General features: G+C 38.4%; 1 protein-coding gene across 1 annotated transcript; it reads left to right on the top strand.

Annotated features, from left to right (window-relative positions):
• Positions 1-51,835: 51,835 nt before the first annotated feature.
• Positions 51,836-63,623, top strand: CSTA (cystatin A). Its single transcript, XM_004745469.3, has 3 exons — positions 51,836-52,089; positions 59,632-59,733; positions 63,379-63,623. Exons 1-3 carry the CDS (start codon positions 52,024-52,026, stop codon positions 63,505-63,507), a joined length of 297 nt encoding a protein of 98 aa, XP_004745526.1. The 5' UTR covers positions 51,836-52,023; the 3' UTR covers positions 63,508-63,623.
• Positions 63,624-72,089: the final 8,466 nt, after the last annotated feature.

Below are 72,089 nucleotides of genomic sequence, written 5' to 3'. Positions count from 1 at the left end.
TAAATAGGGGCAGGAGACTGGGCAGAACAAGCAGAAAGTGTATTTAGGGACTAGCGTATTTAGGCATCAAGTGGGCAAGGGGGACCACCTCCTGTGCTGAAATGACCACCATATCCGTCCCCTCCCCTGAATCATGCACTAGAGTGGGGAGAGTTTGGAATAGAGGTAAGGATACCTGTTTATAACAAGAGCTGAATTAGAGGAAATGGATAGGGGAGCAATAGAAATTATTACCAGCAATCTCCCTCTGAAACTGGGGCATTAGCTACCTGGATCACTACCTAGAGTAGGAGGCTAGAACTAATAAAACAATTAACTCTAGGACTAATTTCCCAGCAGATGGAGTGCAAATATTTGTGAGTATAATGGATCAAAGCCCAAGAATTAACCCTCAGGGTTGGAACAGGATTTGATCCCTCATAGAATTATCAGGAAATGTTTCTGGAAGAATGTGATTCTTGACATCAACCCAAAGATGTGGTTATTGCTCAAAATCTCCCAATTTTCTTTAAGTGTTTTGTTTCTATCTGACCTATAAAAATATTCAGATGTTTTTAGACATTGCTGCTTGTGGCGGACCGATCATTTCCACCTCTTTAGAATTATCTGTAGTTCCCAAGTTTTGTATATTAAGCACAAAATTGTATCAGAAAAATTAAGAAAAGAATTTAAAATTGCCATGAGTGAAGTTTAAAGCAGATAAGCAAACTATATTAAATAAGAATTATCCAATTAGGTCAATTGCCACTATAAAGTTTTGCTCAGGCTATAATTAGCTCAAGGACTCTTCGGGACTATTTTTTATTGTTAGTCATGAATAGGTCTAGTACTGGAGTAGTGAAACACCAGGAGTGGAATTCTAAACAGCGTAACACATAAACTATATATGTCCTTGGGCGAAGTATCCAATTCATTTGTCTCAGTTTCTTATGGAAAGAGGATACAACATTACCTGCCATAATTATTTGGCAAATAAAATAACTGACATAAAAGTATCCCTCCCCCCTTCAGGAGTATAGGAAAAAGATAGAAAACCATTAAAACCACAGATGACTGAAGTTTAGAAGATTTGCTTTTAGAATCTCAAAGAGTTCAATAATGTCTTCTATCAAGTTTCTTAGCTGGACACAATAAAATTCATTCTAGCTAGTCTAAGCAAAAAAAAAAAAAATCTGTTACAAGGATATTAAAATGCTTATAAAATTATGATCATCCAAGCTTGGATGCTACACAATCAGGAACAATGCAATGCGGCCAGGAGAAATACCTAATCCCTCCATGGGGTTCTTTTAGCAAACCCATTTCCCCTGCCTTCTACTTAGTACCCATGGCACAGGGAAATGGACACTGGACTCTTCATTGCAGTTGGAGGAACCAAACTCTTCTGCAACTGTGCTTGGCCCATTCACCTCAACCTTCCAGGCTTCCCACTGGCTCTGGGAGTCTGGAAATGTGGCTTTTGCTGTCCAGCCTCTACAGTATAGAAAGACCTGCTAGGACAAGGTCAAGAGGATGATAGACATGCCAATTTGCAGTACACCATGCTCACAAACAAGGCATTTTTAAGATCAAACAGAAAATGAAAAATACATTCTTCTGAGAAAAAGCAAGAAACATAGGATTCCCTTTCATCTTAATAGCTATGATAGATAAAAAGTTACTACCCTGAAAATAGAGCTGCAGCTGGCATTTTGCCATTAGAGGCTGCCAGCAGATAACAGAGAGAACGTGGGAAGTACTTCAGGTGGGGATACTGGAGGGGATGGAATGATGGGAATTATGTGCTTGATCCTAAGCCCATTAGTACTATTTGACTTTCTAAATGATAGGCATATTTTGTATGTATCTGTCTGTGTGTACCTGTGTCTGTTTAATAGCCTGGAGAAAAATACATAATCATTAAATAGTGATTGTGCTGGGTGTTAAAATTATGAGTGATTCTTCTTTTCCTTTTAATATTTATCTGGGTTTTTCCATTAATTTCTTTCTAAAATCATGGTTTGTAGCAAAACTAGAAAAAAGTGTTCTTAAATTATCAAATGTGATATTATCATGGTCATGTTTTTGTTTGGCTGGGTGTTTTTTTTTTTCATTTGTTTTACTTTTTATTTAGAAATAATTTTTAAACTTAGAGAAAATGTGTAAAAGTAAGTACTACAAAACCACACATATAACCCTTTACCCAAATTCACTTACTGTTAACATTTTACTCTATTGGTTTTGCCATATGTACTATGGTCAGTCAATAAGATGTGATGTAGGGTGAAGTATTTATGGGTGAAATCATATGATGTCTAGGATTTGCTTTAAAATATCACAATGGGGACGCCTGGGTGACTCAGTTGGTTGGACGACTGCATTTGGCTCAGGTCATGATCCCGGAGTCCCGGGAACGAGTCCCACATCGGGCTCCCGGCTCCACAGAGAGTCTGCTTCTCTCTCTGACCTTCTCCTCGCTCATGCTCTCTCTCACTGTCTCTCTCTCAAATAAATAAATAAAATCTTAAAATAAAATATCACAATGTGTTGGGGCACCTGGGTGGTGCAATTCATTAAGCATCCAACCCACTGGTTGCAGCTCAGTTTGGATCTCAAGGTCTTGAGATTAATCCCCTGCATTGGGCATTGGACTCTGCACTCAGCACAGAGTCTGCTTAAGACTCTCTCTCCCTCTGCCCCTCCTCAGCCCCTACACTCATGTGCGCTTTCTCTCCAAAATAAATCTTTAAAAATAAATAAATAAAATAAAATATCATAATGTAAGGAAGAAATAAGTATATAGGAAGAAAAGAAAGAACAACACAAAGCTAATGGTTGGTGAAGCTGGGTAATGAGTACACGGGCCTCTATATTTCTACTCCTTCTACTTTTGTTACGATTTTAAAATTTCCATAATAGAAGAAGTTTTTAAAAATAATCCCAAAAAATGAGAATTCATCAGCCAAAAAGATCACACAATAGAAATTCAGTGATTTGACTGGCCCCAGTTTGTCACAAGAGAAGTCAGTCCATCAAACACTCAAACAAGAACCTGAAAGTCTGCCAAGCAGCTAAAACTGTTGTAGTTGAAAAGCAAAAATACTTAAATAAAATTAAGATATTTATAACAAATTTCAAAAAGTAATTCTTTGAAGCATATCAGAAAGGCCTTCTTGGAGGCTGATGAAGACCAGTCCCTCTGGATCTTCTGATGTCCTCTATTAGGATCTATCCTTAGGTAAATTAACTCCAGGCTGGTTTCATTTTCTGGATTGTCCTTTGGCAAAAGGTTTAAAGTTTCTATAAAGATCCTTCTCAGCCTTCGTGCCAATAGTTTCTCTTTTATGTATACACCCCTAAGAAAATAATCCAACAAGAAACAATTAATTAAGCAGCACCATATTCCAGCAACATGAGAACCCACCTGAGCCACATGCCTGGAGCCTGCACCCAAGGGAGCACTAACACACTGCTGAGGTTCTGGGATACAAAGAAGAAAGAATCCAGATGCCCAACATCCAGGGCATGGATAAGGAAATTACACTATAATCTCGTTGCAAGAGAGGCCACAAACATCAGATAAGACAAGCATGTATACTATATCAAAACACATCATCAAGTTTAGAAGTAAGGTTAGGGGGGAAAGCAGAATAACACAAATGAAGTTTCATTGAAAAGGAAGAAGAGAAAATACAGGGAAGGAAAACAGAGTATTGTCTGCTTGCTTCTTTCTTTTTCAATGTTATATAACATCATTGAAAAGAGAGAGAGAGAAAGAAAAAAGGAAGGAGGGAAAGAGAAAGAAACGAGACTACATGTAGTATTTTATCTACAATTTAAGGATGAATAAAGCCAAGATTACAGTGGACAGCAGACGAGAAGAAACCATTTGTGAGTTCTTGAGCTAAATCCATCAGAATTCTTGATTGGATAAGCTATGGACCATGTTAATCCATTTCCCTACATCCTGGCCCCTATTAAGTGACCTTAAATAAAGTGAAAGGTTGGGATGCCTGAGTGGTGGAGTCTGTTAAGCGCCTGACTCTTGGTTTCAGCTTGGGTCATGATGTCAGGGTCACAGGATCAAGCCCCATGTCAGGTTCCATGTTCACTGCAGAGTCTGCTGGGCATCCTCTCTCCTTCTCCCTATGCCCCTCCTGCTTGTATTTGTGCTCGCTCTCTCTAAAGATAAATAAATAAGATTTTAAAAAAGAAAAGAAAAAACTTCTAAGCTTTTTTTAAAGTTTTAAGTGGAAGATAAAACATTCAAAAAATAATTTTATTTTTTTGAATGGCCTTTTCCATTCAATTTATTTCTGTATCAAAGAATAATTTTAAAAACACACATCTTTGTTACAAAAATGTGGTAAGTAAATGTAACCCAAATATAAAACACACAAAATATTATTAGCATCTCTCAATCTCTTTTCTAGTCTCTTGACTTTCCCTTCTCCCCCAGCACGCTAATTATGGCACCAGACATCTATGTCCTGATCTTTCACAACTCTAACAGTCCTATCAAAAAAGCAAAACTCAGGGGATATAATCCTAAAGTAACTTTATTTTTGTTTTCCTATCCACCTAAATCTGCTCCTTGGGCCTAATTCTCTTTTCCTTAAGTGAAAAACTTAGGTATGACTTTTCTGGTAACTGTTAGGTGATACAAGTTCCTATTCAGTAATTCGAATGTCTAGTTTCTTGTTATAGTCAAACTCTTGGTTTAATTTAGTCCCCCTCCCATTCCCTCAGCTCCAGCTTCCTGCAGAGAGAGAAGCCATTAGTCAGGGAAAGGGCTCTGGTCAACCATTTCCCTATTTATCCCACAAGTGCTATGCCCTCTCCTCCTTACATATATGGCTATCCTCTCAAGGATGGGGCACAGAGAGAAAGAAAAAGTAAACTGGGCAGGAAAGTCCCCATACTGATTCATACCCAGCAGGTCTTTACAGATTACTCTTGCTCATGAGTATTTCCATGTGTTCCTTAGAGATTCCCTCCATTGCTGGGGTCCCCTCTCCTGCAGGTTCCTTAATGTGGGTGATGAACTCTCCTCACTCCCAAATATTCCACAGTATCTCTAGTTTCTCTGCTTGCTCATGCAGGTGGCCCTCTTAGTCAGGATCTAAGAACATGCTGAAGATAAGCTCTAGGTTCCCACTGCCCTGAGGTTCCTTCCTAAGTAGCAATGGCCACTGGGAAGAATAAATAACACAGTGTGGATACACAAAAGCACTAGTTTGCTAAAACTTGGCACAACCACATAGCTGAGGTTCCCAAGATGCTCTTAAGCTCACAGGCTCCTATAATAACTGTTATTTGGAATTCAAGACCATGCCTTCAAAATCACTACTTGGTCTACTGCGCAAGCCCCTCCCAATCTCCTTCCAGACTTTCTCCAAGGTGGAGGTTGCAGATTTTCCCATTATAACATCATTAACTTAGAGTAGGCTTCAAGAGTAGAGATTTTGACTTAAACTGAAGCCTCTAATACACCTGGTTCAACTGTAGATACCTTCTTGGTTCAACAAACTATTGTATACCTAAGATTCTGTAGTTTTTTCCTTCTTATTTTGTCTGACTGCCCCCAAAATCCACCTAAACTTACTAATTTAAAACATTTCACTCTACTAACTAAAACCTTATCATTTTCCTTTCCCTACCGAACCAATAATATCCAACAATTTTCATTTGCCATTTCAGAAAAACCCCACCAAAGTGAGTGGACAGATTGTATTTTATTTAATGAGACACCAATAAGTCTGATTTTTCTTAAGTCTGAGAAAATTAGCTGAGCCAGAAACAATTTGCATTGCATTAAGAGCTATAAAAATTATCAAAATAAGAAGTCAGCACCCAGAGGGGCCTGTAGATGCTAAGTGGCTGTACACTACACCAGAACTTCACATTTTTGTAAAGTATGAAGTCTTGACACTACATGAGTCCGGATGTTCTCATTTGAACAGATAACCCAGAACCAGGTATGTGTGACCCACCTGTGTTTATGGATTCTTTCATCATACCTTCAAGTGAGAGAAAAAGAAAACCAGAATTTAAGAGGTTAAGTTGAGGTGAATTACAAGATTTGAGCCATTTGGATCCTCCAATTATAATCAGAGAAAACACTTAACTTCCTTATCAAAGTAAAAGAAAACTAGCAAATGAAACTATCTGACTTCAGATATATCAGGGTTCAATACAGCATCGCCTTTTACTGAATTCCAATGCAAAACAAACATATAAGGTTGCAGTGGTTCTGTGACCTTGTCAGGTCACAGAATTGTGGCCCCAAATAATGTCTTCATCCTAATTCCTGGAACCTTTGAATATGTTTTGTTACACAGCAAGAAAGAATTGTTATATATGGAACTAAGATTCTTATTAGCCGACCTTGAAAAAGGAAGAATATTTTGGATTATATTCAGGTGGACCCAGTGTAATCACAGTAGTTTTTATAAATGGAAGAGGGAAGCAGGAAATTCAGAGAGATATCTGAAGATGTTACACTACTGGTAACATCCTGAAGATGAAAGAAGGGACCAGAAGCCAAGGGATGCCCTAGAGAAGCTGGAAAAAGTGACGAATAAAGCTTCCCTTAGTCTTCAGAAAGGAACGAAGTCCTGCAAACACCTTGATTTTAGCCAAGACCCATGTTGGACTTCTGACCTCCAGAACTGTAAGGTAACAAATCTGTGCTGTTTGAAGCCACCATATTTGTGGTAACTTGTTACAGGAGCAATAGAAGTCTATTATATTTAGCCTTTTTAACATGTCAGTTGGGATTGGCTCTCCTGCTCTGACATTCTCTGGTTACAAGGCTTCCAGAGTAATAGAAGAGACAGTAAAATAATTTTGTGGCTTCAAACCACTGCAACTTCTGAAAACTTTCACATGATAATAGGAATTGGTTGTCATCAAATTAATTTGACTATATACTCTTAAATTCAAGTGACACTATAAATAAAAGTTAGACAAATCGAAAATATTGGACATTCTATAAGACAACTGTCCTGGTCTCTTCAAAACATTAGTATCATTATTTTTAAAAAAAGATTTTAGGGATGGGGCAAGATGGTGAAGGAGTAGGGGACTCTATTTCAACTGGTCCCTTGAATTGAGCTGGATATCTACTAGACCACTGAACACCCACAAAATTAGCCTGAGATGTAAGAAGGTATATCTGGATCTCTACAAACAGAATATCTCCGGCAGTTGGTTTTGATGTATGAAGCAGGGAGCCGTAATTCTGAAGGCAGATATTGGAAGATAAATGGAAAAGAGAGAGAGCCTCTAGGATCCTGCACTCCTGGAGGGCAAAGTATCCCATGCTGGGGACTGGGTACAGACTCACAGACAGGTAGTAGCAGGGAAAGGACTTTAGGGCAGCTCCCCAGACTGAAACTGGAAGCTGCAGGGGTATGTGTGTGAACTGGGAGCAGCTGGTGGTTTTAGAAGCACAAAAGGCAGAGATGTGCCTGGCCCTAGAAGCAAGGGCTGGGAGTGCTGCCTTGGGGTGCACAACCCAGGACACTGCAGTTTTTAGCAGCACAGACAAAAGCAGAGACAGTGTGGCTTGTTGTGCTTACTGAAGAACAGGCTGTGATCTCTCTGTTCTGAGACAGAGGTTTGGATATGGTCATTTCTGCTCTGACTCTCAGAAGAGACATGGAAAGCCACCAGGAAAAGCTGCCAGAGAACAAAAGTCCCCCCAAACCAGTTTTCACTGAGCTCATCTCCCCCCCACAACAGGGGCAGGGCAACTCTGCCCAAACAAGGTTGCCTAAGCAACAGCACGGCAGACCCTCTCCCCCAAAAGACAGGCTGAAAGAATAAGAGGCCAACAACCCTAAGGTCCTTATAAAACTTATAAAAGTTTTATAAGTCCTTATAAAAGTTGTGGTCAATAATTTGTAATCTGTAATCTGTACATTTCCTCAACCACCCCTCAACAGAATGACTAAAGGGAGGAAACCCCCAACACAGGAAAAATTCCGAGACTGTGACCTCTGCCACAGAACTAACAGATATGGATATAAGCAAGATGTCAGAAATAGACTTCAGGGTAACAGTTATGCAGCAACAATAGCTAAGATGGAGAAAACCATAAACAGCAACATAGATTCTTTAAGGCAGAGAGTTGATCCAGCCGACCTTAAAAATGCTATCAATGAGATCCAATCTAATCTAGTTACTCTAACAGCTAGGATAAACGAGGCAGGGGAATAAATTAGGAATCCAGAAGACAAACTGATAGAAAAGAAGGAACAAGAGGAGGCCTGAAACAAACAGTTTAGAATCCATAAACACAGAGTTAGAGAAATGAATGACACCATGAAATAATCCAATGTCAGAATTGTTGGGATCTCTGAGGTGGGGAAGGGTGTCTAGAAGATATGTTTGAGCAAATCCTAGCTGAGAACTTCCTTAATCTAGGGAATGAAACAAGCAATCGTGACCTAGAGGCAGAGAGAACCCCTCCCAAGATGAAGGAGAATAAACCAATGCCCCGGCATATAGTAGTAAAATTCGTGAATCTTAAAACCAAGGAAACCATCTTAAGGGCAGTTAGGGGGATGATATTCCTTATGTTCAGAGGGAAGAACATTAGAATAATGTCAGATCTGTCCACAGAGACCTGGCAAGCCAGAAAGGGCTGGCAAGACATATTCAGGGCACTAAATGAGAAGAAAATGCAGCCAAGAATACTTTATTGGCAACACTCTCATTTAGAATGGACAGAGATAAAAAGCTTCCAAGACGGGCAAAAACTGAAAGACTATATGATCACTAAAACACCCCTGCAAGAAACATTAAGGGGGGGGGTTCCTATAAAAGGAGAAAAACCCCAAGAGTGATGCTGAACAGAAATTTACAGAGACAATCTATAGAAACAAGGATTTCACAAGCAACATGATGACAATAAAATTGTATTTTTCAATAATCACTTTCAATGTCAATGGCCTAAATGCTCCCATAAAAGGACACATATCTCCAGATTGGATAAAAAGACTGAACCCATCTATATACTGTCTACAAGAGACTCATTCTGAACGTAAAGATCAGAACATACATCCAGACTGAAAGTGAAGGGTTGGAGAACCATCTTTTGTGCCAACAGACCACAAAAGAAAGCTGGGGTAGCAATTCTCATATCAGACAAATTAGATTTTAAGCCAAAGATTGTATTCAGAGATACAGAAGGATACTATATCATTCTTAAAGAGTATACCCAACAAGAAGATCTAACAATTATTAATAATATGCCCCCAACATGGGAGCAGCCAACTACATAAGCCAACAATAGTAATCAAAATAGAGACATATTGATAACAATACATTAATTGTAGGAGACCTCAACACTCCACTCTCAGCAATGGACAGATCACTTATGCAGAAAATCAACAAAAAATAAGAGCTTTGAATGACACACTGGACCAGATGGACCTCATAGACATATATAGAACATTCCACTCTAAAACAATAGAATACTCATTCTTCTCGAGTGCACATGGAACTGTCTCCAGAATAGTCCATGTACTGGGTCACAAATCAGGTCTCAACAGATACCAAAAGATTGAGATTATTCCCTGCATATGCTTTGATATTCCCACAATGCTTTGAAACTAAAACTCAATCACAAGAAAAAGTTTGGAAGAAATTCAAACACTTGGAATCTAAAGACCATTCTCTTCAAGAATGTTTGGGTAAACCAGGAAATCAAAGAAGAACTTAAACAATTCATGGAAACCAATGAGAACCAAACACATTGGTCCAAAACCTCTGGGATACTGCAAAGGTGGTCCTAAGGGGGAAGTATTTCCAAGCCTCACTCAAATAAATAGAACAATCCTGAATACACTAATTAACTTTATATCTTAAAGAACTGGAGAATCAACAACAAATTAAACCTAACCCATGCATGAGAAGGGAAATAATTAAGATTGGAGCAGAGATCAAAGAATTAGAAACCAGAAATACAAAAAAAAAAAAAAAAAGAAAGGAACCAGAAATACAGTAGAACACATCAACAAAACTAGAAGTGGGTTCTTTGAAAGAATTAATAAGATTGCTAAACCACTGGCTAGATTTACCCAATAGAAAAGAGAAAGGACCCAAATTAATAAAATTATGAATGAAAGGTGAGAAATAACTACTAACATTAAGGATACAGAAACAATCATCAGAAATTATTATCAACAATTATATGCCAATAAGTTAAGCAACCTAGAAGAAATGGATGCCTTCTTGGAAACCTATAAACTTCTAAGTCTGAAAGAGGAAGAAATTGACAACCTGAATAGACCAATACCCAGTAATGAGATTGAAGCAATGATTAAGGAAAAACAAAACAAAAATAAAAACAAAAACAAACAAACAAACAAACCTCCCAAAAAACAAAAGTCCAGGGCCTGATGGATTCCCTGGGGAATTCTACCAAACATTCGAAGAAGAAATAATACTTATTTTCCTGAAGCTGTTTCAAAAATGAGAAACAGAAGGAAAACTTCCAGACTCGATGAGGTCTGCATTACCTTTATCCCCAAACCAGGCAAAGACCCCATCAAAAAGGAGAATTTCCTTGGTGAATATGGATGTCAAATTCTCAAAAAGTTCCTAGCTAACAGGATCCAACAGTACTTTAAAAAGATTATCCAACACGACCAGGTGGGATTTATTCCTGGAACGCAAGGGTGATTCAACATTTGCAAATCAATTAATGTGGTAGAACATATTAATAAGAGAAGAGAGAAGAACCACATGGTCCTCTCAATTGATGCAGAAAAAGCATTTGACAAAAACACAGCATCCTTTCCTGATTAAAACTCTTCAGAGTATCGGGATAGAAGGAACATTCTCAATTTCATAAAATCCATCTATGAAAAACCCACAGGAAATACCATTCTCAATGGGGAAAAGCTGAGAGCCTTTCTCTTAAGACTAGGAACACGACAAGGATGCCCACTCTCACTACTATTATTCAACATAGTACTACAGGTCCTAGCAACAGCAATCAGGCAACAAAAAGAAATTAAACATATTCAAACTGGCAAAGAAGAAGTCAAATTTTTCTCTTCACAGGTGACATGATACTTTATGTGGAAAACCCAAAGACTCCAGGCCCAAATTACTAGGCCTCATACAGCAATTCAGTAATGTGGCAGGATACAAACTCAATGCACAGAAATCAGTTGTTTTCTTATACACCAACAATGTAACTGTAGATAGAGAAATTAGAGAATCGATTCCATTTACAATAGCACCAAAAATCATAAGATACCCTAGAATAAACCTAACCAAAGAGGTAAAGGATCCATATACAGAACACTCATAAAAGAAATGGAAGAAGACAAAAAAGATGGAAAAATATTCCATGCTCATGGATCAGAGGAATAAACATTGTTAAAATATCTATGCTGCCCAGAACAATCTACACTTTAAATGTCACCCTGATCAAAATACCACTGGCATTTTTCAAAGTGCTGGAACAAACAATCTTAAAATTTGGATGGAACCAAAAAAGACCCCGAATCGCCAAGGAAATGTTGAAGAAGAAAAACAAAGTTGGGGGCATCACGTTGCCTGATTTTAAGCTCTATTACAAAGCTATGATCACCAAGACTGCATGGTACTGGCACAAAAACAGACACATACATCAGTGGAACAGAATAGACAGCCCAGATATGGACCTTCAACCCTTTGGTCAACTAATCTTCGACAAGGCAGGAAAAAATATCCAATGGAAAAGACAGTCTCTTCAATAAATAGTGCTGGGGAAATTGGACAACTATATGCAGAAGAATGAAACTGGACCGTTCTCTTACACCATACACAAAGATTAACCCAAAATGGATTTAAGACCTCAGTGTGAGACAGGGAATCCATCAAAATCCTAGGGGAGAACATAGGCAGTAACCCCTTCGACACTGGCCACAGCAACTTCTTTCAAGACACGTCTCCAAAAGCAAGGGAAACAAAAGCAAAAATGAACTTTCAGGACTTCATCAACATAAAAACCTTCTGCACAGCAAAGGAAACAATCAACAAAACAAAGAGGCAACACACCGAATGGGAGAAGATATTTGCAAATGACAGTACAAAGGGCTGATATCCAAGATCTACAAAGAATTTCTCAAACTCTATACCCAAAAACAAATATTCAAGTCAAAAAATGGGCAGAAGACATGAACAGACACTTTTCCGAAGAAGACACACAAAAGGCTAATAGACATATGAAAAAATGTTCATCATCAATAGCCATTAGGGAAATTCAAATCAAAACCACATTGAGATGCCACCTTACTTACACCAGTTAGAATGGCAAAAATTGACAAGGCAAGAAACAATAAATGTTAGAGAAGCTGTGGAGAAAAGGAACCCTCTTACACTGCTGGTGGGAATATAAGCTGGTATAGCTTCTTTGGAAAACAGTGTGGAGGTTCCTCAAAAAATTAAAAATGGAGCTAACCTATGACCCAGAAATTGCACTATTGGATATTAACCCCAGAGATACAGATGTAGTGGCAAAAAGGGCCATACGCACCCCAATGTTCACAGCAGCAATGTCCACAATAGCCAAACTGTGGAAAGAGCCAAGATGTCCTTCAACAGATGAATGGATAAAGATATGCTCCATATATACAATGGAATATTTCTCAGCCATTAGAAATGATGAATACCCAGCTTTTAGCATCAACATGGATGGGACTGGAGGAGATTATGCTAAGTGAAATAAGTCAAGCAGGGAAAGCCAATTATCATGTGGTTTCACTTATTTGTATAACATAAGGAATAGCATGGAGGACATTAGGAGAAGGAAGGGGAAAAAGATGGGGAGGAATTCGAAGTGGGAGAGGAACCATGAGAGACTATGGGCTCTGAGAAACAAAATGAGTGTTTTAGAGGGTGAGGGGTGCAGGATGGGTTAGCCTGGTGGGTGGTATTAAGTAGGGCATATATTGCATTGGAGCTCTGGGTGTTATACACAAACAATGAACCATGGAACACTACATCAAAAACTATACTGTATGGTCACTAACATAACAAACAAATAAATAAATAGATAAATAAAACTTTATCTTACACACCCACACAAAAAATTTTTAAATCTTTCTAAATTATAATATTCTAAACAGCGCCTAAAGTAATGTGTTAAATTTGAACTTGAGGGAAATTTAGGAAGTATAAATATGGACTGGTTATAAGATAAAATTAAGGAAGTACTGTTAATTTTCTCAGGGATAATAATACAGTTATGTCAGAGAACGTCCTCTTTTTTAGGGGATACTCTTTAGGGCTAAGTAAATGATCACAGTATCTGTAATTTTAAAATGTTTCACCAAAAAGAGATATATATTTAAATATGTGGCAAAATATTAATTATTTAATCTGAGTGGTGGTATACAGGTATTTATTGCACAATTTTCCTGTATGTTTAACAACTTTGTAATAAAAAGCTGAGAATTTTTTTGAAATTTATTTTTTAGAACTGCTTTTAAATGTTTGTTGAACTACTGCTTAGAAACTTTACATTTTATCTTAACATGCCTTTTGTGTATAGAACTTTCTAAAATTATTTGTAGGAACTTAGAGTTGTGGCTAGGCTATGGCAAGATAAATACTATCATATGTAAAGTAGTTTAAGTGAGTTTCCAGTTAGAAAGCTGATGGGAAAAAAGTGATGTCATTCTATGAATCAGTGGAAAATTACTGCCCTGTAATTGAGGAAAGTAACCTGGTAGAATGGGGATTTTTGGTCTCAGCAGTTCAGAGATTTTCATTTCTTGCTTTTGCCAAGACAAGGGATAAAAATGAAACTCTGAAAATAAGAAATGGAAACTTATGGAAAGTTAAAAAAAAAAAAAAGACAAACACAAAAATTATTCCCTAAACCCAACATCCTAAAACCAGTAGCAGAGGGAAACTACAATGAATTTGTGTTACCAATTTAACTGAAGTCTCAGAACTGTGCCAGCCATTTCCTATTGATATATTATTATAAAACGACATCAGAGAGAATTAAGAAATACCATTCTAGTCAGTGTAGCGATAAGTACAGGATTAGTTAGCAAAACAATGAAAAATACTTCTATGTAGTTTGTCTCTTACACTTTATTTAAAAATACGATTGATAAACATTTCCTATTTGTATTAAAGCAATAAAAGTTTTTATTGAAATTCTCAAATGAGGGGCACCAGAATGGCTCAGTTGGTTGCCATCCACAAGGATGGCTTCAGCTTGGCTTGGGTCATGATCCCGGAGTCCTGGGATCGAGCCCCATATCCAGCTCCCTTCTCTGGGGAGTCTTCTCCGTCTCCCTCTGTTGTTCTCTCACGTGTGCTCTCTCTCTTTCCAAATAAATGAATAAAATCTTTTAAAAAAAATTTAAAAAAAGGTCTTTCCTTAAAAAAAATGCTCATTATGCTGTTAATTTTTTTAAAAAGATTTTATTTATTTATTTGATAGACAGAGATCACAAGTAGGCAGAGAAGCAGGCAGAGAGAGGGGAAGGGAAGCAGGCTCCCTGCGGAGCAGAGAGCCTGACGTGAGGCTCAATCCTAGGACCATGGGATCACAACCTGAGCCAAAGGCAGAGGCGTTTACCCACTGAGCCACCCAGTCGCCTCATGATGTTGTTAATTTTTATTTGAAAAATGTATAGCTAAAATCTACAATGAAATCTGAGCAGAAAATTAAAAATTTGAGCTCTTGGATAGCATAACCAAGATATCTGCTGTCACCTAGTGGAGAAATGACTGAATTACAGGAAAACCCTGCGATAAGTACGTAGGGGAGATTACCAATATCTAGTTTAAAGCATGAAAAATCCTTCTAAAATTTCTATTCCAGAATCTCTGTTTCTTATATTGACGCACGAAAAAATTTAACTTTTCCCATTATGTTTACCAAATAGACCCGGTTTATTGCACATTCTGAACACAATAGGCTACATACTCAAATAGCTTTGCTTTTCTCCCATCCTCACTATCTTTGACCAGGCTTTGCTGAATCTTTTTTTTCCCATCCCTTAACAACATTTTGGGCAGAATCTGTCTTTCCGGTCACTTTTATTTATTAAAAATTCTAGTATTAGTAAAATTTGAATTTCAAATCCAATTTAATGATCACACCTTTTCCTCATCCCATCAGCAGGCCAACCTTGGCTTGAGAGACTCAGAATGAGAAAGACCTATGGTCTGTTCTTTCACTCCTACCCCTCTCCCTCTTCTTGGTCTGAAAAGTGAAAAGTAACAAGTGTCTCTAACTTATCTGGCCACTCGTATCATCCTCTCTTGGCTGCCTTCACTCATCTGGCTAAAGTGATTGTCAATGTCAATAAGTGGATAATATATACCAATAGCATTTAGAGCCATCAGCTGTCCTCAGAGGCAGACCATTGTCTTTGCCCCTGCATAGGTAAAGAGGAGTCAGAAATTTAAGAGAGCTGGTGATTCATTAAAGTTTATACGACCCATAGAGTGAGCATGAGTCCCCAGGTCTCCCAACTTGTTGGTACCAGGGCCCTTTTTATATAGTTTTTGTGGTAAGTACAATCTGACTACAGGGGTACCTAGGTGGCTCAGTTGGTTAAGCATCCAACTCTTGATTTCAACTCAAGTCATGATCTCAGGGTCATGAGAGCAAGCACCCCATAGGGTTCTATACTCTGTTTGGGATTCTCTCTCTCCCTCTGCTCCTTCCACCTGCACACTCTAAATAGATAGATAGATTGATAGATAGATAGATAAAATCTTTTTTAAAATCTGACTACATGAGGAAGGTAATAGGCAAGATATAATAATGTTACTTTAAATAACCATAGATTATTTCTTAGCTCTGATATTTAAAAACAAGCCTAATTAAATACTATAAGCTTAAACAATATAAAAAACATTAATTAAATGATGTATGTCATTAATGTATACCATTAGTAATGAACCAATATATCATTTTAGAAAGATTAAAAATGAAAACATAAAGAAAAGCTTATAGAAAAATGGTTGATTCCAGGTCTGTGGTAGAAAATATACAAGATCAATCTATGACATCTTTTTGTGCCAAAAAAGCAAAGAAACTATTAAAGACTACTGAAATTCCATCAAAAAGATATAAGAGCCTACTCAAAGAGGCTCCCAATAGCCTACAGTGGCATAACACAAGCACCAATGAAAAGACAATGACAGTTACTGACTGAAACATTTCAGATACATAAAAATGCATGAGTTCATAATAATACCCTTCCAACCTCCCCCCCACCAAAAAAAAGGCGTTGGAAAAAAAAAAAACTAATTGTTACCAGTGGAAGTTTCCAGAGCATCAAATCATTATCTGTTAACTGATAAATTAAGGGAAAGAATCAGCATTTAGTTTGACTTTTCCTATGTGAACCAACCGAATTTCAGGGTAATCTAATAGTTAGTGAAAAATAGTTACTGAAAAATTCTTCTTTATAGAACAATTTAGTTATCAATATATAATAATGCATTATATAATCATCAGTGTAAGTATATTAGCACACAAAAACTAATTAAATTGTATACCTCAAAAATGTACATTTTATGATATATTAATTAGACATAAATAAATCTATCAAAAAATAAACATAATCACAACCAAAAATAGCAAAAGAAATGAGAAGAAAATCATCGTTTTCCTACACCCAATACATTAATAGGCTAAGGGTACGACATCGGTGAATGTTAAAACTATTATACTAAAGCTTGATAGGTTTCTAATGGAGGACCAGGCTTACTCACCTAAACCCAGAGAATAATGTCTGTATCACTGAAGTGGAACAAGACATAACATGTTTCATGATCTATTGCAAAGGGAGGTATATAGCATCCCCATGAAGTATTACTGCATAAAACATTGAACAATCTAATCAAGACTGAGGTGTAATTAGCAATTTACAAAAAATATGGAACATAAGAAAGTAGGTTAAATGAAAATATGAGGCAGCCAAATCCTAGATATGTAACAACATATGAGATAAATGACCTGGTTTCTCCAATAAATCAGTAGAGAAAAAGAAGGATACTATTTGAAAAGAGATTTAAAATAATCACAATGTAGGTGCCTTGTTAGTGCAGTAGGTAGCTTGTCAGTTTCATAAAATAATCACAATGTAAAAGAAAACTAGATATTAATGGCAAAACCAAATATAAAAAGGCCATTCCACCTTGAAGTTAAGAAACCTTTTATTAAACAGAGCAGAAAGAGAAATTAACAAACCCATTTACAATTGTACCAAAAATAATAAAATACTTAGGAATAGACTTATCTAAGGAAGGGAAAGACCTGTGCTCAAAAAACCATAAAACAGTGATGAAGGACAATGAAGATGGATATAAACAAATAGAAAGATATACTATGTTCATAGATTAGAAGAACAAATATTGTTAAAATGTCCATAATTCCCAAAGCAATCTACAGAGTCAAAACAACATTTTGCACAGAAATAAAACAAAGAATAATAAAATTTATATGGAACCACAGAAGACTCCAAACAGCCAAAGCAATTTTGAGAAAGAAGAACACAGCTAAATGTATTACACTCCCAGATCTCAAGACATACTACAAAGCTGTAATAACCAAAAAATCATGATACTGGCACAACTACAGACACACAGGTCAATAGAAGAGAATAGAGAGCCCAGAAATAAACTCACACTCATGGTCAATTTATCTATGACAAAGGAGGAAAGACTATACAATAGGGAAAAGATAGTCAACCAACAAATGGTGCTGGGAAAACTGGATATCTACATGCAAAACCATGAAAGTGGATTAGTTTCTTACACCATACACACAAATACACTCAACATGAATTAAAGACCTAAATTCAAGACCTGAAGCCATAAAACATTCAGAAAAAAGCAGAGACAGTAATTTCTTTTAACATTGGTCGTAGAAACATTTTTCTAGATGTCTCCTTGAGGAAAGGAAACAAAAGCAAAATTAAACTATTGGAACTACACCAAAATAAAAAGCTTTGCACAGCAAAAGAAGCCATTAAAAAAACAAAATGAGTCAAGCAGAGAGAGTCAATTATCATATGGTTTCACTTATTTGTGGAGCATAACAAATAGCATGGAGGACATGGGGAGATAGAGAGGAGAAGGGAGTTGGGGGAAATTGGAAGGGGAGGTGAACCATGGGAGACTATGGACTCTGAAAAACAATCTGAGGGTTTTGAAGGGGCGGGGGATGGGAGGTCGGGGTACAAGGTGGTGGGTATTATAGAGGGCACGGATTGCATGGAGCAATCCGTGCAAAAATAATGAATACTGTTATGCTGAAAATAAAGAAAAAACAAATTAAAAAAAGAAAACAAAATGGGAGAAGATATTTGCAAATGATAAATCTGATAAGGGATTAATATCCAAAGTATATTAAAAAAACTTACAAAACTCAACACTGAAAAAACATAAATAATCTGATTAAAATGAGCAGAGGACATGAATAAATACTTCTCCAAAGAAGACATCCAGATGACCAACAGCCACATGAAAAGATACTCAAGGGGTGCCTGGGTGGCTCAGTGGGTTAAAGCCTCTGCCTTTGACTCAGGTCATGATCCCAGGGTCCTAGAATCGAGCTCCGCATCGGGCTCTCTGCTTGGTGGGGAACCTGCTTCCTCCTCTCTCTCTCTCTCTGCCTACTTGTGATCTCTGTCTGTCAAATAAATAAATAAAATCTTCAAAAAAAAAAAATACTCACCATCACTTATCCAGGAAATGCAAATCAAAACCACAGTGAGATATCACCTTACATCTGTCAGAATGGCTAAAATAAGAAATAAAAGGCGTAAGAAGTGTTGGTGAGGATGTGGAGAAAAAGAAATCTTTGTGCACTGTTGGTGGGAGTGCAAACTGGTATAACCACTGTGGAAAACAGTATGGCATTTCCTCAAAAAATTAAAAAGAGAATTACCATATGATCAAATAATTCCAATACTGGGTATTTACCCAAAGAAAACAGAAACACTAATTTGAAAAGATATGTACCCCTATGTTTACTGTAGCATTATTTACAATAGCCAAGATACAGAAGCAACCAAAGTGTCAATGAGTAAATGAAGATAATGTGTTATATATACATACATAAATATATATGTGTGTGTGTGTGTGTATATATATACATATATTTTTTGGCTGAATATATATATATATATGTATATATATATATATTTGGCTGAATATATATATACATATATATATACATATATATATGAGTTATTTCATTAGCATTATACTCTCTAGCTCTAGCCCTAGCCATGTTGCTGCAAATGGCAAGACTTCATTCATTTTTTTTTGGCTGAATATATATATATATATATATGTATATATGTATATATATGTATATATAATGCTAATGAAATAACTCATTCAGAGAAAGACAAATACCATAATATTTCATTCATATGTGGAATCTAAGAAACAAATTTACAAAGAAAAAAGGAGATAAACAAAAAACTCCTAAATACAGAAAACAAACTGGTGGTTGCCAGAGGCAAGGTGGGTGGGAAAAAGAGTGAAATAGATAAAGGCCATCAAGAATACACTAACCTTGAGCACTAAGCAATGTGTAGAATTGTTGATATTATGTTGTATACCGGAAACTGAATTAACACTGTATGTTTGAAAAAAGAAAAGAAACTTTCTATTAAACACCTTCTGGGTGGAAGGGAAAATATTAATAGTTTTCCTTGAAATTTACTGAGTTTGCAAAAAATAACGAGACTGAAACACTACATATTAGTGTCTATGAGATCCACTTAAAAGTGATCTGAGGAAAATTCATAGTCTTAAACACTTACAGTAATTACAATTAAAGAACGACAATAAGTGAATTAAATTCACACTGAAAAAACTAGAAAAATATAAACAGTAACCAAAAGAAAGGATAAAGAAGGAACTAATAAATCTAAAAATCAAGATTAATACAGTAAAGAACAAAAAAACTGCAAAACCAATAAATCAAAATTCTGGTTCTCTGAAAATTTTTAAAAATCAGAAAAAGTAATAATAAATTACCAGAAGGGACATAACCATTAAAACAGAAAATATTTTAAATCTTAAGCTATATTTTGTACCTCACTATGCAAATACATTTCAAAAGCTGGATGAAATGGAGAATTTCCTACTAAAATACTGTCTATCAAAATTGACTCCAGCAGAGATAAAAAGCTTTAACAAACCAATGTCCATATTTTTAAAAAGAAAAAGTTGCCAAATAACTACTCACAAAAAAATACTAGGTTCTGTTTCTCTTTTTCTTTCTTTAGTATTTATTTTAATTCCAGTTAGTTAACATACAGTGTAATGTTAGTTTCAAGTGTACAATATAGTGATTCAATACTTCCATATATCACCCCGTGCTCATCACAGTTAGTGCTCTCCTCAATACCCATTACCTCTTTAACCCACTCCCCCACCGCCTCCCCTCTAGTAACCATCAGTTTGTTGTTTTCTTTCTTAAATTCCACATGAGTGAAATCGTGTTATTTGTCTTTCTCTGACTTATTTCACTTAGCATAACACTCTCTAGCTCCAACCATGTTGCCGCAAATGGTAAGATTTCATTCTTTTTATAGCTGAGTAATATTCCACTGTGTGTTTGGAATATTATCCATTCATCAGTCAGTGGACATTTGGGCTCTTTCCATAATTTAGCTTTTGTTGATAATGCTGCTATAAACATCAGGGTGCATGTACCCCCTTCAAATTAGTGATTCTGTATCCTTTGGGTAAATACCTAGTAGTGTAATTGCTGGACCACAGGGTAGTTCTATTTTTAACTTTTTGAGGAGCCTCCACACTGGTTTCCAGAGTGGCTGCACCAGTTTACATTCCCAGCAACAGTATAAGAGGGTTCTCCTTTGTCCACATCCTCACCAACGCTTGTTTCCTGTGTTATTAATTTTAGCCATTCTGACCGGTGTAAGGTAATCTCCTTGTAGTTTTGATTTGCATTTCCCTGATGATGAGTGATGTTGAACATCTTTTCATGTGGCTGTTGGCCATCTGCATATCTTCTTTTAAAAGTCACCAGCTTGGCCAGGGCAGAGCCCAGAGGGCACTGTGCTGCTCCTACAGAAATGCTGGCAAACACCTCAGCCAAGAAACAGCAATCTGAAAATTATCTGGGACACACATGGAGAGATTATTTGTTTTTCTCAAAGTGCTTCGCTGAGACGCAGTGTACATGGAGGTGCCTTGGGCCAGACTCAAGAGAGCTGGGTGGCACCATTCCTCTCTCCCACCCCTCAGGCTCAGTTTCAAAGGAAAATTGTATAGGTCTTCTAAGACCAAATAATCTTAATACAACATAAATTGTTCTAAAGAAGAGAAACGTCCAAATTATTTTCGTGAGCTGAAGCATAGCATTGACTCCTAAACCTGACAAAAAATTGCATGAAGAAAATGACAGTTGCACCTGGGTGGCTCGGTTGTTTAAGCATCTGCCTTCAGTTCAGGTCAGGATCCCAGGGTCCTGGGACTGAGTTTTGCCTTGGCCTCCCTGCTCAGCAGAGAGCCTGCTTCTCCTTCTCCCTCTGCCCCTCCCTGCTTGTGTCCTCTCTTGCTCGCTCTCTCACTCTCTCTTTCAAATAAATAAATAAAATCTTTATTTTTAAAAAATGAAAGAACTGGGTGCCTAACTGGTTTAGTGGGTAGAGCATGTGACTCTTGATCTCGGGGTAGTAGGTTTGAGCCCCATGTCAGGTGTACAGATTACTTAAAAATAAAAATTTTAAAAATCTTAAAAAAAAATAACAGAAATATACAACTTATGTATATTGATGCAAAAATTCTAAGATAAAGAATCCAATGCCACATTAAGAAAATAACATAGCATGTCCAGTGGATTTATTTCAGGAACTACGAGAGTGGTTCATTATTAGAAAATCAATTACTATAGTTAACCATATTAATAGATCTAAGAAGGAAAATCATATGATGATCCCACAAAAGCTGAAAAAAATATTTGACAAAACTTAAAATCTATTCCTTAAATTTAAAAATACCTCAAAATATAGGAATTAATGGATATTTCCTTCAGATAATAAAATGTATACACCTCAGTCCTGAGCCCAGCATCCTACAGGTGACATTATTACATATGCACAAAATCTTATAGAATCCATGGTAAAACTAACCAAATAATAAAAGAATTCTAAAGTTAGCAAGATATAAAACTAACATACAGATATACTAGCAATAGATATATTAGCAATAATCAGTCTCAAGACATAATTGAAGGAAAAAGGCTTTATTCACAACAGCAACCAAAAAAGATAAATTCTAAGGTATAAACATAAAAAATATGCAAAATCAACATGAGGATATACTTTAGATATACTAACAATAATCAGTTTCAAGACATAATTGAGGGGAAAAAGGCTCTATTTACAACAGCAACCAAAAAAGATAAATTTGCAAAATCAACATAAGGAGAACTTTGAAACATTCTTGAAACACCCACAAATAGACTTGAACCAATGAAAAAAGACATTTTATGTCCTTAAATATGATCACTCATATTAAAAAGTTGTCTGTTCTTTCTAAGATAACTTAAAAATTAAATAAGATTCTTCATAAGTATACTACTAAGCTTTTTTCTAGAATTAGAAAGCTGATAATACATTTCATATGGAAAAATAAATATGCAAGAATAGCTTTTTTTTAAAAATGAAAAAGAAGAGCTAAAAGGGGAAAGTAACTGTACTAGATAACAAAATATAAAACTTCTATAATTATAGTTTGGTACTGGCACATAAATAGATCTATGTAATGGAACACAAAGTTCAGAACATATGGAAATTTGGAATGTAATCAAAGTGGTATCAAAAAAATCACTGGGGCATATATAGGGTGTGAGGACAACTTGATAACCATTTTTAAAAAGATAAAATTGATCCATACCTCAAATCATACACAAAAATAACTCCAAATGGATCAGAAGTTCTAAAATTAAGAAATAAGATCAGGCGAGCCTGGGTGGCTCAGTTGGTCAAGAGTCTGACTTTGACTCAGGTCATGATCCCAGGGTCCTGGAATCAAGCCCCACACTGAGCTCCCTGCTCAGGGGGGGAGACTGTTTCTCCCTCTCCCCTGGCTTGCTGATGTTCTCTCTCACTCTCTCCCTCAAATAAATAAATAAAATCCTATTTAAAAAGCGGGAGGATCATATAAATACTATATAAAATCAATGGTAAATTCCTTTATAACTTTAATATGGGAAAAGGCTTTTTCTGATTCAAAATCCAGATTCAGTAAAAGAAACTACTGATAAAGTTGACTACAAAAAAAACTAAAAACTGTCACAAGAGAACACCAAAAGTAAAGTCAAATTACAAATAACTCACTGCAAGAAAAATACCTGCAACATGTATCACAGATAATGGGCAATACTCCTTACATGTAAATTATTTTTATAAATCAAATGAAACAGACCAAAAACCCAATACAAAAATGGGCAAAAAGTATGAATACATAATTCACCATCATGTGCTAGAGGAAAAGGCTGTGAAGATGAACAAGTTCTTGTTCTGTTGGCCATACGCAGTTACAGAAGCCACCAACTTCTCTTTTAAAAGAAGGATAAATACTAGCAAGCCACAAGGGTTACTTTAAATATCAGGCTGTTTTAAAACACCTCTGAGGGCCATTTAATTAAAAATAATAGAATGAATTAGAAAGTTGTCATTAGTCTAACAGTAGGGTCAGTTTTATCTATGATTAATGACAGCTGAGGACTGAGGATAACACCAAAGTATATCTGCATTTTGTAAGTCTTCATATCTGGCTTTAAAAGTGAGTAAGTAGGGGTGCCTGGGTGGTGCAGGGGGTTAAGCCTCTGCCTTCAGCTCAGGTCATGATCCCAGCGTCCTGGGATCGAGTCCCATATCGGGCTCCTTGCTCTGCAGGGATCCTGCTTCTCCGTCTGACTCTGCCTTCCACTCTGTCTGCCTGTGCTCGCTCTCGCTCGCTCTCTCTGACAAATAAATAAAATCTTTAAAAAAAAAAAAAAGTGAGTAAATTTTAAAAAGTGAGTAAATATGTATGCTTACCTTTTTAAAAAAAAAAACTACTTTTATTTCTAACAGTTGACTAGACAGCGTTATGATCTCCTTAACAATTTATTGCTAAGTGGTTGGAATTTCAGGTCTCCTCCAGCCATGAGAACCTGTGATACTGATAATTCTATGACTGCTCAGTCTGGCAAGCATAATCAATATGCCATTGGCCACTTGGTGGCAACAGACTCCTAAATGCCTGCAAAGTTCTTAAAAGGTACAAACAGCTTTCTAATTGATTTAGAAAGTAATTTATAAAGACATTTCGGGCAGGTCACAAATTGACTTAGTTGGAGAGGTCAGCTGAATGCTGAATATCCTTTAAAAGGGCCTTAGAAGCAAAGCACAGCATGTGCTGTCTTTGTCAAAAATATAGTTGTGGGTATGACCTAGAAAATTCTGTCAGGAAAGATCTTTGGAGGTAGAAAAGGAGGAGAAGTGTTGACATAGTCATGATAACTAAAAAGATATGCTGAAAAGAGATATGAGGAATATTAAGAACCTACTACTGTTTGACCATCTGAGTTTGAGCAAGCCAGTTACTTTTACAGAGACTTAATTTCTTTCTGAGCAAGATCAAGAGGATCAGCACATATTTTCTGTGAGGTGTCAGGTAATAAATGCTTTAAGCTTCATGGGCTATACATTGTCACAACTACTCAACTCTGTCCCTGCAGCATAAAAGCAGCAAATAAGAATACATAAATAATTAAGCTTTGTTCTATTCCAATAAAACTTGATGGACACTGAAATTTTAATTTCGCATACTTTTGACATGTCATGGAATATTCTTCTTTTGTTTTCAACCATTTAAAAATGGTAAAACCATTATTAGCTAGCAGGTCATTAAAAAATCAGCTGCCAGCCTGGACTTGGCTCCTGGAGCTATGGTTTTGGCAATCCCTGTGCTGGACGGTCTGTCCCTCAGGTCTGGCTAGGTCTCTATTAATTAAACTTCTATTGATTCCCTACTTTAACCTAATTCTGGGGTTAAACTTCGTTTACACCTTTTGGCACCTTCTTTTACAGCCTAAAGCATTTTCTCAAGCTGTATTTACTCACATACCCATTAAATAAGAATTAATTAAGGAAGGCACGTATTGCATGGAGCACTGGGTGTGGTGCACAGACAATGAGTCTTGGAACACTGGGAAAAAAAATCTATTATAAAAAAAATACTACCTCTCATAAAACTCATATTATTTAAAATAGTAATGCTTGGTGTTCCAAACATATATACAACCCTGGGTTTTCAAACTTTACATGTCCTTCTCCTCCTCTTACCACAAAGAGATTCCCAGACTTGTCTTCACACATCTGAAGATCACTGCCTTTTAGATGCTTAGACTTGAAAATTCCAAGTTGGAAAGCCCTCCAAAAACCTCACTTCTCCTTTCTGCTAGTAAAGAACATCAGTTTTCCACGAACACTAAAGAATGGTGGCTAACGGTAACACTTACTTCGTGGAACTACCAATTCCAGGCATGACCTCCACTTGACTTCCTCTCAGTCCTTTCTTCCACCTGGTCAGAATCCAAAGTATGAGAGGGAGTAAGAATCCCTGTATTTGTCCTTCTCCCCTGTCCACCCAAGATCATGAGACCAGATATGATCAACTTGAAACTATATAATTGGTTACAATAGCTCCAAGAACAAAACTTAGGGAACCTTCAGTATGGTCCGTCTGTACAAAACATCTTGAAACTGGCGGTGCCTGCGTGGCTCAGTCGTTAAGCGTCTGACTTCGAATCAGCTCATGATCTCAAGGTGCTGCGATCAGCCACCTTGGGCTCCGGGCTCGGCAAGAGTCTGCTTCTCCCTGCCCTTCTCCCTTTACACCGCCTCCCCCCCCCCCCATGCTCTATCTCCTTCTTTATCAAATAAATAAAATCTTTAAAAACCATATCTTCAAACTGTATAGAGAAGGAAAGAAAGAAGCTACCTGCTTTTAAATCCATACATGACTAGAAGAAGCCTTGAAACATCTCCGGAGGAACAGCAATGGTCCCTGGGCCACAGCGAGGTGCCTGGGCAGCCAGGAATACCCGTGAAGCACCCCCAAGCCATGCCCAGCAGCATATATCTACGGGGAACCAGAAAGTCTCTGTCTGGCCCACGTGACACACGTGCGTAGCTCTGAAAGGTGCTGTGCGCCTGCGCACCTCCTTCACTGCGCCACACTTGTCCAAGAAGGTCATCAGGAAAGACGTCATCCACATTGCAGGCTGGGGCACACTTGATGCTAAAGGGTGTCCTCCAAGATCCCTACCCTGTAAGAAACAGAGCTGTTCTTCCCAGCTGAAGGCATCCACTTTAGCTAGTTCCTGTCCTGTGGCAAGAAGGCCCAGCTCAGCATGGGCCATGTGCCCCCAGTGGACACCATTTCTAAATGCACAATGTGCCATCGTGTGTTGTCTGGAGGAGAAGCCTGTGACAGAGGCAAACTGGCCCAAGCCTTCATGAACGATGCCATTGTCACCTACCCAACCTGAAACCAAGGAGACCCAAATGAAGCTGCCCTCGGGCTCCAAGAAGGTCATCTCCTCAGCCAGCAGAGTTGTGGTCTGTGTAGTGGCCTGAGGTGGCTGCACTTAAAAGCCCATCCTGAAGGCCACTGTGCCTACGACAAGTATAAGGATGCACCATGCATACAGGATGTGATCATGAACCCTGTGGAGCATCTCTTCAGAGGTGGTAACTACCAGCTCATGAGCAAACCTGGTACCATCCTCAGAGATGCCCCCACCAGCTGCAAAATGGATCTCCTCACTGCCCAGGGGACTGGGCATCTCAGAGAAACCAAGACAATGCAGGAGAACATGAATAGGATTGAGGAGGCTCAATAAACTATTTTTCTGCCACATTAAAAAAAATGAAAAATAACAACAAAAAACACACTTCTGGGAGGAGACAGGGATTATAAAATCGCCCATCTACCATATAGAAGTATTTCGCTGATAAGGAGGCTTAGAAGAAGAAAGGAAGTTCCTGTTCACCCTCTGAAGTCACTAGAGACTATTCACACCCTTGGGGTATATGAGGAATTGGGGCCTAGAAGTTTAATCCACTTACCCCAGGTCTCTTAAGTCCCTTAGATACCAAGGTCAAGCTAGGACTCTAATTCAGACCTCCAAAAAAAGCAATTATCCATTTATCCATTCATTCTGTTTGTCTGTCTCTCTGCCTCTTCTATCTCTATTTCTGTCTCACTTCCAGATCTCTCTCCCTATAAAGCATTAGGTCACTTATGTTTGAGTAATTAAAGTCCCCTAAGAGTCAGTTGGCCAATCAAATTAGATTGAAAGGCTTGAAAGTGAAAGGCTTGCCCACTGAGAATTTACTAGGTAAAATAACCTGTAGTGTTTTCTGTCTAATCTTTAGCACAAATCCAGTTATGAGAAATGGGATTTTTGAAGGATAACTAGGGATAATAGAGCTCATGCTCTAATTACCACAACCTTAACTCTTAGATTAAGATTAATTAACTCTTAGATCTAAGATTAATTAACTTAGATCTAAGATTAATCTAACTCTTAGATTAGAGACTCAGCCTCTGTTTGACTTTTCTGAATTGTAAAACATGTGACGTCATTAATCTGCACTGAAAGCTAATATAAAAAGCTAAAGTCTACTTTTAAAGTTCTCAAGCAAAATCTAAAGTTCCTAAATACTATAAATCAATTCCTAAAGTGCTCAATTCACTACTTCATTCCTTGGAAACAGTATAAAGAAATTTCAGGTATTTCTAAATAATTTCATGATACTATCAGAATTTGCATGAATTATATCCTACAACTCTGCCCCATAAAGCTTTATGCCTCATAAAAATATATACGTTAATTTGAAGCAATGAAACTGTTTCCCATGAGTACTCTTGTTAGGATTTTTGAAAATTTTATTAATTTCTCAGAAAATAGAGAAATTCTAGTGGGTATAAATCTCAAACTATAAGCACAGGATGACCACTAAGATAGGTCACTAAAATAGCTTGAATAGGCAGGGGAAAGTATAAGAAAAGTAAAAATATAAGTAAGTACCTGAAATATTATCTGGCCACACTTTTATCTTTCAGTATTTACATGGGTTCTCAGATATCTTTCCAAAGCATTTTTGTAACTGTTATTAGCATCCCTATTAAAATAAATAAATTCATTTTTACCTTTAACCCCACTTTCCTCAATTGAGTATTTCTCTGCTGTGTCTCTATGTTTCCAAAATACCAAGAATCATAGGACTTGAAAAGATAAATTAAACCTGACCCACAAAATCAGGGCATCTGATCATCTGCACTAAGGAAACCGGGAAGAGTAACATCTTCTAATCATTTATTGATTTATCATATAGGTGGGCAGGAGCCTAGATAGCATGATGGTTTTGCTCCATTATTTATATTAGCAAAAAAATTAGAAACAACCTGAATGTCCAATTTTAGAGAATTGTGGTTTGTTGGGGTTATTTTTAGGATTTTATTTATTTGACAGAGCCACAGAGCCCAAGGATGGGGAGCAGTAGAGTGAAAGGGAGAAGTATGCTTCCCACTGAGCAGGGAGCCCGATGTGGGGCTCAATGGGGGGCTCAATGCAGGGCTCAATCCCAGAACCCTGGCATCATGACATGAGCATAAGGCAGATACTTAACCATTTGAGCTACCCAGGCGCCCCAGGAATTGCTTAAATAGCGAAGATCACAGGATAAAATTTTATGCAGCTGTTAAATGTCAAAATGTGGAAGACTATCTGATGATATAGGAAAATATTCACAATAAAAATAATAAAGCTAGTACAATCAATGCAATTACAACTTTATATAAAGTACCTATAGCACCTATAGAAAAAGGTTGGAAATTTCCTTACCAGAATGTTAAAAATGATCCTTGTGTGTTGGTATTATGAGTGAGATTATTAATGATAATTATTTTCTTTCCATATCTTAAAATATCTCTACAATGTGCATATATTTTTTCATAATCAGAGAAATAATGTTATTTGAAAAACCAAAAGCATTTATTGAGCTTATGATTTGTGCACCATCTAGATGCTATATATCAACAAAAGGAATTTTTTGAAGATTTTATTTGAGAGAAAGAGTGAGCAAGAGAGAGGGCACATGAGCAGGGGCAGAGGGAGAGGAAGAGGGAGAAGCAGACTCCCCAGCTGAGCAGGGAGCCCGACTTGGGACTCGATCCCAGGACCCCAAGATCATGTCCTGAGCTGAAGACAGATGCTTAACTGACTGAGCCACCCAGGTGCCCCTACAAAAGGATTTTTTAAAAATAAATAAATAAATAAGAGCAGGGACACCTGGGTGGCTCAGTGGGTAAAGCATCCAACTCTTTGATTTCAGCTGAGGTCATGATCTCAGGATCGTGGGATCAAACCTGGGGCTCTGCACTCAGCAAAGCATCTGCTTGTCGCTCTCCCTCTGCTCCTTCCCAACTCATGCACTCTCTCTCTCTCAAATAAATATATTTTTAAAAATAAATAAATAAACAAGAGCAGAGATCTTCAACAAGAATAAGAAAGAAAAGAAACATTTGCTGAGATCATCTTAGCCCTGGTTAGGTTCCTTGCTCACTAAAGAAATGTTTTACAATAATTAAATTTCTTAGCTAGCCCATAGAAAATATAGTACTGATTTTTTTAAATTCTCAGATATTAATATGCTTAGTAACATAACATATGACATATGCTTGAATATGTCATACAGATTTCCAGTGTGCTGGTTCACAGGTTAAGTGAGTCATCAAGAATCCGTTGAGTAAAATTCTGGTCTGACGACTTGTCTTGGACTTCATAACTCCTGACTCCACCCTTTGTCTCCAGGCTCTGTCTGGCTGTTCCACAGCCCCACCTACTCACATAGGCTTGCAGGTTAGATGAGGAGGAGCAATGGTATTTAGAAGGAGGACTGGAACTTGATCCAAGCATGTCTGGTGAAGAATTATGAATGTGAAGGATAAGAACCCACCTGTCACCCTGAATTTGGGTCTAATTTCAACCTACAGCCACTTTATTTTCTTCTTATATCTGAATCAGTGATCTTTAGCTCCCTTTGGAGTTATAAAGTGGTTTGCTTCATTCAGCGATGTCATCTTCCGCTGTCTTGTTTGATTTTAGCATTGCTTCGTAACGAGAGTGGTAGAAAGGGGATGGTTTCTATCTTTGTGCTGAGAACTGTACCATGGTTAACATTCTTTCTTTTTTAATTTTTTAAGATTTTATTTATTTATCTGACAGAGAGAGAGAGATCACAAGTAGGCGGAGAGGCAGGCAGAGAGAGAGAGAGGAGGAAGCAGGCTCCCCACTGAGCTGAGAGCCCGATGCGGGGCTCGATCCCAGGACCCTAGGATCATGACCTGAGCTGAAGGCAGAGCCTTTAACCCACTGAGCCACCCAGGTGCCCCACCATGGTTAACAGTCTTTTAATCAACTCCGACACTCAAAATTACATCCCGGGTATTTAGGTCTAGTTGACCTTTGATTAACATTAGTTTAACCTCCAGGATTTTGATTATCCTCAATTCATTCATTCCTTTCATTCAACTATGTATTGAATGCCAGGAAGTTTAAGACTATGTGAGGCACCAGGGATAAAATCTTGAACAAAACAGACACAGTTCCTGCCTATGAAGCTTTTGGTTTAGACAGTACAGACCAAAAACATAAAAGCAACATAAATGATTTAAAAAACAGAAAAGAAAGAAAAAACAGGACATTATAATACACTGTAGTAAAAGGTCTGATAGAGAAATTACAAAGTACTACAGGAGTAGGTAATAGCTTGGAGGTTTGAGATCAAGGTTGATTTCTACTGAGGCCTCTGTCCTTGGCTTTTCTATGGTCATCTCTCGCTTTGTCTTTCCATGGTCTCTGTCAGTATATTTGTGTCCTAATTTCCTCTTCTTGTAAGGACACCAATCATATTGAATTAGGGCCCACCCTAGTGACCTCATTTTAAATTAATCACATCTTTAAATGCCGAATCTTCAAATACAGTCCCATTCTGAGGTACTGGGGATTAGGGCTTCAATATGAATTGGGAGGAAGGGACATAATGTAGCCCATAACAGGCCTGACAGATAAAGAGGAGTCAGGCAAATGGAAGCACAGAGAGGGGTTCCCAGCAGAAGCAAAGAGGCAAAGAGAAGGGTACCTTAGGAGAATTTAGCAAGAACCAAATCAGGAAGTTCGTATAAGCCGTGTTAAAGGGAGACAAGTGTACCCTGAGAACAATAGAATGTTATTGAAGGGTTTTAACTAAGGAAACAATATGATCGTATTTGCTTTTTAGAAGACATATTTGGCTGTTGTGTAAGGATGGAGCATTGTCAAAAGGGGAAGACTGGAGAAGCTACTGCAGTTATTCAAGAGAGACATAATCATGGCCTGAATGTGGGTGGTGCAATCCCAATGGAAAGAAACAGATGGAGTCCATTCTAACTGACAGTAGATGGTGATCACTTCAAGAGGGGGCTGAGAGTGGGCAAAGAGTGAAGAGTGACACCCATCTTTCCAAGTTGGGAAATGAGAGGACCAATACATGGAACACAGAAGGAGAAGAAACAGAAAATGAAGGGGGTCATCAGAGGTAGATAGACCCTGCAACCAAGAGACCATCCATCATGACCTACCCAATAGCTCCACTAAGGACCACACGTTATATCAGAAAAAGAAAGAAAAAAAAATACTTAGGTACTCAGCCTGATATGGTTAATGATAATAATGAGGCTTTTTAATCTCACCAATCTCAAATATAGAAAATTAATCCAAAACCCAAATGCATTCTTCCAATATGTTTTATTTTCTTTATTTCTCTGTATATTTCTAGATCCTTCAAAGATGCAGTTGAGGATGCAAAATGTAAGGATGCTCGCTAGGCTATCTGGAAATGAAAATATAACTAGCTTCCATTTATGGGACACTACATATGCCAGACAAAGGGTGAAATGCTCCACACACATTCTCTATTGAACCTTCACAGCCCTGTGAGGTGGTTATGATAATTTATATTTCACAGACAATTAAACTAGTGCTCAAAAGGGCAAAGTCACATGCCCAGGGTTACAGAATCAGACAGATTCTTGAGCCCAGCCATCTCTGACTCTGAAGCCCATTGTATTAACCACTATGCTTTCTACCTCAGTGACCTCTCCCTGGAGAATATGAATGACTTTAATCTCATAAAAGCCTTCTTTCTCATTATGTACATTTTTACTGAAAAATAGGAAACTGTCCTTAGTAAAAACATCCCACAGACTAGAGCTCCACTTTAGAATATAGTGCAAAGAATGCCCCTGGAATTGTGTAACCCAATATCTTCATATCTGTACCAGCTTAGATCAAACTACAAGGCCTTCAGCTTAAATTCAGAACAGGCATACAGACTGCCAAGCAACTCATTTATAAGAACAGATTAGATGAGTGACTGAGCAAACTGTTGAAACATCTGGACCAGCCCTTGGCCAGCAGAGCAGAGAATCTGAAGCCCAGCTGATTGTCAAGGCTGCCCATCTGTGAAAAATGATTATGGAAGAATGTTTAAAGGAGATCCAATGAATCTAGTGTTCTGGATATTTTAGATTTTAACTTTGAATTAAGTGAGCTCAAGGGATTTTCATGCTGATCATTTTATTACTCAAAATTGATTTTGCTGAACTGCCCTTCAGCCAGTATAAAAGAAACAGAATTTCTAAGTCTTGTGGAACTTGCATGTACCATAGTGATATGTTGAAGACAGCTCTGTCACTGCTTTCCAAATCTCCTCTTATAGGACTATGGCGGAAATGTCCATCAGGCCTTGCCATCAGGGAATAGATGTGCTAATCAAAAGAAACTGGTTTATTTTCTCGTCTCCATGAATTGTTTAACTAATTTTGTTTTCCCTCTCTGCTTTGGCTTCAAGGACCTTAAAATCCAAATCTGTAGTTTGCCTCTGACAACTAGCCCTACCTTAGAAAAGCCACCATTTAGTGTAAAAACGACACCTTGGTTTCAATTTTTTTCTTCTTACTTTTATTTTCCTTCTCTCCTCCATTCCAGATTTCCCCAATTACATACAGTACAAGTTCATTTTGTTGCTGTGTTTGAAGTACCTAGGCATGCTGATCCAAATCCTTTTTAGCATATTGCAGGGTAAAAACAGAAAATGCTTTCAAGACAGAAAGTCTAGGTTGTGTGAATTATATTTAAACCCAGACATTAAAGAAAATAACCAGGGCCAAATAATGATTCTGTTTGCAACTATAAACCCCTCTTTAGTTATTTCACAGGTTTCTCAATTCTGGCCAGGTCCCTGGCTTGTCCACAGTTGTTGCCCATAACAGAGATTGCCAAGGTTCTGGCTACCCACCATTGGCAGGGGTGCCTTGTTTTTCTTGCCAGGAAGCTGCTTGTCTCTCTGGAGCACAGCCTTTTTCTGTCTGAAAATACAGAAAATATTTCTCAACTTATCTGAAAAATATAAGCCCAGCTTATCTATAGAAAGAAAAGGAAAGCAGGGAAAGAAAAGAAAAATGTGACCCTTACCCTTCTTCCCTCTGTGAAATTGTGTTTTATCATTAGAGAGACACAAATATGCATATGGACTCCAGAAGGAGTTCCAACCTATTGGCAAAGTGATTGACTGGATAAACGTGTTGACTGGATAAACCATGTTTATCCAGTCAATCAACAAGTTCCCAAGTTGTGCAGCAACAATTTTTTTTTTTTTTTAAGTATTTGAGAAAGAGTTTGGTTTTCCGGAGGAGCTGGAAGGGTGGGATGCAGCCAGGAAGTGTCAGCAATAATCTGGTAAGGGTATGATGAAAGTTTTGTTGAAGTGGCACCTGTGAAACAGCAAGGAAGGGTGAATTTGAGAGACTTAAGAAATCAGAACTGCAGTATATCTGAGCAATATTGCCCCTGGATTTCCATACACTGAGCCTTGAGGTTAGAGTTTTCTTAGTGTCTCAAAAGTATAATGCCAAGACCTCATTTATTCAGTTTAATGTAAGGTTTATATTACTAATATTCTATTTCAGTCCTTAGAAGGTCCCTCTATAAAAATAGAGTATTTCCAAATATCAGTGAATGTGACATAAGAGTTTTAAAGTTTAGCTCTGCCTTCCCTTCCTTCTCAGGGTGGCTGGTTCCGTGGAAGGGAAAAGGAACACAGGAAAGGTTAAAATGGTGTAATTTAAGCCCAAGGTAGGTTTTTCTTTTCCGTAATGCAAATGTATGACAGAAGCTTTGATTGCCGGGACATCCACTTCAAAGAAGCATCCACTTCAGAAATGGCTATCTTGAATAAATTCATTGCCAGCCACAAGAGTAGATAAAGAGCCAGGCCACTCCTCCCCCTCTCACCCACACCAAAGCTCCTCTGTTTTAGAGATTTTGGTCGGTTTCAACAACTGAGCGTTTGGGCTATTTATTTTTTTTCTCTTACCACACTTTAAATTCCTGCTCTTATGTTTTAAATTCACCAATAAAGAATGACCCTGCAAAACCTCACCCTCGACCTTAATAAAAGCAGACCCGCAGGCACACACTTGCACTCACTCAGGCTCCCTCATCTACCTCTCTACCTGTGACTTCGCTGTGCGGCCCCACATGCATCATGTAATTTCCAGGACATGGAAATAGTATACTACCCCCCACCCAAAGTATACTGTTGCTGAAGGTGTCTTGAAATCATAATAAAAACCACAGGCTGAAAAAAAAAAGAAAAGAAAAAGGAAAAAGAAAACCAACCACAAGGCTGGTCCAGCCACACATTGGTTATCTATAGGGCACAAAAACAAATGGAAATGACACAGAAAGCAAAGGGACTCCACAGGTTGTGTAGAAATATTGATCAGCTTGGTTTTCAATAGATGATGTGGTAGTGTTATACTTACCATCTGTCCCCTTCTGATTAAAGAGCTCCACTTGCCCAGTCACAGAATCCTCAGCTACAACGGGGGTGTGGTCACTGAGCTAAGACAAACACTTTTAAGTTCCAGCCCATTACATGGCCCACATTGGATGTTCCACAACACAAACCCAGAACCCATGCATGTAATTGAAGTAAATACCATGTGTTACCAGCATTTGCTTTAACTCTTTCCTTGGGCTGTTTTCATTTGTTTTCTCTTTGTAAAAATGGCTGCCTTCTAGCAATGAATTGCTCTTCCAGATTTCCAACTGTGCACCTCCCTAATGCATCCATAAACTCAGGACACCAACATTATAAGTTGCTAGGCCTCTAAATTTAGTACGTGCAAGAATCATCAAGGGAGCTTCTTTAAAATGCAGTTTCTAAGACTCACCCCCATGGAACGTGAATTTAATAAATATGGGATAGAACACAGAAAGCATCCCAGGGGATTTAGATCATATGTTGGGAAGTACTGCTAAGTTGAACCCAGCAATACATCCACGAGGCTAAAACTCATAAATTACCATTTCCCAAGAATCCTTTGAGAGCATGGCCCTATTCTTATTCATGAGTTGATTTTTCCCAGGGTGTAAACTGACACAAAGTCGTGTTGGGAGATGCCTGTGATCCCAGTGTGTGTTTGGGCAGGGACAGAATTTTCTCCCTAGGGAGAGGTGCAGCAACACTGATTGCTTAATATTACTCCACCCTGGCATTTGTTATTAGTCATATAAATTGACTGAGCCAACTCCAGTATTGCCAGTTTGTTTTACGAGCATTCTATGTGGGTAGACCTTACAATTCACTTCCCTCTCCACTCAGAGTAAACGTGCAACCCAACTCACAGACCAGGCTGCTGAGCTAAAGTCTGAATGATCCCTAAGGTCATACAAGCTTTTCTGCATTGTTTTGGAGACTACCCAAAAGCCACCAGGGTTGCTGAGAACACCATTTACTTTATCTGGTGGAGTAGGAGGCGAATGATTGCTGTTACACTCACTTTAGAATTGAGGAAAACTGTAGGTTCCTGAAAGATTTATTCTTGAAGGATGACAACCTGGTTGTTTCTACAACCCTCCAAACTATGTTCCCAATCTCACCTAGTGTCCTGGCACCAAGAGGGGTGTCCTGGGGCCAGCATGGCACCCAGACTTGTTGGCTTTAAGTACATTAGCCCCACCTTCAGTCTCAGCATACATGGATAAATCTCCTCAAAGTTAGGCAAGTCAGGGACCATTAAAGCAGCTGTGGGTTAAAAACCACCTTATAGGGGCACCTGGGTGGCTCAATGGGTTAAAGCCTCTGCCTTCAGCTCAGGTAATGATCCCAGGATCCTGGGATCAAGTTCCACATCAGGTTCTCTGCACGGTAGGGAGCCTGCTTCCTCCTCTCTCTCTGCCTGCCTCTCTGCCTGACTGTAATCTCTGTCTGTCAAATAAATAAATAAAATCTAAAAAAAAAAAAAAAAACCCCCACCTTATATCCCCATCCCGTCCTTCCCTACCCCTAGTGTGTCTCCATGCCTAACCACTGCAAGGTACGCACCTCTAACTCATGAAGTTCAGAACTCACCTTTAGGGAACATCATGAACACACTATGAAGGCACACACATGAGTTGTGTCTCTCAACAATGTCTGCTTTATTTAGTCATGAAGCAAAGCTGACAGAATGATTAAGTAGGTCAGGATGCTAAACTCAGGGACATTTCACTACATGTTTAACTTGGCTTCGTACATGTCGCACAAAGCAAAGCACAAGACAAGTCACACAACAAACAAGATAGAACAGAGGGTAGGAGGTTAACAAATCCAATGCAAAGTCAGTCTGTGAACAGGCAGTCCCGTACGGATCAGGTCTTGGCACTTACTGCTTCTTACGTTCAAGCGGTGAACAGGCTTTGTTCTTTTCAGAGATTGATCAGGCAGAGCCTTTGGCAGCAGCTCCCTTTCTGAAGTGGTCAGACACAGAGGGATCAGTGTCTGAGGAGTTTGACTTGTAAAAATCCTCTCTTTTTAAAGGGACTTAATCAGTCTTGGGCTTTTGCTGACCTCCTCTGTTTCTGCTGGTTATCAGTTCTGAGAGTATCATCAGCTGATGCTGGTCTCAGAAATACCTGGTGTTAGCTGCAATGCCCTTAGCTGCTTGAGTCATTGCTTGACACAGGTCCCTGCTTGACCATAGTGACTCCGTCTGGCTCTCTACAGGGGATCTCCTTGGGGGCTTCACTCTCTGCTCATTACTGGCAACCACCACCAATGGAAAGCCAAAGCCCTTTTTTCCTTTGCCTTGTCTTGGCTAGAATTTTTGATACCTTTGCAATGGAAAGATTTTTCTTGCAGTTTCAAGAATTTTCCACGGACAGAGAAGACAAGGATGTCGAGGAAACTCCAAGAAGCTAGAATGCCATGAATCCAATAATTAGGATGTGATTAGCTAAGAAATGCTTTCATATGTACCTTCTACTTTTAAAAAATATATATTTTATTTATTTATTTATTTGAGGGACTGATTGAGCAAGAGAGAGCAGGGGGAAGAGCAGAGAGAGATGGAGAAGTAGACTCCGTTGCTGACCAGGGAGCCTGATGATCCTCAGACTCGATCCTGGGACTCCAGGATCATGACCTGAGCCAAAGGCAGACGTTGAACTGACTGAGACATCCAGGTGCCCCTGTACCTTTTACTTTTTAAAAGAATTACTATTAGCTCAATAAAGGATAATCCTTTAACATTATACTTAGTGGTGAAAAGTTGAAAGCTTTCCCTATAAGCTCAGGAATAAGACAAGGGTACATACTCTCACCAATTTTTATTCAAAATAATCTTGGAAGTCCTAACCAAAGAAATCAGCGGGGTGGTGGGTGGAAGGAATCCAAATTGGAATTGAAGAAGTAAAATTGTCTCTCTTTGAGAATGAACAGATGATATGATATATAGGAAAATTCTTAAGACCCCATCAAAAAATGTGTTACAATTAATAAATTCAGAAAAGTTGCAGGATTTGGCATCAGTATACAAAAATCAGTTGCATTTCTATACACTACCAATGAACTCTCAGAAAGAGAATTTAAGGAAACAATCCCATTTACAATAGTATCACACAGAATAAAATACTTGGGTAATGATTTAACCAAGGAAGTGGAAGATCTGCACCCTGAAAAGTATAAAACAATGATGAAAGAAATTGAGGAAGACACAAATGGAAAGATATCTTGTTTTGATGGACTGGAAGAATTAATATTGTTAAAATGCCCATGCTACCCAAAGAAATCCACAAATTCAATGAAATCCCTATCAATATTCCAGTGGCATTTTTCACAGGATTTTTTTAATCCTAAAATTTGTATGGAACCACAAAAGACCCCAAATAGCCCAAGCAATCTTGAAAAGGAAGAACAAAGCTGGAGGCATCATATTTCCTAATTAAAGACTTTATTGCAAGGCTAATAATCAAAACAGTATGTGATTGGCATAAAAACAGACACACATATCAATGGAACAGAATAGAGAGCTCAGAAATAAACCCATGCAAATATGCTCAATTTGTTTTTTAAGTTTTTATTAATTCTAGTTATTTAACATAATATAATATATTTATATAATATAATATTAGTTTCAGATGTATAGGGTCAATTAATTTTTGACAAAGGATCCAAAATATACAATGGGGGGAAATATTCTCTTCAATAAATGGTGTTGGAAAAACTGGAGAGCCACATGCAAAAGAATGAAATTGGATTCCTATCTCTTACTCTATGTGAAAATCAAATAAAAATGTGTTAAAGTCTTGAATATAAGACCTGAAGCTATAAAACTTCCAGAAGAAAACACAGTGTGTAAACTCCTTGGCATTGGGCTAAGTGATGATTTTTTTAGATTTCACACCAAAAACAAAGGTTAAAAAAGCAAAAATAAACAAGTAAGACTGCATCAAACTAAAAAGCTTCTGCACATCAAATGAAATCATTATCAAAATGAAAAGGTAACCTATATAATGAGAGAAAATATTTGCAAACCACACATCCAGTAAGGAGTTAATAACCAAAATACACAAGGAACTCATACTTAATAGCATAAAAAAAATTTTTTTAGGGCAAATGACCAAAGAAGACATACAAATAGCCAACAGGTACTCAAAAAGGTACAAATCATGAGAGAAATGCAAATCAAAACTACAATGAGAACATCTCACACCTGTTAGGATGTCTACTATCAAAAAAAAAACAAAAAAAAAAAAGAGAGAGAGGTACCTGGCTGGACCAGTCAGTAGAGCATGTGACTCCTGATCTTGGGGTCATGAGTGCAAGCCCCATGTTGGTCATAGAGCTTATTTTAAAAATAAAATTTTTTTTAAGACAATAGATACAATAGAATATGATTCAGCCCTAAAAAAGAAGGAAATCCTGCCATTTGTGACAACATGGATGGATTTCAAGAGCATTATTTCACTAAGTGAAATAAGTCAGACAGAGAGAGACAATATATGTGCAAACTTAAAAAAATGGAACTCGTTAGAAACAGTGAATGGGTGGTTGCTGGGGGAAGGGGTGGACGGATGGGTGAGAGTAGTTAAAAGGTACAAAATTCCAGTTATGAGATTAGTAAGTTCTGGGAATGTAATATACAGCATGGTGACTATAGTTAATAGTTTATTTGAAAGTTGCTGAGAGAAAATGTTTAAAATTGTCACCATACAAAAGAAGTAACTATGAGAGGTTATGGTTGTGTTAACCTTACTGTGATACTCATTTTGAAATATGTACATATGTCAAATCACCACACCTTAAACTTACACAGTATTATATGTCAATAATAACTCAATAAATCTGAGAGAAAAAAGAGAAGAGATAACAAATCCTAGCTAGGATGTGAAGAAAAGGAACCCTATACAGTTGTTAGGAAGGTAAGCTATCAATGGTAGGAAGGTACAACCACTATGGAAAACAGTAGGAGGTTCCTCAGGAGATTAAAAATAGAACTACTATATCATTCTGCAATCCAACTTCTAGATATATATCCAAAGAAAACAAATCACTATCTTGAAGAGATACCTATGTTCCCATGTTCATTGCAATAATACTCACAATAGCCAAAGTATGGAAAAAATCTGTGTCGGTTGACAACTGAATGGACAAAGAAAATGTGAACACACACAGGAGTATTATTCTGCCTTAAAAAAGAAGAAAACCCTGCACATGGCTGAATTTGGAAGGCATTGTGATAAATGAAATAAGCCAGACAGAGAAAAACATGCAGAGTATCACTTATATGTGGAATCTAACAACAACAAAAAGTCTAACGTGCAAAAATAGAGCAAAAGGATGGTTTCTAGATGGGACACCTGAGTGGCTCAGTTGGTTAAGTATTCAGCTCTTGATTTAGGCTCAGGTCATGATCTCAAGGTTGTAGGACCAGGCCCTGAGCCCAATAATTAGTGGCAAGTCTGCTTGAGATTCTCTCTCCACCTCTCCCTCTGCCCCCACCCCTGCTCCATCTCTCTCTCCTCTCACTAAAAGAAATAAGCAAATCTTTTTTTAAAAATACCCAACTTTGGTAGCGATGTGGATGGGACTGGAAGAGATTATGCTGAGTGAAATAAGTCAAGCAGAGAGTCAGTTATATGGTTTCACTTATTTGTGGAGCATAACAAATAACATGGAGGACATGGGAAGATGGAGAAGAGAAGGGAGTTGGGGGAAATTGGAAGGGGAGGTGAACCATGAGAGACTATGGACTCTGAAAAACAACCTGAGGGTCTTGAAGGGGCAGGGGGTGGGAGGTTGGGGGAACAAGGTGGTGGGTATTAGGGAGGGCATGTATTGCATGGAGCACTGGGTATGGTACAAAAACAATGAATACTGTCAAGCTGAAAATAAATAAAAATATATATGTAAATTTTTTTTAAAAGGTGGTTGTTAGAATTTGGGACTGGGAAAAATAGGGAAAGGCTGGTAAAGGGTATAAATTTTCAGTTATAATACAAATAAGCTCTGAGGATCTAATAAATAACAAGGTAACTATAGTTGATAATTCCATACTGTATAATTGAAATTTGCTAAGAGAGTAGAACTTAAGTGTTGTCATATACACAAAGGTAACTATGTGAGGTGATGGAGAGATAGATGTATTCATTACCTCTGTGAGAATTCTTTCACAATGTATACATACATCAAATCATAGTGATATACACTTTTTTGTTTATTTAAATTCAATTAGGTAACATACAGTGCATCGTGAGTTTCAGATGTAGTGTTCCATAATTCATCAGTTGCATATAACACCCAGTACTCTTCTCATCACGTGCCCTCCTTAATGCCCACCCGCCAGTTTATCCCATCTCCCCGCTCGTCTCCTTTTCAGCAGAGATGAGCTGTTTCCCAGAGTTAAGAGTCTCTCATGGTTTGTCTCCCTTTCTGATTTCTTCCCATTCAGTTTCTCTCCCTTCCCTTATGATCCTCTGTGCTGTTTCTTATACTTCATATATGAGTGAAACCATATAATTGTCTTCTTCTGACTGACTTATTTCACTTAGCCTAATACTCTCCAGTTCCATCCACGTCAGTATAAATGGTAAGTATTCATCCTTTCTGATGTCCATTGTCTATATGGACCACATCTTCTTTATCCATTCATCTGTCAATGGACATCTTGGCTCCTTCCACAGTTTGGTTATTGTGGACATTGCTGATATGAACATTGGGGTGCAGGTGCCCCTTCTTTTCACTACATCTGTATCTTTGAAGTAAATACCTAGTAGTACAATTGCTGGGTCATAGGATAGCTCTATTTTTTAACTTCTTGAGGAATCTCCATACTGTTTTCCAGAGTGGCTGCACCAACTTGCATTCCCACTAACAGTGTAAGAGGGTTCCCCTTTCTCCACATTCTCACCAACATTTGTTGTTTCCTATTCTTGTTCATTTTAGCCATTCTGACTGGTGTAGAGTGGTGTCTCTTTGTGGTTTTGATTTGTATTTCCTTGATGACAAATGATCCAGTCATGGATTGGGTAGAAGACATGAACAGACATTTATCCAAAGAAGACACACAGATGGCCAACAGACAAGTGAAAAATGCTCAACATCAGTCATCAGGGAAATACAAATCAAAGCCACAATGCGATGTACACTTTAAATATATTATAATTTTGTCAATTATACCTCAACAAGACTAAAAGAATCACTAAAGAAGATTTAATGCAGACACTTACCAGTCACTAAATTGTATATTTAAATAAAGTTTATAATCTAGAGAATATGTAAGTAATATAAACACCTGGGGACAATTAGATACATTTTTCATTAAGTTTTCAACTATTCTCTAGAATTATTTAATCCAACATTGTTGTTTTCCATAATATAAAACTACCTCCTTCCTTGTGAGCAACTTTTGCCAACTTTAGACTGTTGGAATGGATAGAGATGGGTCCCTGAGGAAGTATGAAGGTAGAAGAAACACTTGGGGTCTAACAAAGTTAGAACAAGTTTTTGAAGCAAGGAAACACCAGCTTTAACATGTCAACAATGTAGGTGAACACCAAACTTGTGTGATTGATAGGTACTATGAACACTCTACTTCCTGTAATTTATTTGTTCATTGCATGCATAAAACTCACCATTACATTTCTTCATCTCAGCCACATGTCAACACTCATGGGTGATTTTTGTTAGTCATCTATACTTTTTTGTGAAAGATTTGCAGATTCTTTTGTAAGAGTAATTTTTAATAGATGAGATAGGAAAAATAGGTGAGTACAGTAACACCTAAGGGTATTGAGGGAGTGACGGAAATCTGAGAGCCTCACAATTTTGGCTACAGCACTGCTTAAGTTCATGTAACTGGTTATAAGCTGTTGGCATTTAGGGCCTTTACCAAGAGCAGACCTACATACACAATAGGAACATTGTTCTTAGAGGCAATAGAACAAACTTAACAACCATATACCATTTCTTTCCGTATTTCTTACTCTTTGGATCTAGATTTCCTTGGCAAGATACCTGATATTTGCTGTCTTTCCCCATTTCCTTGGCTTACCAGGCCCTGACAGGGAAAAGGCCTTAATAATAAGTGCATAAGCCCACATTTACATAGTCAACTTATTTGCATAAGACATCAAGAAAATTCAATGTGAAAGAAAGATGGATTTTCCCCCTAATAAGTGATATTGGAACAATTAGCTATCCATAAAGAAAAACAAAGGAAATTTGATCTCCTTCACACACCATACAAAAATAAATTTGAGATGGATCATACATTTAAATGTAAAAGCTAAAATCATAAAATGCCTAAAAGAAAATATAGGAAGATATATTACTGAACCTTAATGTCAGTGAATATTTTTTAAACATGACATAGGCAATAACCATGAAAAAAGTGGACTTCATCAAAATTAAAAATGTCTACTCATCAAAACACACCCATTATGAAAGTAAAAAAGACAAGCTACAGACTGGAAGAAAATTCGCAATATAAATATATGCATGTGTGATGAAGAACTCACATCCAAAATACATAAAGAACTTTTCCATAGAGAAAAAAAGGAGGAGGCAAGACTTGCAGAGAGGCTTCATGAAAGAAAATATCGAAATGATTCTTACACCACATACAAAATAGATGGAAGACCTAAATGTGAGACAGAAAACTGTAAAAATCCTGGAAGAGAGGACAGGCAGAAACCTTTTGACATCAGCCTTAGCAACTTTTTTCTAGATACGTCTCTTAAGGCAAGGGAAACAAAAACAAAAATAAACTATTGGGACTATCTAAAAATAAAAAGCTCTGCATAGCAAAGAAAACAATCAACAAAACTAAAAGGCACCCTACAGAATGGGAGAAGATATTTGCAAATGACATTATCTGATAAAGGGTTAGTATTCAAAATGTATAAAGAACTTATACAACTCAACATTCAAAATACACAAAATCCAATTAAAAAATGAACAGGAGAGGGGCGCCTGGGTGGCTCAGTGGGTTAAGCCGCTGCCTTCGGCTCAGGTCATGATCTCAGGGTCCTGGGATCGAGTCCCGCATCGGGCTCTCTGCTCGGCAGGGAGCCTGCTTCCTTCTCTCTCTCTCTGCCTGCCTCTCAGTGTACTTGTAATTTCTCTCTGTCAAATAAATAAATAAAATCTTTAAAAAAAAAAAATAAAAAAAAAAATAAAAAATGAACAGGAGAAATGAGCTGACATTAGTCCAGATGCCAACAGATACATGAAAATATGTTCATCATCACTTACCATGAGGGAAATGCAAATCAAAACTACAATGAGATCTCACCTCACACCTGTCAGAATGGCTAAAATTACCAACACAGGAAACAACAGGTGTTACCAAGGATGTGGAGAAAGGGGAACTCTCATGCGCTGTTGGTGGGAATGCAAATTGGTGTAGCTACTCTGGATACAATATGAAGGTGCCTCAGAAAGTTAAAAATAGAGCTACCCTACAACCATAGTAGTACTAGTACTACTTGGTATTTACCCAAAGAATACAAAAGCACTAATTCAAAGGCATTTGGAAGTAGTCCAGTGTTCACTGATTGATGAATGGATAAAGAAGATGTGGTATATATATGATAGAAGATTATTCACCCATAAAAAAGAATGAAATCTCTCCATTTGCAACAACATTAATGGAGCTAGAGAGTATTGTGCTAAGCAATATCAGTCAGTCAGAGTAAGACAAATGCCATATGATTTCACTCATATGTGGACTTTAAGAAACAAAACAAATGAGCAAGGGAAAAAAAGGGGGAGGGAGAGAAATCAAGAAACAGACTCTTCCTTATAGGGAACAAACTGATGTTTACCAGAAACATCACTTAAATAGGTGATGGGTATTATGGAGTGCACTTGTCATGATGCATACTGGGTGACGTATGGAACTGTTGAATCACTATATCATACAAATGAAACTAACATAACACTGTATGTCAACTAACTGGAATTAAAATAAAAAAGGAAAATATCCAAGTGATTGATAAGCACATGAAAAGGTGCTAAAAATTACTACTCATCAAGGACATGTGAATTAAAATCACAGGGAGATACACTATATATTCACAGAAATGTCTAAAATTTAAAAAGACTAACATAACACTACAAATTTTTGAAGTGGATGGTGAAACCAGAACTTTCATGAATCATTGATTGGAGTTTGAAATGGTAAAACTACATTGGAAATTTTTTGGCAGTTTCTAATAAAGTTAAACCTTCCCCATTCCTTATATCCCTGGATTTCCACTCCTAGGTATATACTCAAGAGAAATGACTTATTTATAGTAGATTTATTCAAAATAAGCAAAAATAGAAATAACCCAAATGTCCATCAGTAGAATAAACAAACATGGCTTATGCATATAATGGAATACCATACAGAAATAAAGAAGTAAACTATTTGATATAAGCAACAGCATGGGTGAATGTCAAAATCATTTTGCTGAGCTGAAGAAGCCAAACACAAAAGAATATCTATAGTATGAGATTTCTGTCATATGTGGAATTTAACTTCACGGAGGAAGGCAAAACCGGAAGAGACTCTTAACTAGAGAGAACAAACTGAAAGTTGTTGGATGGGAGGTGAGTAAGGGGAAGGGATAATTGGGTGATGGGCATTAAGGAGGGCATGTGATATAAGGAGCATTGGGTGTTATATGCAACTGACAGGTCACTAAATTCTACCTCTGAAACTAATAATGCTCTACATGTTAACTAAATTGAATTTAAAGTTTTAAAAAAGAAAGTCAATAGTATGAGCCCACTTATATAAAATTTAAAAACTGGAAAAGTACTGGTTGAGCAGACTGTAGTGACTGGGAAGGGATATGAGGGAACTTTCTGAGATGATGAAACTATCCTATAACATTATGTGGGTGTATACAACTATAAAAACTTAAGCACCTATTATTGAGGTATACATTAAAAATGTGTTCATCTTGCCACATATAAATTGTACTTCAATTTAAAAGAAGTGTGTGTGGGGGGGAGAATCCCACATGAAACCTCAAATATGTGCGATCCAGATGGGAACTGGGAACTACCCAGCCAAAGAGACCAGTTTGGAGAGGAGGAAACTATACCTCCCCAGGAGTCTGGCCGAGCTCTAAGGGCTCACTCTCTTATTCGCTTCTGTCCGCTCTATTTTGCTACACAGCAATTCAGGCATGAAACTCTGACAACGAGCTCCCTTAAAAAAAAAAAAAAAAAAATCCACTCCTACCAAACATTTTGTAAGTTTAGGCAACTTTTTTAAGCTTGCGGTTCAAAGTCACAGAGAACAGTCTCATCTTAAAGCACAGGCTGACCCTCTTGAAACCTGGCTAGCTGAACTGTCTCCCCTTCTCTTCAAAAGCAGAATAAAAGCTGCTTTTCTCAAGACAAGATGCCGGGGCGCCTGGGTGGCTCAGTGGGTTAAGCTGCTGCCTTTGGCTCAGGTCATGATCTCAGGGTCCTGGGATCGAGCCCCGCATCGGGCTCTCTGCTCAGCAGGGAGCCTGCTTCCCTATCTCTCTCTCTCTGCCTGCCTCTCTGCCTACTTGTAATCTCTCTGTCAAATAAATAAATAAAATCTTTAAAAAAAAAAAAAAAAAAAGACAAGATGCCAACCGGGGCGCCTGGGTGGCTCAGTGGGTTAAAGCCTCTGCCTTCAGCTCAGGTCATGATCCCAGGGTCCTCGGATCGAGCCCCACATCGGGCTCTCTGCTCAGCAGAGAGCCTGCTTCCTCCTATCTCTCTCTCTCTGCCTGCCTCTCTGCCTACTTGTGATCTCTGTCTGTCAAATAAATAAATAAAATCTTTAAAAAAAAAAAAAAAAGACAAGATGCCAACCTTCACACCCAGATCACAGAGTCATAACATTGTCCCCAAAAGGTCTGGACAAGGAATTCTTTCGTAAGAATAGAGTACTCCTTCTGAAAGGAATAGAGCACTCCTTCTGAAAGGAATTCTTTCAGAGAACTCCCTCTTCTCTGTGCTTAGCCACACCGCTCTGGCTGAAGCAAAGAATGGAGGCAAAGCTTTGTAGCTAAGTCCTCTTTCCCCCTCCCCCATATCTTCTCCCCCTCCCCTCCAAGCCCTGGGGGAGCTCTGAGAAACCTTTAGAGCCCTTGGGGGCAATTTGAAAACTACTGTAGTAACATGGGGTGAGGAAAGACTGACAAAAGTTGAGTTTGTCAGAGACACTCCCTACACTTTTCCCGTGTATGGAGTTGGAGTAGAGCGAGAGCAGAGATTCTAGTTCCATGAGTATTGATAGCACTGGGCCCTTTGAGGTCTGCCATGGTCACAGGCTGCCACCCACCAACTAGCTCAACAGCCCACGTGCATCTCTAACATAATATCTGCTGAACAGGGGCTGTTGACCCCCAACTCTCCTCCCCTCCACTGATGCTTCCTCACCTTCCCCTGGGCTCTTCCTCCCACCTCCCACGGTCTTAGCCCCTCCTCCAGGTCTACCATGATTTTAGTTGGCAGGACTGACATGGCTTTCCTCAGTTCCAGTGTTGGCCAACACCTCCTTGAAGGCTGGTTCTGCAGTTCTCTGCAGTTCTCCACAAGGCCCTTGTCCAGCCCTAATGATGACAAGGAAAGCCCAAGCTTCATAGTCCTCTGAAAAGTATGAGAAACTTATTCTTATCATTCATAAAAAGTAGCTATTTTATGAGAAAATAATTGGGTTTGCCAAACGAGTCTTATCCCTGTCAAAGTTCATCAGAAATTTAAGTATGTTATCAAGAAAGCTACTTTCTTCTCAGAAAGAGATTATAAATTATATAATACAAAAAAGGTTCTGTCCTAGACCATATTTGAAAAATAATTGTATTTCATGGAAGCTAACATCTGGCTACTATGGGAGAGACTCTTGTGCTTCTTAGTGAAGTAACAAGACAGAAGTTTAAATTATTGGTGACTTACCAAGATGGAATAAATTCAAATTAAGCAAGATCTTCATATACCCAGCACTCCTGTTTTGCGCCAGAGATCATTGGTATGTTAAGTTCCTTCGACTTCTCTCCTTTCTCATTTTCACGGAGTTAGAATGTCCAGTCTAGCATTTTTTTTTATTCCACAAGACTTTTTATGAAATATGGTTGAAAATCAAATTTTTATAACTAAGGCCTCTGCATTACATTAGCAATCGTTTGACTAAATTCTTTTGCCAAGGTCTTCATTCTCCCTAGGATTTGCCTGGGAAAGGGGGAGAGATGGTTTTCTTTTCCCAGTTATACATTTATATATTCAGTATTGACCAACTTGTTTAAATATGTTTTCATTCCTACATATCCAAATTCTATTTAATGGTACAGTTATCTTCCTGGTCATCCAAACAAAATACCTCCATGAAACACTGATTCCCTTTTTTCTTGTCCCCACTTCCCTCCCAATACTCTTTTTATAAATTGTCATACCCATTCCTCTCCAATTCACTTGAGACAACATTGGATCAGGATTAACTTTTCATTGTTCCACTTCGACAACTCCCTGATCAATCTTTCTGTCTTTAAGATCTTGTCCCTCAATCCAGCCTACACATTGCTTCCAATTTTATCTTTCAAAAGCACACACGGTTTCTGTACAGCTCAAAAATTTTAGTGAACTCTGTTACCTGAGAATTCAAGTTTAAAATCTTTCACCTGTTTCTATGACCGATCTTCAATCAACCTTACCTCTTACTTTGCGCCTCACCATGAGCATTGCCAGGAGGAATAACTTTGTCCTCCTTTGGGGCACACACTTCAAATGGGGTCTTTACAACCCTTTTTAAGGCAATGTGTTGATGCAGTGGTAGCTGAGACTCTAATGGAAGATATTAGAGGAAGCAGTATAAAATATAAAAGCGAGGGGCACCTGGGTGGCTCAGTCATTATGCATCTCCTTTGGTTCAGGTCATTATCCCAGGGTCCTGGGATCAAGCACAACGTTAGGCTCCCTGCTCAGCGAGAAGCCTACTTCTCCCTCTTCCACTCCCCCTGCTTGTGTTCCCTCTCTCACAGTGTCTCTCTCTGTCAAATAAATAAATTAAATATTTAAATATATATATATATATATATATATATATATATATATATAAAAAAGCAAGAACAAGAGACACATAAACAAGGTGTTTAAAAGGTAGTGCTTTTTTACCTCAGCTTTTTTTGGGGGGAGGTAACTTACATACAATAAAGTCCACCCATTTTAAGTGTACAATTTCATGAATTTGGGTAATTGACACCATTGCATAACCACCACCACCATCCAGATATAGAACAGTACCATCTCCTGAAAATATTTCCTGCGCCTTTTTGTATTAGATCCTTTCTCTCACTTCCAGCCAGAGGCAACCTCTGATCTGTTTTTGTCACTTTAATTTTTATTAACAGAGATATTAATTTTTGTGCTTTTCTTTTCTGCACTTCCGTGTGTGTGACTTTTCCCTATCAGAGGCATCCATACTACCGTGAGAAGAGCTAGGACATAGTAGAAACGTAAAGACAAAAGCAATATTTACTTTGTGTCAGTTTTTGATTCTAAAAGAAATTTTTGAGTCTCAACGGGGAATATCCAAGAGTAACAGGCATAGACTCTAGAAAGAGAACGGAAGATATGCTGCTTACCCCATGCCTGACCACTGGGGAGATTAGATAAGTATCGCCTGAACTAGTTGGTAAACAGAAAGGCAGAAATGGACGTGACCTTGAGAAAAAGTTGAAGGCCTAAATATGAGAGAACCTGACTTAGAAAGGTCACAGGAAGATGTGAAGGATTATCTATGGCCAGAGCTAAGTCATCAGATGACCGGTGGCCTCTTGAGTGAGTACCATGTCATTCACATTTGCTCTTTCTCTCAATACATGGATGAGGGCATTCCATGGATATCCATCTGCATAGCAAGCCTTAGATTATCCTGTAAGACACCCACCTATCTCCAAAAATTTTCAAGTACCTGCCAAACTTTATAAAGAATGAAGCACCTTGCTAATAGATAATTTATATAATATATGTTATATAATCAATTGTAATATGAAAATATTAATGTATAATATATTATATAATAATACAATATAATATATATTATCTATAATATGATATAATATAATACAACAATAATAATATACAACCTCCAAAATATATAGAATATTATATATAATATATAAAATATATATTATATAATATATATAATAATAATATAATAATAATTATATATAATAATATTATATATTATATTATTATCCCTAACAATATATTTTGGAGGTTGTATTATATTATTAAATATATGATATAATACATATATTATATATTATATAATAATTTTTATATAATAGATAATAATATAACACAACCTCCAAAATATATATATAATATAATACAACCTCCAAAATATATTGTTAGGAATAAAGCAAAGCATATAATAGATTATGCGGTAGGGTACCATTTGTACCATTTATAGAAGAAAAGTATATACAGACATATATGCATGTGTGTAGTTAATTATTTACATATTCGTACATATAAAGAATATCTCTGAAGGATACAGAAGCTGATGACAGAAAACAGAAGGGTGGCTGAGGAATAGAGTGGTGAAGAATTCCTTATACTGGAAACTCTTTTGTTACTTTTGAACATTTTTATCATGTGTGTGTGTTATATACCCTAAAAACCGAATAAAATAATGCAGGTAAATATTCACTCAAAACAGCAATTTTGCTTCAAGATAATTTCCCTCCAGAAGCTGTCACATATGTACAAAAGGGAAAGATGCAATATTGGATTTTTTAAAAGATTTTATTTATTTATTTGATAGACAGAGATCACAAGCAGGCAGAGAGGCAGGCAGAGAGAGAGGAAGGGAAGCAGGCTCAATGCTGAGCAGAGAGCCCGATGTGGGGCTCGATCCCAGGATTCCGGGATCATGACCTGAGCCGAAGGCAGAGGCTTTAACCCACTGAGCCACCCAGGCGTCCCGCAATATTGTTTATAAGGGTAAAAAGCTAGAAAAAACCCAAGTCTTCATCGGTAGGGGAAGAAGTATGTAAAATGTGGAATAGCATATAGCAGTTAGATAGAATAGATGATGGTTGGTAGGTAGGTAGGTAGATAGATAGAGATCAATCAATCATCAAGTAACAATTAAAGGAAATAAGCCAAACTGATCTATCTGTGTGTCAACATGGAAAATCTCAAAAACATGCCAGACAGAAAAAAGTATATATAGAGTACATGTTTATCATATAACATAAGTAAATTTTTTAAAAAACACACTAGGTAAATGTATGAAATGGGTTAGAAGGATACCAAACTCACAGTGTAGTTTATCTCTGCAGAGGCCAAAGTTGGGGGCTCGGGGGTGGGAGTGGGAGACCGGTAATACTGTATTTCTTAACAACAACTATGAAAGAAGGAAGGAAGGGAGAAAGAGAGAGAGAGAAAGAGAGAGAGGAAGGAAGGGGAGAAGGAAGGAAAGAAAATAGGGAAAGTAGGTAAGATAAAATGTTAAAAGTTTTAAATCTGGGTGATTGGAATATAGGTGATTGTTGTTTTACTCTTTGTGTTTTTCTGTAGTTCTAGAAGTATAAAACAAACACACAAATAAACAGTAAAATTCAAGTATCCAGCCAAGGCTCTCCAGACTCTTTTACTTTCTTTATAAAGTCGAATAAATTCTAAACAACCAACCTTGACATTATTAATACATATACCTTTAAAGTATAAAACTTTGTATTAGAGGTTTTACACATTGGGAAACTCTGGTCGTGGCTCCAGATTTCATTCTTCAGATGCAACAGGATGGAACCAACGTCAAAGAGAACGCGGGGAAGTCTGACTCCCTGTGAGGATGTGACTCGGCAGGCACACCCATTTGTTCATCCTCAGCCCTCAATCTCCCCAATTCCTACTGGCCTATTCTGTTGAGGAAGCAGCATGGCTTGCTTTGAGAAATATTCATTTTCCCTGTGCCTTTTTGCTCTTTGTGAAAAAGAGAACCTTCTGGAGGTGGAGCTTGTTGAGCAACACCCTCTTTAAAAACCAGAGTCTCCACGCTTCCTTGATCACTTCAGTTCCAGCATCCTGCCTAGCAAAGAAGCAATTAGCCAAAATGATACCTGGAGGCTTAACTGAAGCCAAACCGGCCACTCCAGAAATCCAGGAGATTGCTAATGAGGTGAGTTGGTATATCTCATGAAGAGGATTGATCCAAAATCTTGGTTCCTAGGGGGGCCGTGTTACGCGTGTGGGTGAACATGAAAACCAGCAGAACATTGGGAAATGTGCGGTTTTGTTCAGGCTTCCTTACAACTAAAAACCTTTTCGGCTGAAACCTCTAATAATCCCAACCACGAGAGTGATCTTGAACATGTAACATCCCTTCTCAGAGCCTCAGTTTCCCCATTTATAAAAGAATTTATATTGGGTCATCTTTATAGGCTTCCAATGTATGAGTCCAGGATTACTAATTCAGTTTCTGATGAAGCTTCTAATCTTACCAAATGGAGCCAACATGTAATTAAATCAGCTTTTTAACAATTTGACAAACTAGACTTCGCACGCTTTGCGGGGAAATTTTTTTAAATGGGTTAAATGAAGAGCAACATTGCAAAGACAATCCACTTCCACACTTCCTGCCAATTTGACTACATAGAAAAAATTATAGTCTCGTCATATTGAGAATATGATTAAACTAGAAGGGGAGTGGCATAGTCTATGCTGATTCTGAAACTGATGATGGTGAAAACAGAACTCAATGTTTTTAGCAAGTTGATACATTTTTTACATGTTTGATTAGCTATCATCTATATGATAAAATTTTATTATACTGTTTATTTTATGAAAAGAAAATATATATAAATTATCATGTTAGGTTTGTAAATTGTTTCCCTATTTTCTTGTATCATTCCTTGTTTTTTCTCTCTGAAACTTCTTTCTATGACCCTGGCAAATAAGACTGGCTACTTGTGTAAGTGAAAGAGATAGGATTTCTATGTTAAGGCTCTGGAATGTTCTCTAGAGATGCGATGCCTGGATTTCTGTCAACTCATTCTTTGGGGATAAATGTTTCCCTTTCAAGAGTTCTTTTTGAAAAAAGATACTTTTGTAGCTTTCCTTCTTCCAAAAGATAATGTTAAGTCATTAGTACCTTTATTTGAGGTCAGAATTCTCAATCTTCAGTATTCACAAACTTCAATGTATACATATATTACCTGGGGGTCTTGTTAAAATGGAGATTCTGACTCAGAATCTGGGGTAGGGTGGGTCTGAGAACCTGAATTTCTAGCCCGCTCCCTGGTGATACCCAGGCTGCTGTCCATGACCTCACTGGCTACAGATCTGGAGATACGTAAATCCAAGAGGCCTACGGGAGATGGGTTTTCTAAAAGCAGAACACTGGGGGCACCTGGGTGGTGCAGCCTGTAGAGCCTCTGAATCTTGGTTTCAGCTCAGGTCATGATCGCAGGGTCTGAGATCGAGCCCTGTGTCAGGCTCTGCGCTCAGCACACAGTCTGCTTAAGACTCTCTCCCTCTCCCTCTGCCTCACTCCCTGCTCTCTCTCTCTCTTAAATAGATAAATCTTTTTAAAAAATAAATAAAAAACAAAAGCAGAGCCCTGCAAAAAAAAATTCTTAATTCTATTTGTAAGATGAAGATCACACCTTTTGCTCTGCTGATCTCAGAGCTGTAAGGACTACCTAAGGTGATGTGCATAAAATGACCTGAAAACAAGAAAAAAATATGCATAGGTGAGGCTTCACAGTTATTTGCTTCAAATCTTTGCCCAAAGTTACCCGTGACCTTGGAAAATCCCCCTGAGATTTTCCAGGAAACAGAGCTATAAGGGAAATGGGGGAATAACAGAGATTCCACGTAAAGAGAGTGTGCAGAAAATTTCAATGATTTTTAAAAAGCCTATCTTGGTTAGCAAGAATAATTTTTTTAGTAAGAAGCTATAAGAAGGCCTTGCATTAAAAAAAAAAAACCATCTGTGAGCCACATCTTAAATTATGAAACTAATTTGAAAGCGTGTTTCTTGCTGCTTACCTCAGGCTCCAGCCCTGTCAAGGAGGCAGAATGAGAGATAGGTATGAACAATAGTTATATCACTCTTAGAAAGGTGCACTGTGGTTTTAAAAGCCTTGTCCTCCATTTGACCTCTCAGTTGGTCTTTATAACCCCCAGCACAGGGAAGGAAATCATCATGTCCATATCTCAGATGAGATTTCAAACTGAGATTCAAAGAGGTTAATACCTGCCTAGTTAAGAAGCTAGCCTATCTTCAGATTTTTGACCACTTGCCTTTTCCACTATACAGTGGCAGGAACATGGAGAAGCATGGGGGTTGAGGGAAATATGTGGTATGGCAAATTGCCTTATCCGTGTGAGCAGCCAGCCTCGGATTTCAATCAATTTGAGAAATGAATACCAATGAATCATTTCTTGACTATCTCTTAGGTGTCCAGCATTGTATTAAATGTTACAGAAGATACATAAGGACTTTAAGACATGGTCCCTGTCCTCAAGGGGTTTAGAGTCCATTTAGAGAAGCCAGGATAACTGAAACATAATAAAACAATCTCCAATTAAGAACATTGTTTAAATCATAGGTTTGGGACCAGGAAGGACATTAGAGTTTGCCCATCAAAGCTCCTAACTTTCAAGTGAATAATTACTGTGTAGTAGTTCAGCTTCTCAGGTATTAAGCTCCCAGTTATCATTTGGCTTCCCTCTCCCAGGAGAACCTTAGGGGGCAATTCCCAAATAACTATTAGAAGGCAGAAGAATGGGCAGTTTAGGAAGCACTTTCCCATGAAGGATAAAATTAATCTCCACACACACAACCCCAAGAGGCAGGTATTACCAAAACCACTTGTAGGTGAAGAAATATAATCAAACATCTTCTCCAAGATTACAGAGTTAGTTAGGTGCCCAGTCAGAGTCAGGCAAATGGGCAGGTGTTGGGAGTTATACACTTAGTCTGATCTGAGGTGGTCCTAAGGAAGACCACCACTACCTGTCGTTTCCCTTGTCATTTTATCCCTTTGTTTTTTAATGTATTCTATTTTTTTTTAACTCACTTTTTAATTAGCAATAATCGCGCCTCGGATAAACCGCATTGGCTACGATACTGCCACTCTTTTTAAAATGCAGGTATTCTTAGAGGAGCTTAAGTTTATCGGCTCTCGCTCTCCTTAACAGAGAGTTTTCTCAGTGGAATGCCAGCTGAAGGAAGAACTCCATCTGGGAGAGAAGGGAAGGAATGGGAGGCCATCTCACAGAGAGGTGAAAGCATCAAAGAAAAAGTGGGAACTGCAGGTTTAAGGAATTTGACGTCACAATGAAGAAGGGAGGGATGCCTGCATGGCTCAGCCAGTTAAGTGTCTGCCTTCAGCTCGGGTCATGGAATAGAGTCCCACATCTGGCTCCCTGCTCAGCAGGAAGCCTGTTTCTCCCTCTGCCTGCCATTTCAATTCCCCTGCTTGTGCTCCCACTTTCTCTCTCTCTCCGATAAATAAATAGCTTACTTAAAAAAAAAAAAAAAAGAAAGAGGGATGTTGGATAAGGTCAGAAAGAGAAGAAAATCAAACAAAGAGTTCCAGGTTGAGGAGCCTTGAACATTTCTGAAGGCAGGAGAAAAGAGTCCCCATTCTGAAGATGAAGGAGACTGAACTGAATGGTAGTTATGTATCACATATTACTAAAGGATGCAAATAGAGCTTGTTCCCAAGTACACATGAAAGAAATCCCCTTTCCCAGGATTCTCTGTATTAGTTGAGTGTCTCTGCTATCCCCTTCTATATCCTCTTATTCCTTCTAGGAAGACAAGGTGCCATGAAGAAAAACAGCCCTGGTTTCTTCATTCAGAAAACATTATGTACACAGTACTGTGTGAATTGCTATAGGGACAGAAGGGAAGATGGTTCTTGCCTTCAGAGAAATTTAGAAAGGGGATACACTCAAGGCAATAAGGGTTATATTTGACCTGAGAATTGGTATGGGAATTCTGAGCACGTTTATTGCAGGAAAGAACTGTCATTTCAATAATTACTCTGGGAAATGAAGGGTACTATTACGCACTCACAGGTAGATACAGACACACACACGCACACATACACACACCCCCTACGTCAGACCTAATTGCTGAATGCCATTCCTGGCATCCACACAGACCATACACCATACAAACACCCCCTCTGCATACCGTCATGGATACCGCACCCCGGAGCTCAGCGTGTCACCGCTGTCACTCACCCACACATTTGTGTTCTCCTCTCTGACCGGCGCCTCCCCATCAATCACCTCTGCCACTGCCCCACACCCAGAGAACCTGCCATTCAGCCACACCACGGTCTTTCAGGCCCTCACCCTCCCATCTTCATCAACAGAACATGCTCAGGCCCACTTGAGTGCTCATCCAGCCTGGACCGTGATTGGCTTCAGGCATTCTTCCACCCTTGATTTCTGTTGACCCTGTGAAATTCCGGCATTCCAGTCCTCAATTACACATCACCCCCATTGCCACCACTTCCTCTTCAGCTTCTGCTCCAGGTTCAGAGAACTTTGCTCAAGGAAGTTGCAGAACCACAGAAACTCGCTCAGTACAAATTTATGAATGTATGCCAGCGAACAACTGCAACAGGAACCTGGGGCTGCCGGAACATCCTGTCAGTCACATCCTGTTGGCCTTTTTCTAGAGCCCCAGAGAGGTGGACCTGGGCCTTCTCTCTTCTTGGCTTTTCAATCTCTCCCATCCCCATGGCCCCTCCAGCCTGTGTCTCAGTTCCGTCTCCTAAAGATTGCCGTCAGCTGGTACAAGAACACTCCCAATTTCCATATCCCTTGTTGGATCTCATTCCTCCCTCTAGTCAAAGACTCTGCCTTTCCTCTCTTACGTGGGGTGCCATCATTTCTTGCATACTAGGTGCCTTGCCCCACGCTTGCCCTTCCCTCAAAAACGAACAGATGACAAATGTCTATAGGTCATTTCTCATCAGCCCTACTACACTTTCATGCTAAACCCAAACTCTCCTTCCTTCTCTGGAAAACATGCCAAAATATGGCCTACCCATGTTGCCACTATTACCTTTCTATCCATTCTTCCCTATTTTATGCATAGTCTAAAGTTTTTGCAGAATGATTATAGATAGGGAAAGTGCCTAGGTGTGTTGGGTGCAACACAGCTCAAATCCTCAGATCCCAGAGGACTAACAACTCACCAAGATTCATTCCCTACAACAGTAAAAATATATGAACAACCCTAGGGTAATTGTATTTGACCAGCCGCTCCTCCCTGAGAGCGTCCTTCTCCGGGCTGGGGCCCGAGTGACAGTGGCTGGGCTCATACTGTTTCTTCCATCATCTCAGCCACGACTGTGTATGGAAGGCTAGGGAAGGGGAACACCAACTGTGTTCAGCTCAAGGTCTGTCTGTGTTCCAGCAGGTCCCAGACCACCACTCCCAGCTGACATCCACCCTCCCAGCACCCATCCCTTGGGGGGGTCTTTCAGTACCAAGCTTGCCTTCTGAAAATTAAGGTTTCACTGACCAGTTCCTTCTTATTTTGCCCCTTTCCTGCTCCTCAGCTTCGACCTCAACCTCCACCCCTCCCACCCCTGGTTCATAGCATCCGACATTAGAAGAATACCAGCCTGTTCTACTGGGAAGAGAGAGCAAGGCTACAGGCTCTAAGTGCCGTAAACCTGAAATCACGGCACACAGTCTGACAGGTGCCCGTGTACTTACCAAAACAAACCAGGACACTGGAAATCAGCTCTCTTATGGAAGACTCTGGACTTGTAAACTGCACCGATGCAGTGAAAATGTTATAGATTTTGTATGTTTTTTAAGACAAGGACAAATAGAAATAAAATTTTCTGATATGTGGTTAAAAAAAACAATGACTAAAAGACTGGAAACCAGAAGGAATACAGATCATTACAACAGATAAATCAGATACTTAAGCTATCGGGCAAGGGATTGAAAACCTTAAGTAACTGTAATTAATAATTTTTCAGCCTTAAGCAGTCATGGTCTCTTCATAGCCTTGGTCCTCTCGTTTGTAAAATAAGATTTAACTGGATAACTTTGGGTTTGGAGATTAACCCTTTCCAACTCAGCTTTTAACTTGACCAGTACCCAGCATTGACTCAGAAGTGTTAGATAGGAGAAGCAAGAAAACAGTAACTCTTCTCCTTACTTGACTTCTCTCTGCACTTCTATCTTTTTCCCCCTCTCTCATTCCCCACTTCCCATTTCTGATTTTTTCCTCCTCACAATTTGTCTTCTTCCTTTCTCCACTCTGAAGCTTCATTTTCCATCTCAAGAAAGCAATAACACCTTCTTCCCATCTATTCTGAAGGTCACAGGAGAAATGGGTGGTGGTCCGTGAAGTGTTTTACCCTCAAAAGTGGTCTAAGAACTCAAAAAGTTGGGAAACATTTACATCTTTGAAAACCAACTCTGGCACCCAAACCAAGGGGCTGATAGAAAAGGAATTCAATATGTCCGCCCACGGATGGGAAGGCCTGAATGGCCTTGGGAGAACCTAGATGCATGGGAGACCAGCCTGAAACATGTAAAATGCTTGAGTGAATAGCAGGGAGGCAACTATCCAAGAAACAAGGTATATTGAACATACACATCTATTTTCTTTTCCCTCTAGATGACAGGAAAAAATAAGGGGGAAAAGGCACAAGCCCACACCTAGAGAGACAATGGAGATAGGCAAACACCACCTCAAAGATACTGACCAAACCTTGGAAGATGGGAAACAGATGAACAATGGAAAATGACTGGCCACTTAGATGGAGCCCAACCCCAGATGGGAGTGATGAGCCAGCAGCAAGCGGATTCGTGGTGCAGAATTCCAAACGGCTCAAACACGAGCAATGCCAGAAACGTAGGACAATGAGAGTGAGGCACGGGGCTAAAGCCGGGAAAACTGAGAGCAGCAGATCTGTATCAGGAGCAGTTAGGCCACCCCCAAATCTTTCCCTTTCATTTATCTCAAGCTCTGGCAGAATTCTGGAGCCCTACTCTTCACAGAGAGTGAGTCAGAGAGAACAGAGTGGCAACTAGCGTATCAGCCTCAGCTGAGAGAAGGAATGAAAGACCGATACTGAAAACTGGTAAATCCAGTAAAAGTTCACATATTGAATTTGAGACACACCATTCCCTTGTCATGTCAGGGTTTAGGCATGCTGCCACCAAAGTTTATAATCCCTCTGTTGTAGACAGAATGGTGGCCAACATCCTAATCCCTGAGTCTTATAAATGTGCTATCTTACATGGCAAAGGAAATTACAGATGTGATTAGATCAAGGATCTTGAGGTATACTATACTATTTTTGTAACTTTGAGTCTGAAATTACTTCAAAATAAAAAAAAATTCAGGTGAAATAGTAATTATTGCTCTCCCATTTTTATTAATCAAAGACATATATATCAGAGTTCTACTAGTGAAAATATTACCATGTTGCCATATTACCACACTGACTTGATGCAAATTCAGCCAAAAGCCACAAAATTTAACATTTTAGCTAGCTCATGTAATCTTATTAAAGGCAGATCTTTTCTTTTCCTTGAAATACTGAAAATAGTTCTTATTATGATGTTTGAGGACCTTTAGAAGCACGAGTTTCCCAGACTTGAAAATCACATAAGTGGAATCCATTATAGCTTTGATATAATGTGTTTCCTTTTTTTTCCTTCTAAGGTTAAACCTCAGCTTGAAGAAAAAACAAACGAGACTTATGAAGAATTTGAAGCTGTAGAGTATAAAACTCAAGTAGTTGCTGGAATAAATTACTACATTAAGGTTAGAGTTCAACATCCTTACTGGGTTCACATCAGTACTAAAAGATACTGCATTTCCCACTTTGGGTGATGTTCCCTGTTACCCTGACCATATATTTTGTCCCTTCTGGTTGTCCTAAATGAAATTTCCCAAGTGTTAGACTCTTAAATTTGGCAGATGATGATATATTGCCACCATCTGTTTCCTGTGAATTTAGAAAGCTTTCCAAATTGACTCCTTCCAAATTACAATTAGAATTTACAAATTACAATTTTTGGAAATTGTATAGAAAGAAATTTCATAATGTTTCCAAGAATGCTTAGTTTGTGGCCGTGGCGCTTTTTGTGTGAAATGAGAGGATATCTCGGTTGCCTGAAGGCCTGGAGCTGGACCAGATGCTATCTTGAAACTTATTCCACTCTTTATGGAATCCTTGTGAATCTATGTGTCTAAATTAAATGGATTTTAGGAATGATTTAAAGTAATTTTGGGTGGGAAAATAACTAAAGCTACTGTTGTTCTTTACACAGTATTCTGGTTAATAAAATTAAAATCATTTGTCAATTCAAGTAAGTGGATTCAATTTGTGACACTGTAGGTATAGTTTAAAACAGTGGAGCATTTAAAATAATTTTAAGATTAATTTTATAACTATATCATTAAACTAAATGATGCACTATCCAGTTCTATTTGAAGAAAATGGTTGTGAAGTTAAGAGGGAAACAATTCAACTAGTCAACCATCGATATTTGAGACCCATCTTCATTCTTTCGCACTGAGATGATAATTCTGATTTAATAAATCAGATAAATAAATAATAACAACAGACATTCAAACACATATACTTGAGATTTACAAAATCATTTGACCAAGGCACAGTCTGGCTTATTCCTCTTTAACAATTAGCTACTTAAGAAATAAAATGTTAAAAAAATGTTTTCAGGGATGCCTGGGTGGCTCACGTCTGCTGTTGGCATCTGCCATGGTCTCTGGTCATGATCTCAGGGTCCTAAGATCAAGTCCCACATCAGGCTCCTTGCTCAGTGGGGATCCTGCTTCTCCCTCTACCTGTTGCTCCCCCTGCTTGTGCTCTCTCTTTCCCTCTCTCAGAGAAATAAATGAATAAATGAAATATTTTTTAATGCTTTCTGCAAAAAATAAAGTAAAATACAATAAAGTAAGAGGTCCTAACCACCTCAGCATAGGAAAATTACAACACTGGGTCATGTAAATGGATCAGCCCAGTCCTACCAAATTTGAGCTCCTAGTATATGCCAGGTCCTGGGGTGGCTCACATGAATGAGATCCTGCCTGATACTTAGAAAGCAGCAACATTGTTTCCCCCTTTCTCAATCTGCTTTCTTCACAGCTGAAAAACATTTTTCCAGTTAAAAATGATTTTGTTCGAAGACAAGAAACATTCCATCAAAATTGGGATCATTATTTTAATAATTTATAATTAGTCTAAGTTCATAAATTTCATATAGTAACCAGCTGATGCATTTCTTAAAAAACTCCTCAGAAAACTTAAAAATTCCATCCCTTAAGACCACCTACCTAAAAGGATTTAAAAAAAAGAGAGAGAGACCACCTGCCTAGTCAAATTTCTCCTACTGGATTACAACTCCTAACTCCAGTTCCCTCATTATTTCCTGGCTGTCTAGTTGATCTCTGCTCTGAACCGCTCTCTACATTTAAGGTCTTTCTGGTGAAGTGACCTTCTGTGTTCTTTCCCAAGTATCTATCTATCAAGAGGCAGGTGGAGGAATGGAAGGGCTACAGGCTTTCTGGTGTCAGACAGTTCCGGGTTGGAACCTTATTCAACTTGTTCCACTAGGAGTCCCTGTGTGATCACAGCCCCTCATCTTCCCTGAGCCACAATGCCCTTATCTGCACGATTCAGATAAAAACCTACTTTGCAGGGTGCCAGGGTGGCTCAGTGGGTTAAAGCCTCTGCCTTCAGCTCAGGTCATGATCCCAGGGGCTCTCTGCTCAGCAAGGAAACTGCTTCCTCCTCTCTCTCTCTCTCTCTGCCTGCTTCTCGGCCTACTTGTGATCTCTGTCTGCCAAATAAATACATAAAATCTCTTAACAAAATAAAAAATTAAAATTAAAAAAAAAACCCTACTTTGCCAGGTGTTGTGTGAAATAAAAGAGCTAGAAATTTACAACGTGCCAGGCTCTAAGAGCTGAGCATGTATTCTCTTTTAATCCTCTCAACAAATCTATGAGATAAGTATGATCATTTCCCTTGTGTTACTGATGAGAAAATGGAGCCTCAGGGGGATGAAGTAACTAACAAAGGTCATACAATTATAAGAGAGGGCCAGGATTTGAACCCAGGTGGTCTGATTCTTATCTACTGGCTGTGCTGCTTCTAATAATGTCTGCAAAGGCTGATGTCCTGTCCAAACGCAGAATACTTTTAAAACGTTAAACTGTAGGGGAATCTGGGGGGCTCAATTCGTTGAGCATCCAACTCCTGCTCTCAGCTTGGGTCTTGATCTCAGGGTTGTGAGTTCAGGCCCCGCACTGGGTTCCATGCTGGGTGTGGAACCTACATGAAAAAAAAGTGGTTACACTATAGAGTGAAAAGAACATCGATTTTGGACTCTAGATTTAGGTTTTGACTCTGTCGCTTACTAGCTGAGAGATTTATGGAAAATTATTTAATCTCTTCTAATCTGCTTCTCCATTTGTAAAACTGTTATTTTTCTACCTTTGTTCAGGCCTATAGTAAGAAGTATATACAATGTTCATCATAGCCTTTGAATCATAGTAAACATTTGCTGAATGGCATTTGTTAATTAGGAAGGGACATCAGAACATAAAAAATATTATTCTAAGACAAAATTTTTATTGTCCCAACCAAAAACAAAAGTAGAAATTCTCATCATGATTTTCTAGGTTTCAGGTTCATGCCCATACTACCATTTCAATTTTCTTTTCTTTTTTTAAAGATTTTATTTATTTATTTGACAGACAGAGATCACAAGTAGGCAGAGAGGCAGGCAGAGAGAGAGAGAGGAGGAAGCAGACTCCCTGCTGAGCAGAGAGCCCGATGCGGGACTCGATCCCAGGACCCTGAGATCATGACCTGAGCTTAACCCACTGAGCCACCCAGGTGCCCCCATTTCAATTTTCACACCAATGACTAACCAGCAAGATCCCTTTACTTTAAAGGGACACTATAGACTGTCCATCCCCTGCTCTCTGCTCAGTCCTATCAGTGGGCTTTTATAATGTAGGTGCTAATATAGATATGGCAACCACACCTCCCAAATTTTCTAGGACAATTCTGATTTTCTCCTCCCTTTTCAAATCATGTGGCTAATAAAGTACCCCAGTCTGGAAGTCAGAAAACAGAATCAATAAGGAGACTGTCACTTGTTTTCTTGCTCTGTGCATCTTTGAAAATGAAATACACTTTCATTGTGCCCAAGCAGTAGGAAATTATAAAATAAAATAATGAAATAAAATAAGGGCTTATGCCTCTTGCCATGCCTTTAGCCTGTCCTTTCTCATAAAATAAGGTGGTAGGTTTATGAAAATCAAGGTCTAAGAATTCTGATCTAGAAATACTGTTCCTGAAAAGCTTATTTCCCTTGGCATAGATGCATCTGAATGAATCTCCTTTTCATTTTTTTTTCTTTGTTTATCTTTTAGGTGCGAGTAGGTGATAATAGTTATATTCACATGAAAGTATTCAAAGGCCTTCCTCAACAAAATTCTACTTTGACACTTACTGCTTACCAGACTGACAAAAGCAAGGACGATGAGATCACAGGCTTTTAGCAGCATGTTCCCGAAGTGGTCTGATGTTTTCCACTGGCTACTGATTAATGTTCCCTGCTAATAAATGTAACTATCAATAAAGAAGCATTCCTTTTCAAATAAATTGATTTCTACAACCATTTCTCTTTTATTGTACTAAATAGTATTCACCTTTTCTTTCTCAAAGTCAACATTATTGTTTTAGAGAAGAAATTCCGTGCAACTTAATGTCAATTGGAAATCTTACAGAGAAATTGGTCAGGCCCAATGAGACCTGCTAAAGGATGAGACTACCACTACGACCATTCCCACACACCATAGGCAGGCTAGATCATGTACTAGCAGTGCCCTCTGGTTGAGGAGAATCCACTATTCCATCCCCTAGCCTCACATTTTAAAATTAAATCAGGAATTTTACAAAATACATTTATATTTTGAAATGCCTTCAAACTTACAGATAAGTCTCAAAAAAACTTTTTTTCCCAGGCATTGAGAGTAAGTTACCTACAGTGATGACCCATCACTAACAAATATTCAGGGTGCATTTCCTACGAACCAGCATTTTCTTCTGAATAGCTGAAATACAACCGTCAAAATCAGAAAATTAACACTGATAGATTTACTAACATTTAGTCCCCAGACACCATTCAGTTTCCCCAGTCGTCCCCAAAATGTCTTTAATTGCTAAGAGCTCCAATCCAAAACCACATGTTTCATTTAGTTGCTATTTTTCTTTTTTCTAACACTCTATTGAGAAATAATTTATATACCATATACTTCACCCAATTAAACTATACCATTCAATAGTTTTTCGTATATTTAAAAATGTGTGCAACTGTCGCTTAGCTAATTTGAGAACATTTTCATCACCTCAAAAAGAAACCCCATACCTTATAGCTATCATCCCCCATCTTCCTCCACATCTTCACCCCTAAGCAACCACTAATTTACTTACTTTCTATGTGTCTCTGTAAATTTGCCTATTCTAGGCATTCCATATGTATGAAATCACATATGGGTTTTTGCAACTGGCTTCTTCCTCTTGGCATATTTTGGAGATTCATCTATGTTGAAGCATGTGCTGATATTTTTTTCCATTTTATGGCCAAAGATTATTCAGTTTTATGGATATTTTGCTCATCCGCTTATCAGTTGGTGGATATTTGGGTTGCTTTCACTTTTTGACTATTATGGAAATGTATAAACATCTGCATACTTTTCTTTTTTGTCCATACATGTTTTCATTTCTCTTGGACTGATACCTAAGAGTGAAATTGCTGTTTCATATGGCAACTCTGTATGTTTAATTGTTCAAGGAACTTACAGACTGTTTTCCAAAGTAGCTGCACCATTTTACATTCCCACCAGCAGTGTAGGAGGGTTGGGATTTCTCCCCATCCTGAACACTTATTATTTTCTACCTTTCTGAGTCTAGCCATCAAAGTGGGCATGAAGTGGCATCATATTATGGTTTTGGTTTGTATTTCCCTGATGACAAATGATGTCAAGTACCCCTCATGATCTTTTTTTTTTTTTTTAAGATTTTCTTTATTTATTTGACAGACAGAGATCACAAGTAGGCAGAGAGGCAGGCAGAGAGAGAGGGGGAAGCAGGCTCCCTGCTGAGCAGAGAGCCCGATGTGGGGCTTGATCCCAGGACCCTGGGATCATGACCTGAGCTGAAGGCAGAGGCTTTAAACCACTGAGCCACCCAGGCACCCCCCCTTCATGATCTTAATATCCATTTGCATATCTTCCTAGTTGGCAAAATGTCTATTCAGATCCTTTGCCCATTTTTAAATCAATTTGTCTTTATTATCGAGTTAAAAGATTTCTTTGCGTATTTGGGATACAAGTCCCTCATCAGATGTATGATTTGTAATTATTTTCTCCTCTTCTGTGGTTCTTTTTACTTTTTGATGCTGTCCTTGAAGTGTAAAAGGTTTTTATTTTAATGAAATCCAAATTGTGTTTTTTTCTCTTAAGTTGTGCTTTTGGTGTCAGATCTAAGGATCCTTTACCAAATCCAAGCACATAATGATTTACTCCAATGTTTTCTTTTTTTTTTTCTTTAAAGATTTTTATTTATTTATTTATTTGACAGAGAACACAAGTAGGCAGAGAGGCAGGCAGAGAGAGAGAGAGAAGCAGGCTCTGCACTGAGCAGAGAGCCCAACGTGGGGCTCCATCCCAGGGTCCTGGGATCATGACCCGGGCAGAAGGCAGAGGCTTTAACCCGCTGAGCCACCCAGGTGCCCCTACTCCTATGTTTTCTTAAGAGTTATATAGTTTTATTTTTTTAAGAAAACTTAGAGAGTTGTTTATCTTTTTTTTTCACTTTTAAAAACATTTTAATGTTTTTTAAAAATTAACATATAATATACTATTTGTCCCAGGGGTACAGGTCTGTGAATCATCAGGAGTTGTGTAGTTTTAATATTTACCTTTAGGCACTTAATCCCTTTTGAGTTAATTTTTATAAATAGTGTGAGGTAAGGATCCAACCTGATCATTTTGTAAGTGGGCTACCTAGTTGTTTGTGTGGCTATCCATTTGTTGAAAAGTCTGTTCATTTCCACACTGAATGGTCTTGGCACCCTTGTCAAAACATCACAGTCATAAATTCATTTCTGGACCCTCATTTCTATTCCATTAATCTACATATCTTTCTTTAGCCAGTACCACACTTTTTTTTTTAAATTTTATTTATTTGAGAGAGAGCACGAGCATGAGAGGGGGGTAGGGGCAGAGGAAGAGGGAGAAGCAGACTCCCCACTGATCAGGGCACCCAATTTTGGACTCGATCCCAGGACCCTGGGAACATGACCTGAACATGACCTAGGCAGATGTTTAATTGAGTGAGCCACCCAGGTGCCCAATACCACACTTTTCTTGATTACTGTTGCTTCTTAGTAAGTTTTGAAATCAACAAGTTGGAATCCTCCAACTTCGTTCTTCTTTTTCAAGAATGTTTTGGTTCTTCTGGCCCTTTGAAATTCTGTATGAATTTTAGAATCAGCTTCTAAGTTTCTACAAAGAAGTCAGCTAGGATATTGAATCTGTAGATTTGAGGAGTAATGCCATTTTAACACAAGAAACCTTCCAACCCATGAACATGGGATATTTCCTCAAATATTTGCATTTTCTGTAATTTCTTTCCACAGTGTTCTATACGTTTCAGAGTATGTTTTGCACATATTTGTTAAATTTATTTCTAATGATTTTATTCTTATGGATGCTATTGTAAATGAAATCATTTTCTTAATTTCATTTGGCTTGTTAATTGCATATGTATAGAAATGCAATCAATTTTTGTATATTGGGCCTTGTATTCTTCAAACTTGCTGAACTTTGTTTATTGGTAGATTTCTCAGGATTTTCCTATACAACAAGGTAATGCCATCTACAAAGAGAGAGTTTTGCTTCTTCCTTTCCAATCTGAGTATCTTTTATTTCGCCTTTACTGTCTAGAACTTCTGGTATAAAGTTAAATAGAAGTGGTGAGAGTGTGCATTGTTGTCTTGTTCCTAATCTTAGGGATCAGGATCCCTAAGGGATTCTTAGAGAACAAGATCTTAGCATCCAGTCATTCACTATTTAGTATGCTATTAGCTGTGGGGTTTTTGTAGAATTGCCCTTTATCAAGTTGGTGACATTTTCTTTTAGGGTTTTTTTTTTTTTTAATCATTATTATGAAAGGCTATTGGATTTTTTTTAAAAGATTTTTTAAAAATATTTTATTTATTTATTGGACAGAGAGAGATCATAAGTAGGCAGAGCATCAGGCAGAGAGAGAGGGGGAAGCAGGCTCCCTGCTGAGCAGAGAGCCCGATGCGGGGCTCGATCCCAGGACCCTGAGATCATGACCTGAGCTGAAGGCAGAGGCCCAACCCACTGAGCCATCCAGGTACCCAAGGCTATTGGATTTTGTCAAATGCCTTTTTTTTCTGTGTCTTTTAAGATGTTCATGTGGTTTTGTTTTTATTCTTTCACTATAATGCTTTACATTAATTGGTTTTTGAATGTTAAACCAACTTCACATTCCTAGAATGAATCCCATGTGGTCATGGTGTGTAATTATTTTTTATGTGCTAGATTTGGTTTGCTAGCATTTTGTTGAGGATTTTTACATCCATATTCATGAGAGATATTGATCTGTAGTTTCCTTATGATGTCTTTGGCTTTGGTATCTGTATAATACTGGTCTCATTGAATGAGTAGGAAAGTCTTCCTCTTCTACTTTTTGGAAGAGTTTGTGTAGAATTGGTATTTATTCTTCTTTAAATGTTTGGTAGAATTCAGCAGTGGAGCTATCTGGGCCTGGGCTTTTCTTTATGGGAAGTTTTTGATTACTAATTTAATCTCTTGTTGTAGGTCTATTTAGATTTTCTTAAGATGGTTTTGGTATTGTCTTTCTAAAAATTTATCCATTTCATCTGCATTATCTAATTTATTGGCATATAATTGTTCATTGCATTCCTTCCTTGGGCCTACCTAATGGATTTTGGATTGGATTGTTAGGAAGGCGTATAAGGAAGAAGTAGAAGGAATGGACAGAGAAATGAGAGGAGGGAAAAGAAATTCATTTTAAAGATGCCCTAAATAATGTCTCCCTCTGTGTTCTGCAGTATGTTCATCACCCTATTAGTGCCACTTGTTAATTCCCATCCCCAAATAATAATACTATATATTAAGCGCTTATTATATACAAGGTAGTATTCTAAAGAATTTACACCTACAACTCACTTAATTCCCATAACAACCTCATGAGTAAATATTGTTATTATCCCCTCTTTACAGAAGACTGAGTATAGAGAGGTTAAGTTATTGCCCAGGGCCTCATGGCTAGTTAATAAAGTGAAGATATAACCCCAAGCTATTTGCCTCCAGGACCAATGTTCTTCACTCCTACACTCTACTAACACAAGCTCAGAATTCATTTGCTCAGCTATTCTGACCCCTGGAGGAGGCAAGGGAGAGCTTGAAATAGTGTAGTGATATATATGTATGTAATGACTCCTGCTAGATGCTTCATAATAAAGAAATTGTCCTATTCATCTGCCTTCAGCTCCTAGCACATAGATATTAAGTTCAATCAATGAACTAAAAGATCTCCACTGGCTGGCTAATATTAATGCCATAGGGCTCTTAGGTAACAGAGACTACCAGAAATTATCTCATCGCCTAATAATAAGAATCCTTTTCTGAGCAATGCAAACATTGACACAAACATCTGTAGTTATAAACTCAGAGCAGGATACACAAAACTCTATAATCAGATTGATTAGATTTATTTGTACTTTATCCTGATTTTGGTATAGAAGACTGAATATAACACATGTTTAAGAATTAGTCTAATAAGGGACATACAGAACATATGCAAAGACAATTACAGCACCTCACTGTCAGAAATAAGAGACTTGAATAAATGGATAAACATATCCCATCACTGGTTAAGTAGACTTCCTGTTAGCGAGAACATAGTAGCTAATAGGAATAAGTAGGAAAGAAGATCAAGTAATGTGTGCAGTGATTCTCAATCATCCCTGCATATTAGGGTCACTTAATTTATAAATTTTTTAGAGGTCCCAAGTCAGGGGGCGTCTGGGTGACTCCATCCGTTAAGCATTTGCCTTTGGCTCAGGTTATAATCCAGGAGTCCCAGAATGGAACCCAGAGCTGGGCTCCCTGCTCAGTGGGATGTCTGCTTCTCCCTCTCTCTGCGCCCTCCCCCCGCTTATGCTCTCTCTCCCCGCAAAGAAATAAATAAAACCTTTAAAATAAAATAGAAGTCCCAAGTCAGGCCCCACGAAGATTTTATTTATTTATTTGTCAGAGGGAGAGAGAACACAAGCAGAGGGATTAGCAGGCAGAGGGAGAAGCAGACTCCCCACTGAGCAAGGAGCCTGATGTGGGACTCGATCCCAGGACCCCGGGATCATGACCCGAGCGGAAAGCAAATGCCCAACCAACTGAGCCACCCAGGCGTCCCAGGCCTCACGCAGATTAATTGAATAAGAATCTGAAATAGATTCCAGATGATTCTAATGTCACCCAGCGTTGAGTACTAGAGTGATATAAAGGTAAGAGGGAAAGGTTTAATGGAAATACTTCCCCTAACAGAATTGAAAATATATTTCAAAGCTTAAAATATTACAAAAAATTTCTGATATTAGGTTAAAAACAGAATAGGTGTGTAGGGTAAACCCTGACAGTTATTTGTTTTGCTTTTGTAATACAAGTGCCTCATTTAAGCTTTGGTGAGGCATCTTGCAAAGACCTATCCTCTTTGCAGTTAACTATCTCAAATAAACACAGCGCCACCCACAGGCCAAATGAAGAACCAAGCCACCTCCCCCAAATGTGGGCTCCCTTGTTTTAGAGATCTTGGTTAATTTAGGTAACTAACCATCTGGGCCACTTCCTTTCTTTCTCTCTTCCCATGCTTTAACTTTCCACTCTTACATTTTAAATTCACCAATAAAGAGTGAGCCTGCAAAACCCTAGGTTCCCCCACCCTCTACCCAATAAAAGCAGAACTCCTGGCCGGTACAATCTCTTTCTCTCTCCTTGTGACTTAACTTTGTGGCCTCAGGTGTGCTTTGTAATGTCCAGGTCTTGTAAGTAATAATGCTTCCCTTCCAACATTTCTTGATAGTTATTGCTGAAGGGCTGAAGGGTGTCTTGCATTCATAATAAGAACCTCAAGTGCTGATCCAGTCATATTGGTTATTTATAGGCTGAAACCAGCCTAAAACAAGATGATGAAACAAAATAAAACAAAAAATGCATGTCAGAAAATGTAACCCAAATCTGTTAAGTCCTGGTAAAATATAAAGTGTGAAAATAAGTTTTCATTTACTAAATGTTATTGAAAAATTACACTATTGTTGAAGATTTACACTATGTTGAAAATTAAATTATTCCTTTTAAAAGCAATTTTAACATTGAAGACAACTTTTTAAAGGGAGTGACTTATTTTAAAAAATAAGGAAGTGGTATTTGAACAATTAGACTTGTTTTCCAAGAACTGTTGGGATTCCAAGAAAACAAAAAATTGATCAAGAACTGGATAATTGTAGGCCATCGTGTTGATGGAAAGGGTGTTTAAAAGTTCGTTGGTCATTGAGGGCTTATCCAGATCAAGGAGCAATTTCTCCAAAAAACAAACAAACAAAAAATCCTTGCCTTCCTTTACAGTATCATTGCAACCAAAGGCAAAATTGCATTTCTGAAGCATTTCCCCCCATCAAATTTGAAATGGAATCTGGGAGCAAGAATTGTACTCTACTGCAAAAATTGTCTTGTTTAACCCAAGAGAAAAACTGGGAGAATGTACCCTTGCCTTGTAAGGACTCAACCCCAGCATATGTCAAGCCCTCCCAAATTCTCTGCCACAGTTTCTAAATGAGCAGTATTGGGCCAAGTGACAACTCAGAGGGCGTGATTCTGTTCAGCGTTGCAGACAAGGCCTTTTCTGTTCTGTCTTGGGAAACAGGTTTCTTCATTTGCCTGAGGGAGTGAATCTATGATTTTCTGCCTGGTTTCTTATTTTAGGAGAGAGCCAAAGACTCATCCTGGACCGTGGAGGCTTCTGAGGCTTCCTGCTGGAACTTGGTTCAGACACAGTGGGGAGTTTTTCCCCAAGGAACTATCCAAGCACATACCTGGTGCTTTAAATGACATGAGGAGGTATTGGATGGGGAAAAATGTCCTAATGTCAATACATAGTTTAAATAGGGAGATATTGCTTGGTCACTTGACTCATTGGGAATGTTCTCGATAGACTCCTCTGGTTGAAGAGAACTTATTCTATGTGCTGCACAGATTTATCATAAAGACGCATCTGGTTAGGAATCCAGGAAATGTCCAACAACCAGGCCTTGCAAAGGCCATACAGAACTGGGTCTCACAGCTGGAGACCCAAGAACCAGAATGCAAGGCAGCTCTAAGAACCTGAGGAATTGTGGATGTGGGTTTTTATTCTAGAGCTCTATTATTAATGGCCTCAGCTATTCCCTCCCCCAAGCAGCTATCTGCATCTCTTTCTGTCCACTTTTTTTTTTTTTAAGATTTTATTTATTTATTTGACAGACAGAGATCACAAGTAGGCAGAGAGGCAGGCAGAGAGAGAGAGAGGAGGAAGCAGGCTTCCTGCTGAGCAGAGAGCCCAATGCGGGGCTCGATCCCAGGACCCTGGGATCATGACCTGAGCCCAAGGCAGAGGCTTTAACCTCTGAGCCACCCAGGCGCCCCTTTCTGTCCACTTTTGTGCCAGCTCCAACTGGCATTCTTTCTTCTGTATAATTTTCACTGCTTCATGCTGTGTGTCCTCGTGGGTCCTGCTCTCTCAGCACATTGGACTGTCATGGTCCCCTATTGCATCTCATTGGCACTTTCCTTCAAGCTTCACTTTCCACTGCTAATTATGTCATTTCCTCAGTATTTCTCGGTTCAAAGCCTTGAATTTGATTGTCCAGATCATCTTCTTGCCGCAGGACATGTCCTAAGACACTGGCCAACTTAAGGCTAGCAGTTCTCGGGCAGTTGCCCAGCCCTGGTTGAATGAGCATAGTGCAAATGGGCTACCAAGGGGTGTTCTT

This window comes from Mustela putorius, unplaced genomic scaffold (genome assembly GCF_011764305.1).
Source record: "Mustela putorius furo isolate JIRA1106 unplaced genomic scaffold, ASM1176430v1.1 tig00003834_pilon_pilon_pilon, whole genome shotgun sequence".
NCBI classification, from domain to species: Eukaryota; Metazoa; Chordata; class Mammalia; order Carnivora; family Mustelidae; genus Mustela; species Mustela putorius.
This window is presented reverse-complemented; position numbering and strand designations above follow the sequence as displayed.

Coding starts and splice junctions, on each gene's coding strand:
- CSTA (XM_004745469.3), top strand. CDS start 52,024: ATGATACCTGGAGGCTTAACTGAAGCCAAACCGGCCACTCCAGAAATC. Junction 52,090..59,631: donor TCCAGGAGATTGCTAATGAG/GTGAGTTGGTAT, acceptor TTTCCTTCTAAG/GTTAAACCTCAGCTTGAAGA. Junction 59,734..63,378: donor GAATAAATTACTACATTAAG/GTTAGAGTTCAA, acceptor TTTATCTTTTAG/GTGCGAGTAGGTGATAATAG.